Source organism: Ceratotherium simum, chromosome 12 (genome assembly GCF_057802395.1).
Source record: "Ceratotherium simum simum isolate JZ-2026a chromosome 12, ASM5780239v1, whole genome shotgun sequence".
Lineage (NCBI taxonomy): Eukaryota > Metazoa > Chordata > Mammalia > Perissodactyla > Rhinocerotidae > Ceratotherium > Ceratotherium simum.
The window spans coordinates 48829844-48901932 of NC_141911.1; the positions used below are offsets into that span (position 1 = coordinate 48829844).

Below are 72089 nucleotides of genomic sequence, written 5' to 3' on the forward strand. Positions count from 1 at the left end.
TGATTAGGCACATGTGTGTGGTGATGGATTGTAATTAGTTTTGGGGTGGTGAACATGAGAACATGATGTAATCCATGCAGAAATAGAAGTATAATGATGTACACCTGAAATTTACACAATGTTATAAACCAATGTCACCACAATAAACAAAAAAATAATAAAAAAATAAATAGAACACGTAATAACTTGGGCAAATATTTTATAATAGTCAATAAATATGTCAATTCAAAAAAAAGACTAAGAAAAAGTAAAGCAAACTAATTTATTTTGAATCATAATATTTTTTTTTTCAAAAAATGCATGTATTTGAAAGGGTTTCAGCATGAAATATTTTTCTTTTACCCTGAGCTGATTTACAGTCGTGCATCGCCTTAGGACAGGGATACATTCTGAGAAATGCGTCCTTAAGCAATTTTGTCATCGTGGGCACATCATAGGGTGTACTTACACGAACCTAGATTGTATAGCCTACTACACACCTAGGCCATATGGTACTAATCTTTTCAGACCACTGTTGTATATGCGGTCCGTTGTTGACCAAAACATTGTTATGCCACCCATGACTGTGTATATGACCAGTAAATTAAAGTATAATATATAACCACTTAAGCTCATGATGTATTTATTACAAATAATAGGGCTGTGTAATATTTATGATTATTGGAAAAATAAGTTTTTTAAACCTTTAGTAAAATAATTTTAAATTGCTCTTCCCAGAATCAATAAATGAGATTTTACAAATTATGTTAAAAAAATTTCAATATGAAAAATACATAAATACATTTAAAACTATGAAAGATAAATTGGGGAAAATAAGATACAAATTTGAAAAAAGTAAATTCTAAACATTAAGAAAAAAAGAAGCAATCCATTAGAAAAGGGAGAAATGGATAGATCTGGTAATTTTTATAAAGTAAGTGTAAATGATCAACAAACATTTGAAAGTTCCTTCAACCTCACTCATTCATAAATAAATGAGATTTAAAATGGGACACTATTTTCCACCTCAAAATTAAGTATATAAAAATTTTGATGATGCATCTCATATAAGGTGGCACATTCTCAAGAGCATCATTTGGCAATGTTAAAATTAGATGTGCTATATCCTTTGATAAATACGTATCGTTTATAATATCAGCAACTTAGAAATAATAAAAATAATCCTCAAAATTTATTAATAGTTCTTATTTAGGTTGTTAATTACATCAGACTCTGATCTATACACTTTTGCAAAATTAATTCATTTAACCCTCATAACAGTCTTGTGAGGTACTTACTATTGTTAGCCCCATTCTACACCATGATCACATAGCTATTAAGTGCAATAATGACCTAGCAAGAGCACTCTTGAGATTCAAACTCCAGGAGTCTAACTCTACAGTCTGTGTGCTAAACCACTGCACTATGCTCTTTCTCTGAATCAGTGGTGAGTTATATGAATAATGATTCACCTAGGTAATAATACTATGTAGGTGTAAGAAGTAAGGTAGATCTGGATATGTTGAAAGAAAATAGTTCCAAAATTCAATATCATGTGCAAAAACAAGGTGCAGGTAGGTGGGTATAATATGAACAAGTTATTTAATGTTAAATTGAAGAGAAAGAGAGAAAGGAGAGATGGGGGAAGAGAGAGCGAGAGAGAGTGAGAGGGAGCAGGCTCAAATTCCAGTCTAGAACTTTATTACTATATGGTCCTGGACAAGTCATTTTTCTCCTTTGGGCCTGTTTCCTCATACACAAATTAGAGGTAAGAATAGAACCAAATGCATGCGGTGATTATAAGGATTAAATGAAATGATGCATGTGAAATACTTAGGGCAGTACACAGAATACAATTTGAATTCTGGAATTGTTAACATTTTTTGTTTTTTCAATAGCACGGGGATTATCCAATTGTGAATTTTGTTTTTTGTTCTCTTGTATTAAAAGAAAACTACTTTTTAATTTTTTAAATTAAATATTAAATATTGACTTAGGAAAAATGAGAATATATCACAACTTTAATTTATACTGCAATATTTATATAGTATTATTCTATTTTAGCTGACACCCCTGGGAAATTCTCAAGGTTAAGATCTGTTATATATAGAAGATTTATCTTTTTCTCTTGAACTTTGGGGAGTTGTTAGGTTTACCCTAAATTGGAATTTCTTTGTGTGTAGGATTAGTCCCAGTTGTGTATTTAAAACTAACTTAAGATCAGTCTAACACAGCATCTTACCCTAAGAGAAGTATTAGATCAACTTATCCCACAGTGGATAGCCTGAATCGGAATTCCTCTGACAATTGGCAAGCACCGAGTCTAACTGCCACCTTTAAGTAGGGCGGGTGCTCCTTTTTTCCATGTCTCCTACCGTTTCCGGTTTTATTGCTGTCACTGATATTAATAGTCAGCTCTCATTTGTCATCATGAGCCATGCCTGTTCATTCAGTGGCTAATAACAGACATGGTGGAACATAGAATTTGTGAAAATTGAACAAGTGTCTAATCGTTAGATGATCTCTATGATTCCTTTTTGTTTCTTTTTGCGGTTGTCAATAAATGGTAAGAACTTTGGTTGATCTACATTCCAAGAATAAAGACAGGAATTTCCCATGTGATTTAAGGGGAAAAATAGTACCAAAAGAGTTAAGTGAATTATTCTAGAAGAAGACTTTCAAAAGATATCACACAAGGCTTTAATTTAGTGAGATCATTGAGTATGATACTACTTTGGATTTTGGTGAAATATTCTCAACTTCTTGACTCTAATGGGGCATATTGTTTTGTCTGAAATATAGGCCTTTTATTGGTAAGAATCTGTGTACCCCGACTTTCCATCTCAGAAATATGTCCTACTATGATCCTTATTTTTGCTTTCAAAATAGGCATATAAACCATGTACAATAAGATGTTTGGGAAAAGACTAGAAAAAAATAGTTTCTTTATAGATAAAACAATGTTTTGTGTTTTATCTTTTGTTAGCTGATGTCAGCAAATATGCAGATCAGTGTTGGCGTCATTTACTTGTTCCTGTTCCCCCTGAAACAACACAACGTGCAAATGGCTTGGTAACTATTTTGAGAACTTTGTTACTATAGTGATCATGAAAACGAAAGGTCATAATTCAGTTCTGTGTTTCACCAAGGTAATTTTTTACACGAAGAGGAAGTTTTCCGCAAATGTACTTGAAAATATTCTGTAAAAGTTATCGGAAAATATACTCAAGAACTCAAATCTAAAAAACAATGGGAAACTAATTCTGTTGATGAATTGAAATTTCTGGAACTACCTCCAAGAATAGTTGTGGCACCAACAGTTTAGCTTGAACCACAAAGCTCTGATAAATGTCGATGGAAATGATCGTTCTCTTTATTTCAAGTTAATCAGTGAGCGGCACAATTCACTTACTCAGCACTGAGAGTTGACACGCCATTGATGGAATATAGTGCTCTATGCAAAGACTCATCTATTACTCAATCATAGTTTGTAGAAGGTGACAGTAAAGATCAATGTGCATCCATTGTGCACCGTTTCAGTTTAATAGCAGGCTTGGTGCTGAAGGACAGATCCTGCTATTTAAACAAGTTCAATTTGGAGATTTCTTCTTCTCTATCTCTCTCTTAATTCTCTTACTTTTCTTCACGCCCACTTGTAAGGAAATTCATGAACAGGATCAAGAATGGCCGGCAGAATATTTATGATGATTATTTTAAGTTAAAAAACTATGCATGCTGTCAACATAGAACCTTTAGAAATATAGGAATGGATTTAATAGTTATTAATCTCCTACTAGGTACTAAGCACAATGTTAGCATTTCACATCCATTTAACTCCCCACAAATATTATGAAGTAAGTGAAGAGGTTAAGAGTGTGAGTTTAGTAATCAGATCCCTGAGTTCAATCTCTTCTGTGCCACTTGTTTGCTCTGTGACTTTCAGTAGGGAATTTAGCTGCTCTGTATCCCAGACCTTTGATCTGTTAAAAATGGCAAAATAGTGCCTGGATCTCATATTGCTTGCAAATTTAATGAGAAAAGTTTATAAAATTATTATCATAACTCAAAAAACAGAAAGAACAAATTGCATAGTAATTATTGTTAGTACAGACCCACATTGGTGATATCACAGGTTCAGTTCCAAACCACCACAATAAAGCAAATGTCACAGTAAAGTGAGTCACACAAATTTTTTGGTTTCCCAGTGCATCTAAAAGTTATGTTTACACTATACTATAGTCTATTAAGTGTGCAATAGCATTATGTCTAAAAAAATGTACGTATTGTAATTAAAAAATACTTTATTGCTAAAAGATGCTGAGACTTCAGTTAGTCGTAATTTCTTTGCTGGTGGAGGGTGTTGCTTCAATGTTGATGGCTGCTGACTGATCAGGATGGTGGCTGCTGAAGGCTGGGATGGCTGTGGCAAATTCTTAAAATTTGGCGCGTAGATTGACTCTTCCTTTCAGAACTGATTTCTCTGTAGCATGTGATGCTCTTTGATAGCATTTTACCCACGGTACAACTTCCTTAAAAATTGGAGTCAATCCTCTCAAACTCTGCCAATTTAAGTGAAGTTTATGTAATATTCTAAATTCTCTGTTGTCATTTCAACAATCTTCACAGCATCTTCACCAGGAGTAGATTCCATCTCAGGAAACCACTTTCTTTGCTCAGCCATAAGAAGCAACTCCTCATCTGTTAAAGTTTTGTCAAGACATTGCAGCTATTCAGTCACATCTTCAGGCTTCATTTGTAATTCTAGATCTCATGATATTTACACCACATCTGCAGTTACTCCACTGAAGTCTTGAACCCCTCAAAGTCATCTATGAGAGAGGGAATACAACTTCTTTTAAACTCCCGTTAATATTGATATCTTGACCTCTTCCCATGAATCATGAATGTTATTAATGGCATCTAAAATGGTGAATCCTTTCCAGAAGATTTTCAATTTACTTTGCCCAGATCCATCAGAGGAATCTATGGCAGCTATAGCCTTACGAAATATTTTTCTTAAATAATAAGACTTGAAAGTCAAAATTACTCCTTGATCCATGGGCTGCATAAAGCATGTTGTGTTAGCAGGCATGAAAACAACATTAATCTCATACATCTCCATCAGTGCTCTTGGGTGACCAAGTGAATTGTCAATGAGCAGTCATATTTTGCATGGTATCTTTTTTTTATGAGCAGTAAGTCTCAACAATGGGCTTAAAGTATTCAATAAACCATGTTGTAAACAGATGTGCCATCATCCAGGCTTTGTTGTTCCATTTGTAGAGCACAGGCAGAGTAGATTTTAGAGCACAGGCAGAGTAGATTTAGCATAATTCTTAAGGGCCCTCGGATTTCAGAACAGTAAATGAGCATTGGCTTCAACTTAAAGTCACTGGCTGCATTAACCCCTAATAAGAGTCAGCCTATCTTTTGAAGCATTGAAAGCAGGCATCGACGTCTCCTCTCTAGCTATGGAAGCTGTAGATGGCATCTTATTCCAATATAAGGTTGTTTTGTCTACATTGAAAATCTGTTGTTTGGTGTAGCCACTTGTATTAATCATCTTAGCTAGATCTTCTGGATAACTTGCTGCAGCTTCTACCTCAGCACTTGCTGCTTCACCTTGCACTTTTCACCTTCAGCCTCATGAACCAACATCTGCTGGCTTCAAACTTTCTTCAGCAGCTTCCTCACCTCTCAGCCTTCATAGAATTGAAGAGAGTGAGGGCCTTGCTATGGATTAAGTTTTGGCTTAAGGGAATGTTGTGGCTGATTTGATCTTCTAACCAGACCACTAAAACTTTCCCCGTATCAGCAATAAGGCTGTTTCACTTTCTTGTCATTCGTGTATTCACTGGAGTAGCACTTTTAATTTCCTTCAAGAACTTTTCCTTTGCATTCACAACTTGGCTAACTGGTTCAAGAGGCCTAGCTTTCAGCCTATTTCAGCTTTCAACATGTCTTCTTCACTAAGCTTAATCACTTCTAGCTTTTGATTTAAAGTGAGAGATGTGCGACTCTTCCTTTCACTTGAACACTTAGATGCCATTGTGGGGTTATTAATTGTCCTAATTTCAATATTGTTATATCTCAGGGAATGGGGAAGCCTGAGGGGACAGAGAGAGTTGAGGGAACAGCTGGTAGGTGGAGCAGTTAGAACACACACGACATTCATCGATTAAGTTTGCCATCTTGTATGGGCAGAGTTCAGGCACCCCAAAACAATTACAATAGTGACATCAAAGATCACTGATCACAGATCACCATAACAAATATAATAATAATGAAAAAGTTTTAATATTGTGAGAATTACCAAAATGTGACACAAAGGCATGAAATGAGCAAATGCTGTTGGGAAAATGGTGCTGATAGACTTGCTCAATGCGGAGTTGCCATGAACCTTCAATCCGTAAAAAACACAATGTCTGTGAAGCACAATAAAGTGCAACAAAATGAAGTAAGCCCATATTGTCCCCATTCTACAGTTAAGGAAATGGAACTTCAGAGATGCTAGATTATTTGTCAAAGTAACAAAGCAAATATTTTAGACTGGATTTCAAGCTAATGTGTTTTTTCAAAGTCTACATCTTTTCTCTCCATTGATAATGTTGATAATTTCTTTGGAAAGGGATGATAAAGGGGTAACCACTGCATTTTTAGAGAAAGATAATAAATTATGTCAAACTCAATGGAAATATAACCTCCCTCTCCTTATTCTCTTCATTCACAGAAGTCTGAACTTTTTAGACACAGTTTGTTGTAAAGTACAATGTAACATTTTAATGGAGTAGTAAATTGCCATTTGTACACTTTACCCCCAAGCATTTCCATCATTAAACACCCTTCAGAGAGATTTATATCTCTTTATTACATATTTACTCCCAGCTAAAAAATGGCCTGCAAGTTCTCAGCTCAATAATTATTTGATTTTTCTTTTAACATTTTTCTTTGAATGAAAACATTTATTAAAGTTAATATGTAGGAAATTCTATATTGTAGTCTATTCTCATTTCTTAATTACCATCTCCTTCTGGCACTACTGGATTTGCAGGATATTTTTCTGGAATTGTATTCCTTTTAGTGATACATTCAAGGCAACATTACTGTAAAATAACAACGTAAGTGTATCATCACTTAGTTGCAACTCTACTTTTTTAACAGTAAAATTTTATTTCTTTTTTTGTTATCTGTATTGTGCCACCTTTCTGCTTAACATTTATACTACAGCATGAGAAACAGACATTAAACAGTAAGTCTATAGAAAAACAGTCCATAATTTAAGCGAGCTTGCTTGACAATAGCTAACTTGGAAAAATAGTGGGAATATTTTCACCATAGAAATTGGCAAACACTACAAATCAGGGCTTATCTTTCAGAGAGCCAGGTGTTAAAACATTTACTAGCATACCAATTTCTACAAATATAAAACTCTTGCTTGCCTTGGGCAACAGGGGAAAGGAGTAAGCAATTTCTTTAATGACCCATTAGCTATGATACTACTCACTCCTCCCTACATGACTGAGCTACCGAGACACGGCCCTGTTCTTCAACTTTCCCTCCCTCTTTCTAGCCTATGGGATGAGAATAAGTGCTAATGGACCAAAAGCAAAAATACGTTTTACTCCTTGAGAGGGTTCTAGCAATTAACCTAGGCAAAATGCACCGATTTTCAAAAAGAATGCAAGCAATAATGCCATTGGAAGGAATTCCAGAATTCTTATGACCAACCAGAGGAATGTCATTTGGCGCTTGAGAGATTTTGATATCCTTCATCAGCTTCTGCATAGGTTTACAAGTCAAATTAAATTCCTCTCGTTTCACTAGAGAGTGTAAAAATATGTATAAAGATTTTGTTTACTTAGTAAAACAATATTTAGAAAAAAGTAAATGTGTTGGCTTAAACATCTCATTCAAATGACTTTACTGAATTTATTTTTAAATGTCGATGGCGTTAAATTTTTGAATAGCACAATAAATCTGCGAAGTTGATAAATATATAAATTTACATATATATATACATATATATACATATATGTATATTCTCCAAACTTTTATCTTTTAACTTTCAATGAAAGTATGTCAAAAATAATTTGGAAAAACAAACACATAATATTAAATTTATACATAAATTTCTTATAGCGCCAATAAATAACTTATAATTTTATTACTCTCTTTTAAAAGAGACTAGACTAGAAGCAAGATTTCCAAAATGTAAGATAAATATATTTTTTCTCCTTAGCTCACAGTGGATAAAGACGGAAACCATATATTTTTAGTACTTAAGCAACATATACTTTCATTCATTCAATAAGTATATATTAACAACATACTATGTCTTGTACATCGCATAGGCCCTGGAACTACAGGATTGAAAAACATAAACTCCCTACCCTCAACCGTTGACACTCTACTGATTCCCTCTTCCAATCTCCCACTTCACAAGTGAGAAAAATGAAGACTCAGAGAGTAAAGCTTAGCCTCCCATCTCTACCACATTTGAAGACTATTGAAACCGTCCTTCAGTTTTTTCTCTTTTAAAAATTGATTAATGAATAATTTTCATCTTGTTTTATTTTCATGTTTCAAAATGCTAGTCATCTTTGAGATTCCCAAATTTTCTAAACTTTGTCAGAGTCTAAGGGTTGATGATTATAGTCTAATCTCACAAAATCTGAGAACAATAATTATTCATGTTAACGTTTTTTAAATCCTTTAGACGTAACTTTGGATGACATAAATTTTGTATCACTCTTCCCAAGTTAAGAACTTTCTTTAGAAATAAAAAAACCCAACTCAACAGACAAACAAAAACTTCATGTCTATTCATATTGAAGAAAATTCATGCATATCCAGAAGGTGTGAAATATTTTTACCACATGCACAACCAGCTAACACATTTATGGTTTCTAGATGAAAAGCCCCTAAACAAGCTATCAGAATTCCCTGGTTCCCAAGAACCACCTAAAATATATTGAATCATATTCTCTGTGAGTGGTGGCCACAAAACTATATTTTAAAAATATCACCACATGGAGAAACCACTAAGCTAGAATTTAACTGTTGATCTACACATTAAAAGACGTGAAATCACCCACAGGCTTCCTGAAATCAAAATTAATTATTTCCATTACCTCTCATTTTTTGGCCAGGCTATTAAAATCAAGAGGGGATAGTTTGGTTTGGTGGTCTCATTATCTATGTATTAATGCTGATTTTTATAAGCCACTAAGTATAATACGAAGTGTTTAAAACTGCTTTTATTTTTCCTTTGGTCTCTTTCATTAAAATATCCCTCCCTTAATGTGTTCTTTCTAGGGAAAAAACATGTTCATTTGGAAAAAAATAAAATAGATGCTAACCAAGACTTTGCTTTTATGGGAAAATTGAAGAAAAATTTTAGTTTTCTGTGTGGTCAATTCGCAGTAAGAATTGAAGAAACAACTCACTTTGCAGAAAAATATAAATTTTAAATTTTTAGGCTTTATCTAAATTGTTTGTCTATATTGTCTATTTTAACGTATCTGACTAGAGATATAGTGTGAGAATTTGTATTGTCGCTGCAGTTTCCATGTACATTGCAATCGATGCTCCAGATTGATGCTCATTGTTATAAACACTAGTAGTTACAGTGATGTATTCTTTTTTTATTTAAAAGTACTGTTTATGTATCTGTGCCCTTGCCTTGACTCTTACTGTTTATGTCTTTCAGAAATCACAACTGTTTAGTTGTCCATCCACTCTCTACTTTTTCTTTTTCCATTCTAAATTCTCTGGTTCCTTTCTCATCGTGAGTTACTTTGCACTAAAATTCTGAATCGCGCTATAGAAGATCATGATATATGTTTAATTAGGAACCTGTCATATGTTTCTAAGATACATTTTGATATAATTTATTATAAATTGGATGCTTCTCATAGTGAGTGGACTTAGTGTTCGTTACTCTTTGAAAGTATGTTTATGTTAGTAATATATTTAGTAGTAGGACCTGAAAAGATTAGTTAAAACCCAGCTAAAGATGTTTTTCCAAAGGTTTTATTTTTTCTATTCGAACAATAAAGTGGTATATGGGCTGCAATTTGTTTTTGAGCAAGCTACTGGAGATTCATCATTGCTTTAGGCAATGGTAAATGGGTTCAATGGTGTAGTTACAGCACCTAGCATTTACTGCATGAACGTTTACATTTAGTTTAGATCAGTATACATGCACGTACTGATCTTAAGAATGGTTAATGGAACACAGAATCTTATGTCTAAGTGCTTTATGTTGTTATTTCCAGACTGTATCTCCATAAATGAACAGAGGAAGTCATCTTATTTGCCAATGTTTCAAATGTACTAGCTGGTTTTAATAAGCTATAGGTGAGGAAACTGAGTCATGAAGATGTTAAGTAACTTGCTTAAAGTAGCACAGGGCCAAGGGACAAAGCTGGGATTGGAAATCTAAATGTATATTCTTTCTTATGTGCAATGCATCATGTTTAATAAATACTGACTCAAATTTGTATAAGTGGATAGCAAGTTAATATGCAATATATTTCTATCCCTGACTTATTTTAAAGAAAAATTATACATAGCTGTTGGCTGAAAAAATACAAAATATAAAAGTATGCATTTCAAAATATAAGCTAACAGATATGTAATTTGACATGTGAACCTTGAACAACTTTGCAATTACTTCTGTTTGCAATTACTTCTGATATCAAGATTTTGTATGCATTGAATATTATTTTTAATTTAAAACAGTTGTTTTCTAAATTTGACCTTTAGGTCTAACTTTTAAAAATCAATGTTTTAATGTCATTCAATGAGGAACACTGAGAAACATTAAGGAAAAATAAACTTTTGTAGCACTCAGAAGAGTTGGTTTGAAGAGGGTTACTTCCGAATGAGCAATTACCTAGTTATAAAGATTATGGCCATATTTTCACATGTGGCCTTTGATGGTTCAGTGTTATGGGACTTGCATATAGTAAAAACAGAGCATTCTTTCTCAGAAACATTTAAAGCAAGTTTAGTTTTAAAATTTCTTTTTTCAATAATATGAAAACAGAAGGATAATGTGATTATGTAATTCTAATAGGTATTTTTGCTATTGCTCCTCATATATGTGCAAAACTGCTTACATCAAATACACTAGAGTAAAGAGAACTTGGCATAACTATTGCCAAACAAATGTTAAAAAAGAAATTTCCTGAAACAAGGATTTCTTTCTCAATGCTGGCAGCCAAGTTGGGCACAAAATAAGGTGTATGTTACAGTGTCAGCAGAAGAGCTGGGAACCGTCTTCATTGCAATGTCATCCTAAACACTTAGAAGAGACAGAGTTTAAAGGTTTCAAAGAATTTGAGAGCAGATATAAAGCACTGTGGGTTTTTAGAGACCGTGTGTGTGTATGTGTGTGTGTATGTTTTTGATAAATGTTGCATGATTAATAGAATTACTGAGTAAATGGGTGACAGGATATATTTTGCTTGACACAAAGATTTTATTTAGCACTTACCATGTTGAGCTAAAGACAACATAGCTGAAAGATTCTTTGAAAGATTTCTTTGCAGTTATTCACATTCTGCTTCTTGTTGAATTTCGACAAGTTATTGAAGCATAGCACAAATTAATGCATCATTCAGTTTTCAACTTGAAGTGTTAACTAAAGGCTCTTCAAACTTTATTTCCCTTGGTAAGCCATCCAGAACCACTAACTTTAAAATACTCTCAATTCTGAATGAAAGCCAGAATCTGATAGACATTCTAAAGTATTTTAGAAAACTCTAACACCAGTGTTTCTGGATAAACTTTTTTATTTCCATTATATTTAGATCACGCTTGATGACAGACTTATAGCACTTTAGTTCAACACATTTCTAAAAGAATTAAGAATTGGACTAGTCTATGGGGCCGGCCCAGTGGTGCAGGCAGTTACGTGTGCGTGCTGCGATGCCACGGCCCGGGGTTCGCCGGTTCGGATCCTAGGCGCGCACCTACGCACTGCTTGGCAAGCCGTGCTGTGGCGGCGTCCCATATAAAGTGGAGGAAGATGGGCACGGATGTTAGCCCAGGGCCAGCCTTCCTCAGCAAAACGAGGAGGATTGGCAGATGTTAGCTCAGGGCTGATCTTCCTCACACACACACAAAAAAGAATTGGACTACTCTAAAACATTTTGTATGAATAACACAAACCAAAACAATTTTACATGACTAGCAAAATCATCAAGCATAAGTGGGTATAATCTAATTTGGATTATTTGAGCAAATCTTAGCTGTGTAAAATAATGAGAGCTTTTAAAAAATTGTAGATAAAATAAGACAATATTTAAGTAGTCAAATATAAATAAATTATTTAAAAACAACATCCAAAATCATAAAAACAATTTGAATTAAAGTAGCACAGCTGAGAACAGATCTGTGTTTACAGTAGGAAGTAATAAATTTCTAATATTATCCTCATCAATATTGTATATATAAGCCTAACCAACACAAAATCAGGGAAAGATAAACAAAAACAAAGAGTATTAGACAACAGTGAATAACTCTCCATTCATTCTTTCAGAAATTATTTTGGATCTGGTAAGTACCAATTATTGCTGTTTGAACTCTGGAAGATAAAAGTAACTATTACAAAAAGACACTCTCTGTCAGGGGCAGAGCTGAGCTGGAGAGAGCTGAGCTGCCAGGCTGGAGTAGCTGATTAAAGCAACAAGCCAAAATGGAAGGAACAGTGAAGCCTTTAATCACTGAGATAGTACAAGCAAGAGGCTAAACTGGAAAAAGCTCCTCCCCACTGTCCCATTTTTCTCCATGGAACAGTACAGAGCTAGGGTCAAGGATTTGCACAGAACTGGAGAATGTCTCACTGATGAGGGAGCCCAGGAAAAGAAAAGGCTCCTCCCATTTTATAGACTCAGGGTCAGAGTGGGTGGGGGGTGTGGGAGGGTGGGAGGTGTGGGGGGGGCAAAGGCTAGGAGTACTGAGTCCAAGTAGAGAAAAATGTCTTTATGATTCCCCACCCTTCCCCCATGAGAAGGTCTCAGTAGAGACACCTGATGAAGACCTTGGCTTCCAATAAGGAGGACTCCAGTTGGAGGCAGCTGGGCTTGGAATACAGCTAGGCCTGAGAGCATAGCAGGCCAGGAAGGCCTGAGTCCTTGACTGCAGCTTGGAGTCTGAAAAAAATCACATGTAGGATTTTGACCTGAAGCTGGAATCCTCCTTATCCATAAGAATTTAATAAATTTTGAAAGAAAAATGGAGAAATATTTTTAATTCTTTATTTTTATGTCACTTATTTTTAAAAATTATTTCATAAATAATACTTTATCAAAATAAATTAGTACAGATAAATATACTGTTGCATATGAAATTAAAGAAAAATGTGGACTAATAAACAGAAATATTTTGTAAACATTTACAAATTGAGCTTAATAGAATGAATTGATATAAAATTACATATGAATATCAATGTACTGGTGAAGTCAAAAGCCTACAACTGTCTTTTCAAATTATTCAACCAAAAAAACATTATCTCTCTGAATGAAATTTCAAAACCAAAAATAACATGTGGTAAGTAACATATACTAAATTCCACTTAGGGCTCAACAGTTTTGTATATTGGCATTTGATTCATTTAATAAATAAAAGTGGAAATAGAAGTACCTGCTGCTTTGACAATTGATAATATCATAAAAAATTAGTGTAGTTTGGGAAGCCAGAAACGGGCATGGGATATAGTATGTGATGCTTATAGCACAGTGAAAAGGCATACTGGACAATAGGGACATATACCCTTGGAGACTGTACTAATTTTGGGGAGATGGGCATTAAATGAGGAATGAAAAATTTGAATTTTATCTGAAAAACAGGTCAAAGCTATGATAAATATCTTATTTAAGGAAAGAAAGTAATGATGTAATGTAGATATATATATAAGTGTTGAATTGGATATATATATATATCTTCATTGAAACAAAATTTGCATACCATGTCACTCTTTTAAAATGTACAATTCATGGTTTTTAGTATATTGACAAAGTTGTGCAACTGTCACCACTGCTTAATTTTAGAAAATTATCATCACCGTGAAGGAGATATTTTAGGGAAATTAATCTGACAGCAGAATACTTGGGTGGAAGAAATTATAGCAAGTATATTAAAAGTGATAGAAACCCAATTCAAATGGGGCTTGACAAAAACGCTCATGAACTGCCAGGAAAGGTTGCACGTTTATGGAAAGGGCAGGAATTCATCTGGGTTTCAGCAGCAATTGGCCTTCAGGATGCGTACAGCACCAGGACTATCTTTCAGTTCTTCACCCCTACTTCTCTGTTTACTTAGTCAGATCCCTCCTCTCTCCCTGCTTTGCTATGGCTTCTTTCACTTGGCAAGATTAGGGCTGCACAGGGCACACGTTGTATACCTTAAACTCCAGTAGACAGAAAGACATTTTCCTTTGTTGCATTTAAAAAAAAAAAAAATCAGTGGGAAGATGCACTTTGGGTAATAAGCTAGCAATGATAGGACCCGTCCACTACAGATGAGAGTGGGGGATGAGTATGGAGCGACATCATTTAAGAAAATGGCAGGACTCACAAAACTCTCATGATGAAGTGAGGAAGGGAGCAGCTTTGAGATCAAACAATAGGTACTGGATAGCTCAGATGAATTAATAAGCTGTATTCATGTCATGAACTAGTGACATTGTGAAATGTGTATATGAATACACAAGAGTTATTGTAACTTTTTGTTCGATTGAGTTTTTAAAAATTTTCTTGTGGAGGACATGCATTGGTAAGTAAATTTCTACAGTATTAAAGGAATCGTTGATCACTAAATTTGGTATTTTGATTAATTCCTAGAATTTCAAAAAAAAAGTGCTGATAGTTTGGAAAGCATGAAATCGAGATTGGAGTTCAAAAAAGAATGATGCTAAGTTAGGATATAGTTATGAGTGACCACTAACTCTAATAATGGTAGAGAAAACAGAAACAAAATTACATTCATAAAGTTATATAATAATAAGTATATTCTGTTTCATAGCATTAAATAGGTATACCAAATAATGGTATAATGAGCAAGTTAATGAGTTGCTGAATTGGGGCCCCTTGGCTAGACATTTAGAAACGATTGTGAACAATTAGTAACATCTATTTTGTTAGTCATAGAAAAGTTAAGAAATTGATCATGAATAATTTGAAAATATATTATTCTAGGATATTCAATACAGTTTTAAAACTTAGCTTTACTTTTAATATATAACATGTAATCACAATACAAATTTTAAATTTTTTTTTGAAAAATCAAGGTTATTTTATAATCTTTGGGGGCCTCAGAGAGAATGAAATATGTTGCTATTTGCACAAAAAAGTGGACTGCCAAGTATGTTTAACATTAATTGCAACTGCTACCTAATTCTGTAACAGAGATAAGAAAATGGAAAGACCTATTTTAGTAGTGAATTTTCTGAACATTATGTCTTGTACAAAGTAACAACTCAGCAAATATTTGTAAATTGAGCTTAACAGAATGAACAGATATAAAACTACATATGAATATCAACGGACTGAAGAAGTCAAAAGAAAATGACTGCCTTTTTAAATTACTCTACAAAAACACATTGTCTCCCTGAATGAAATTTCAAAGCCAAAAATAACATGTGGCAATTAACATATACTAAATTCCACTTAGTGCTTAATAGTTTCACATCATTGCCATTTGATTCATTTAATAAATGAAAATGAAAATAGAAATGCTTGCTGCTTTGATCATTCTCTGCAAAATATTTAGCTTATTTTATCAAGTCCTCAATTTACTTTGAGCATTTAAAAAAAATAATTTCTCCATTCAATTGCTTTGGAAAATATGCTATTATAATTTAGACTTGTTAAATTTGTGTTTACAAGTGTTGCTATTTATGTCAAATTTGCTTGTTTCCTTAGCACTTTTTCATTTAAATAAAAAACAAACAGCTTCTTTTATCCACTTATTTAAATTTTTATCTATGTAGTGCCAAAACATAAAAATTTAACACTTTTGAATTGATGTAGGCTGCTTCCAAGTGAGAAATATGCACATAAAGGGCAATGCAATTTATTCTTAGTTGAGAGAGTTTAAGTGGAAGAGAGGTGGGAAATATTACTATTTGATTCCGATCTCAATAAGCAATCTGACCACATAACAACGAACATCCATCACTGCTATACACAGTGATCCGGGCCAACTCTTGTTTAGGACACATACTTCGGCAATTTTTAAAACAGACATATCTTGGTGAAGAGGTATTCAAAAAAATGTTTCCATTTTAAAGCTGTCCTTATTTTAGGAACATATCAGAATTGTGCAAATTTGACTTTTTTCTGTTGTCCATATCATTTCCAGCGGAAGCATTGCTAAAGAGAATAAGAGATACACCAGGAAGCAAGCTACTTGCCCTACAACATTAGGATAGTCTTTTTACAAGACAAATATCTTGACCTATAGGCTTCTGTGAGATAGAGGATATAGCATATGGAGTGAAGAAATACCTTCTCCAATAGCTAAAATATGATATAAAAGAATCTTAAAGTATGTATATAAAATGGCATTGTTTTCTCAAATGAACAGGAGAACGATAATGAAATGCCCGATTTAGGAATAGTGATGACAGTCGTCATCACATAAAGTGATGAAGCCAGATCTTCTCCAGGTTTGTTTTTTAAATTTTTTGACGTGATTGCTTTCAGCCATTACTAGGCAATCCCATAGTTAATTTGGGATATGCAATTATATATATTCCCAAAGTTATTTCAGAGTTAATAATAAGCCAGAATTACATGTTCTACATGTACCAAAATTCCTTCAGAAGTCCCAACTGATAAAAGACTTTAATCAGCTTGGTTGACTTCAATGTTTTTTAAAAGGGCCAAGAGAGTCTTATGAAACTGTTATATGTCCATCTTAAAATGTTTCAGAAGTATACGGCTATTAATATTAAAAAAAAGCACTTTGGTTGCAGTTTGGGATCAAGGCGTTAAAATGTACAGCTTGTATGACTTTAGTTTAATGGGCTGTCAACTGGCCAGGCAGCAGCAGTACAAAGCTAGGCATGTCTTTAATCTTCAAAGAAAAAAAAAGTAAAGAGAATAAATTCAGCTATTAGCTTGAAGGTAAAAACAAATGAAAGGAGAAGGTGAAAGCAAACAGCGTTCGAGTTACTTAGTTTTCTTATTAGAAATGTGACATTATACTATCGATGTATGGTAAATTCTGTGTGTGTGTGTATATATAGATAGGTATATATAATACCATTTGTAAGGATGAATTCTATAATAAAGTAATTTACTATTAACAACAGCACTGATTTCTAATTCTGAACATTTAACTAAAATATCTATTTTGAACATATTTATATTAGTCAAGTTTTGATTATTTGGTTTTTACCTGTGAAGAGAAATCATTTTCACTTTTATAACTTGCAGAGCTTTTGCATAGTTTTGATACAGCTATAAAACCATTAATAATTATATCAAACATTACTTCTGATATCCTTGTGATATCTGATATCCTTGTGATAAAGATCCCTGGTTTCTTACTTTATAAAGATCTTTAGGTCTTTACTACACCATCAGTTCAAAGACTATGTTACTTTTTAAAATTTACTTATTTCTATCTAAGTCTTTCTTTAGATTCTAAATATGTGCTTTGGATTACCTTAGTAGTTCATGCATTTAAAAAAAGAAAAGTTTTGGTAAATATATGTCCCAAGATAAGCTAGATTTCTTCTAAATATTTCTTGTTCTGTTGGTAATCTTTCTTTTCAATTTCTTCCTCAAATTTAATATTTCTACATTTTATCATAATGTATGAGTATTACTGACTGTATTTTTATTTAAAAATTGGTTTTATTAAAGAAATACATATACATAGATTTTAGTCCAATAATTTCACAGGGCTAATTCATCTCCTATACAAATTTTTATCCCTATACACAACTTATTCCAACAACATGTTTAATAAATTTTTTTTATAGTTTGCTGTGGAGTTGGGTGGGTGGATGGATGGATGGATGGATGGAGGAATGGATGGGTGGATGAGTAGATAGATAGACAAGCAGACAGACAGAGAGAGATAGGCAGACTGGTTTTTGCCAAAGTAAAATTTAGTTCTTTTAATCTTGTCCCCAGTAGACTCAAATGCGCACACACACATTTTTTTTCTTTTCATTAATGAAGTACAGTGAAATCACAAATTTTTCTTTACCTTGATCTCCATGATGGCTACACAGGTGTTTACATTTGTAAAGTTTTATTGTGTGGTATACATAAAATACATGCAATTTACTAAAGATTTGTTATACTTCAATAACACAGAAATTAATTAATTGAATTTATGAATGAATAAATTAGCTCGCTTTTTGAATCTATATTTATCACTAGTAATCATCATTGGCTCTCTAACTGTAAAGCAAACCTTATATTAATTAATTTTAGAATATTTAGTAGTAGTCTTCAGTTTCCAAATCTATTCCTTCCAATTCCAGGATACAAATGTTTTGCACAAAGTTTTTACATGTCCTTTTAAGGACATGTAGGCTACTCTATTATCGTTCTAGTAATTCTTTCAATGTTCTCCGTTCTTATAAAGCTCAAACAACTTGATAAGGTTTTCAACATCCTGGTCTTTCTGAAACTACAAGCCATTTTTTTTTTCTGTTCCACTGAACACATAAAGAGATAACTAGACAGTCATAGGACATTACGGAGCAAATGTGAGAAAGGGTCAGATATACAAATGTCTCTATATCCGTATGTGAGCAGCCTTTACTTATTTTTCTAAGCAATTATTTCACAATTACAAAAGCAAAAAATAGCATACACTAAAATTCAAACAAGAAAATAACATATGACAAGTAGTAATTGAAATAATAATTTCACTGGCCATATAAATATCCTCCCTAGAATAATCATTATTAGTAGTTTGGCATATGTAATGTATACCTTTTAGAGTTTTTACTGTGCTTTCACATGATTTATGCATGCACATACCCATATATTTTATTTTGCAACTTTCTCTTTTTCATAAAAAAAAAGCCATTTATCTATTTCCAGGTCAGTGCTACCCATCAACCTTGCTCTGTTTAACAGCTCCATAGTGTCTCTTACTATGACCAGAGCATGCTTTATTTTATAATTTCTCTATTTATGAATATTTGTTGTTTTTTATATCAAATACTCTTAGGAATTTTTCTTTTTTTTCTTTTTTTTTTTCGGTGCTAACTGCTAAAAGTTCTGTGGTCAAATTCTTAACAATTTCCCAAATATTTGTGCAGGTTTTCCTAATTCTCATTTGTGCTTCCAATGCCTCTTCTGAATTTCTGTATTAAAACACATCTCACTTCAACTCAATTCTATATTTATCAGTTTACATACAATATTGGTAGTTGAGTTCTTTGTCAGCAACCGAGTTTCTAAAACACTCTAGACTCATAGGAAATGTGTGTCGAGTTCAAAGATAAATGAATAAATAAATTTATCATCACCAGGTTACCTTTGTTCAATTGTCAGATAAAATATTTTATTCATTTGCTCCTAGTCAAGACTGTCAAAATTAACCAGTGTTACGTTATTTTTACTTTTCTCTTTATGCATAATCTGATAATTTTTCTTCTTTGTTTCCCTGTGATTCATTTGTTCATTCAGAACCAATTGTGCTAGATGCCGGAGAAAGCAGGCTGAGTCAGACTGGCAAGCTCTCCGCTCTCATAATCTTAAATGTGAGAGACAAGAGACAATCACACAGGTATGTATGTATAAACTTTCATATATTTTATTCATATTCATAAAATACATATTTCATGTATTTTATTAAGGAAAACTGGAGCATTATAGTAATATATAGTGAGGAGACCTAATTTAATTTATCAAACAGTTACTATATTATGCAAAGCCTAGTAAGTTAAAATTTTTGGTCTTTCTCTTAATAGCATTGAGATCAACTTGACATTTTTACAGGAGGTGATATGCTTAGATTGTCATTTTGAAAGATAACTCTAGCTGTAATATATAAAACAAATTGAAAAGATTAAAAGTATATTTAGGGATGTAGGAAGATGTTGCATCAGTGTGGTGGCTGGGTTATAAGTAGTGAGATGGAGATGGAGAGAAGTTCATACATATAGGGGTAAAATTGGCGAGACTTGATGTGGGATTAACTATGAGGCTATAAAGGAAAGAGAATTGGCAAGGATTGGCTCTACCTTTGGTGTTTTGGCTTCAGCATCTGAACAGAGAGCAAACATTGATTTGATGGAAAAGATAATGAGCCCAGATATGTAGATGAGTTTTGGGGTCCTTTCAGGCATCTAAGTTGTAGATGCTTATAAGCAGTTGGATATGTTGGCCTGGAATTGAATAGGTTCTCATACACATGAGCGAAGTTTGAATGCTAGAAAACTTCAGCTTCAAGAAGTAACAAAAATTGAAGTAATGAATAATAATTAATGGAGCATGATTAGGTGTATGGGTAAAATGAGTTATATAATTTTAAAACTATAATTCTTTCTAAAACTTACCCAAGATAAGTAATTATCAAATAAATCCTCATAGCACATGCAGAAAAAGTTAAAATACTATTTTATTTTAGCATATATGAATTTTTGACAAAGACAATTCAAATTTAAACCTTTGGAGTTTATTGTTATTCACTCTCTTTTCAAAATAAGCTTTAGCTCATCTTATATGGTCCCTTCCTTATTACTTTGCATTCCATAAATATAAAGGGTTCGTGAATACAAAATGACTTTCAATTCATGGTACACTGGTGGAAAAGAGGAAAGATGAGAGGATTATATGACATAACTTGATTTAGAAATTTGTGGATGATTGCATTTCTATGTTAACTTTTATTAGAGAACTGAACCTAGATAAGGCCAGTCTCTATTTACTCCACTCCACATAGAGTAGTTCAAAGATAGGATTTCTCAAAGCAGAGCTTTGATGCTTACTCTGAATCAGCAGAAAGGCTTTTTATTCAGAAGTCTAAAGTATGCCTTCACTTCTGTTATTTCTGCCTGCCGTCCCACAGTATCATCCCCCTGCAGGGAACATTATAGCCCTCTGACTTGTAGGCAATAACGCAAAAACATACGTGGTAAAAACTGCCAAATAGATCCCCCAAAAGTCGAAAAGTAGATATCACCTTTCTACAGAGTACAATTTTCCACACACGTGCAGTTTCCATTCAAGTTGTTGATCGAGTTTTAACAATTTGTTCAAATTTAAACCCAATGCTCCACGTGATGTCTACCTAATCTTTAACGTCAGAAGGAGGTAATTTGTTCACTTAAGGTTTTATTCACTTAGATTTCTTGAAGTGCATTTCAATATAATCTGTATTTCATCTGTAGGAAAAGTATTTCCCTTCTTAATAGGCTATTTCATTTTCAATAGAAAATAATACAATTAACCCCTCTTCAAAGTAACGGGATTTGTATTTAAAAATATGAGTCTCCTTTCGAAAAGAAAGTTTTACGCTTTTTCTTAAAAAATTGTATATATAAGGTCTCTTATATATAGCTGAGGAGACCTCAGCTAACATCCTTAATGCTATGATATACAAGTTGCCGATTTGATGAAAGTCTCAGTTATTTGAATTTAAAAATACGCACTGTGAGATTCATAACTGAAAATCTAGAGCTGAATATGTTAAGAATAATGGGCAATAATAGTAGATGTGACAATACATTCTTGGAACAAAGAGGGATAAAGAGTCAATCATTTTTGTTTTAAGTCTCTCTAGCTGTCAAAATGACATAGAGAATTCACTTTTCTTGAAGAGGACTGTGAACATGAAGGGTTAGAATTATGGAAAAACGAAAAGCAAGTAAAGCAAGAACAGCCACTGAGCAAAGCGTTACTGATTTTCATTCTACTTAGAATTATACCTTGCTATCTTTCATTCTCCTTCCCTGTGTTACTAAGTTCCTCTAAATATCTGTCTTGCTCCTCTTTTAACGCCTACAAAATGCACCCTCAATAGATATTTTAAAATGGCCACTGTTATGTTTATGACAGAAAACACAGAAAAGCAGACAATTCGAACAACTCAAGGAGAAAAGAATCTCTCCATTTGACCGTATTGCTGAAAATCACCAGAATCTAGCTCACATATATTCATTCATTCTTTCAATACCTATTATGTGCCAGGCTCTATTCTAGATGCTTGGGATTTATTGGTGGGCCAAAAAACAATTTGTGCACATGTGGGGCTTAAATTCTAGCATGATGTAGAAAATAATGTTCTGATATTTCCTGGATATATTAAAGAGGAAAATATGTAGGCAATGGCAAATATCATAGTGATTACTACAGTGACTAAGGTACCTTGCCTTCAGTCGCCCAAGTCTAGGACCATTTTCTCTATTCAGAGAACATCCAGCATTCCTCAATGTCAGGTGACTGCTGTCACAACTAAAGGAAGGATATACATGATTGTAGACATATGTTGTGAATATGTGTATGTTGCCTCAAATCCATGCTCCAGGACCGGATAACATCCAGTAGTGGTTATTTGAAACAGTATTTGCAGCCATTTTATAAATACTTACTTTAGATACAGTTGGGCTTTTTTTTTAGGCTGTCATCTCTTTTCACAGTCTAACACAGAGTGTTTTGTATGAGAACATTGAGGACAGATTGCATGGTGCAGGGGGTGGGAGGAAAAAATATTTGGTCGTACATATTCTTAGGTTGTTCTTTAGACTTGTGGAAAGCAACAGGAGAGAGGAAATTACGAGGACAGAAATCTTAAAAAAAAAAAACTATTTACAATATCAATAAAATACAGCATGATGCTCTGTGCTTTTGTTATGTTGTAGAGAAAAATGTTTAAGACATAAATTTATGTGAACTGCTGAGTTTTTATGACAATTTTTATCTCTTTTACCTTGCAAGTATAAACAAGATAAAAGAAATATTATGCTTGCATGACTGTAGCATTGGCAGGGATAGATCTTATGAGTGTTATTACAACTGAAGTTCTTGGTGTTCGTCGGTGGAAGAAAATTAAGTTCAATTTTTCTGATTACGCCAACCAAAGAAGCAAGAGTTGCTTTCCCATCCCATTCTCCTTTCACTTGATTATAAAGGCACTAAAGTGGCCTCATTTATCTGGTGATGATAAGCAAATTAATTCATATAGCAAACACTTGCTGAACACATGCTATATGACTGCATCATTTGGTAGTGATCAAGACTGAAGTCCAGGAGGAGCTTAATAGACAGTTATTTGAGTAAGATATTATACTAGATACTACTGATGCCGCCACCCAGATCTCCTGCACCAGGATGAAGCAGCCATCCTCCAGCTGTTGTAAGAGCCAGCTGCTAATGCTCGTAGCTGCCCCCTTTCCTAGATAACTGCTTCAGCCAGCAGAAGACACTTTTGCTGGGGGGTTATGCACCCACGCATCCATTCTGGGGGCAGTCTCTATCCAATGAATGGCTGAAGGGTATCTTTGCTTTAAGGGGGCAAAACTCTGCAGTAAGACATATTTCAGAGGCCCCCTCCTCCTTTGTGGATCAGGCCAAGGCTAGACTTGATCAGAGTTGATATCCTTGGTCAACCCCTCCTTCTTATCCTTCACTCATTTCAGATTTTTTTCATAAAAAGTACTCCCAAAATATATTACTTAATATATCACTGGCATCCAAATCTCTTTCTCAGGCTCTGCTTCTAGAAAACCTGAACTAAGGCAGATATTATGAGCTCTTGAAGTAATGCATACTTTGTACCTTCAAATAAATTATATAATCCGTGGGCACAGAAAACTTTCTTAGACCTTCTCTGATGTTCTTTCTTTCCTGGTGTGATGAAATGAAGATTCCTCAGGCATCACTACATATCTGACTTACTCATTGAGCACATGTTCTATGATGGGGTCAGCAAATTTTTTCTTTGGAGAGCCAGATAGTAAATATTTTCGGTTTTACAGGTCATAGAGTCTTAGTCACAACTACTCAACTCTACTCTTATAGTGTGGAAAGAGCCATAGATAATACATAAGCAAATGGATGTGGTTGTGTCCAAATAAAACTTTATTGACACAACAGAAGAAAACTGGATTTGATCATAGATTGTTGACGCACGTTCTATGGTATGAACCTAATTTACTCAATTCAAACTACCCAGGGTTATACCTTGATATATTTTATGATGCACCAAAAATAATCCTGATTTTCATCCATGGTTAAAATCCACATATTTGCTGTTGTGTTTTATTCCTTTTCATTAACTTTATATTTTGAGCATGTTTTTTTTTTCTTTTGTATTCTTAAATTTCAACTCTACTATTATGCTGGTTGTTAATGTTTTTGTTACTTTTTGTCTTTAATTAATCTTTTATGTTGTTTATGCTTTATCATTGATCTCTGCTCCTGGCTCAAGATTTCTACTCTTCTCTGCTCTTGATTGTTCTTTCTTTGCAGAAAAGACTAAGTCCCTCAGGAAATATGATGATGCACATAGATTAAGAAATAGCTGGATGATTATTTTCCCAGGAGAAAGAACAAGGGAAAGCAGTTAAAGATGGTGGCATGGGAAGATCCCAAGCTCACCTTCTCGCATGGATGCAGCAAGGCTACATCTATGTAGACTAATTCTCTCTGAAAAAGACCTGAGAACTAACAGAACAGCTCTTCTACAACAAAGGATGAAAAGGTCATATCAAGATGGGTAGGAGAGGCAGAGACACAATCTTGCCAGGCCCATGAGCAGGAGGGATATCACAAACACAGAACTTCTCCCTGAGGTGCGAAGGGTTCAAGACCCATGGCAGGCACCTCAACCCTTGGGACTTGCACTGAAAATATGAGTCCCCAAATGTCTGGCTTTGAAAACCAAGAAGGCTTACATCCAGGAGACCCAAAGGACTGTAGGAAACTGAGACTCTTCTCTTAAAGGGCTCATGCACAGACTCACTCACTACGGGACCCAGCTGAAAATCAGCAGTTTGAAAAGCACCTAGAACATTTGTGAAAGAGATTCACTAACTAACCTTAAATCATCTGCCAGAGGGGCAAGGGTCTCTTGGAACTCTCTTTAGGGATGGAGGCACTGGCTGACACCATTTTTGCACTCTCCTTCTACCTTGCTAGTGCTGCTTGCCCCAGCCCAGTGCTCCACAGCAGCCCAGTGCTGCCAAGCCAGAGGGTGCACATAGTCCTCACAGGGGATGCCCCTTGAATGCTTGGTGTTAATGGCCAAGAGGGCTTGCATTTTGGGGCCCTACAAGACTGAAATAATCAGAGAGACAGTTTTTGGCAGGCTCCTCCCCTGAGGACACTGTTCAGACAACAGACAAATACACACTCAGTCTTCCTGTGGCCACTCTTTTAAGACTGAGAGAGCTGTTTTGCCTAATACATAGAAACAAACACAGAGAGTTAAGCAAAATGAGGAAACAAAGGAATATGTTCCAAAAAAAAAAAGAACAAGATAAAACTCCATTAAAAAAAAAACTAAATGAAACAGACATAAGTAATTTACTTGATAAAGAGTTCAAAGTAATGGTCATAAAGATGCTCACTGATGTTGGGAGAAGAATAGATGAACACAGAGAGAACTTAAGCAAAAAGATAGAAAGTACGAAACAGAAGTCACAGAGTTGAAGAATATAATAACTAAACTGAAAAATACACTAGAGGTGTTCAATAGCAGACTAGATGAAGCAAAATAAAGGATCAGTGACATGGAAGACAGGACAGTGGAACTCACACAAACAGAGCAGCAAAAAAAAAAAAAAGAATCTTTAAAAAATGAAGATAGCTTAAGGGACCTATGGAACAACATCAAGCAGAACAACATTTGCATTAAAGAGGTCCCTGAAAGAGAAGAGAAAGGAAAGGGACAGAAAACTTATTTGAAGAAATAATGGCTGAAAACTTTCCTAACCTGCGGAAGGAAACAGAAATCTAGATCCAGGAAGCTCAGAGCGTTCCAAATTAGATGAACCTAAAGACACGCACACCAAGACACATTATAATTAAAATGTCAAACGATAAAGATAAAGAGAGAATCTTAAAAGAAGCAAAATAAAAAAAATTAATTATGTACAATGGAACCCCCATAAGATTATCAACAGATTTTTTAGCAGAAAATCTTCAGGCCAAAAGGGAGTGGCATGATATATTCGAAGTGCTGAAAGCAAAAAACTTCCAACCAAGAATGCTTTATCCAGCAAGGTTATCATTTAGAATCAAAGGAAGATAGTTTTTGAGACAAGCAAAAACTAAAGGAGTTCACCATCACTAAACCGGCCTTACAAGAAATGTTAAAGGAATTTCTTTAAGATGACAAGAAAGGACAGTAACTAGTAAGAACACATAAGAAAGTAAAAATCTTACTGGTAAGGGTAATTTATAGTAAAGATAGCAGACTAATCAATGATAAAGTTAATATGAAAGCTAAAAGATAAAAATAGTAAAAATAACTAGAACTACAAAACTTAGTTAAGGGATACACAAAATAAAAAGATATAAAATATGACATCAAAAATATAAAATGTTGATGAACCATTCCAGGTGGTCTAATAGTTAAGTTTGGCATGCTTTGCCTTGGCAGCCCAGGTTCCTATCGGCCACTTTGGTGGCAGTGGACCTACACCACTCATCTGTCAGTGGCCATGCTGTGGCAGTGGCTCACATACAAAAAGAGGAAGATTGGCAGCCAATGTTAGCTCAGGGTGAATCTTCCTCAGCAAAAAATATATGTATATAAAATGTTAGGGGAGGAGTTAAATTGTAGAGTTTTACAATGTGTTTGAACTTAACTTGCTTTAACTTAAAATAGACTGGTATATATATAGGCTGATATGTGTGATCCTCATGCTAACCACAAAGCAAAAGCCTATAGTAAATACACAAAAGACAGTGAGAATGGAATCTAAACATAACATTAAAGAAATTCATCGAACTACAAGGAAAGAGAGGAAAAGAAGAAGAAAGGAACAGAGAGGAAATACAAAACAGCCGGAAAACAATTAGCAAAATGACAATAAATATATACCCATCTATAATTACTTTAAATGTAAATGGACTAAATTCTTCAATCAAAAGACATAGAGTGGCTGAAGGGATAAAAAAACAAGACCCATCTGTATGCTGCTTACAAGAGACTCACTTCAGATGTAAGGACACACACAGGCTGAAAGTGAAGGGATGGGAAAAGATGTTTCATGCAAGTGGAAACCAAAAGAAAGCTGGGGTAGCTATATTTATATCAAACAAAATAGACTTTAAAACAAAGACTAATAGAAGACAAAGAGGGGCATTATCTAATGATAAAGGGGTCAATCCAACAAGAAGATATAACATTTGTAAATACGTATGTACCCAACATAGGAGCACCTAAATATATAAATCAAATATTAACAGACCTAAAGGGAGAAATCAACATCAATGCAATAATAGTAGGAGACTTTAATGGCCCACTTACAGCAATAGAAAAATCATCCAGACAGAAAATCAATAAGGAAACATTGGACTTAAATTATACATTAGACCAGATGGACGTAATAGATATATACAGAACTTTCCATTCAAAAGCAGCAAAATACACATTCTCCTCAAGTGCACATGGAACATTCTCCAGGATAGATCTTATGTTAGGCCACAAAACAAGTCTCAATAAATTTAATAAGATTGAAATCATGTCAAGCATCTTTTCAAACTACAATAGTGTAAAACTAGAACTCAATCACAAAAAGAAAAGTGGAAAACCCACAAATATGTGGAGATTAAACAACCTGCTACTGAACAAGCAATGGGTCAATGGAGAAATCAAAGGAGAAACCAAAAATACCTTGAGACAAATGAAAATGGAACTACAACATACCAAAATCTCTGGGATGCAGCAAAAGCAGTAATAAGAGGGAAGTTCATAGTGATACAGGCCTACCTCAAGAAACAAGAAAAATCTCAATCAAACTTCACACCTAAAGGAACTAGAAAAAGGAGAACAAATAAAGCCCAAAGTTAATAGAAGGAAGGAAATAATAAGCAGGAATAAATAAAATAGATACTAAAAAAAATAGAAATGATCAATGAAACTAAGAGCTGGTTCTTTATCTTTAAAGAGATAAACAAAAATTGACACACCTTTAGCTATATTCACCAAAAAAAAAAAAGAATCATTCATCAAAAAAAATCAATAAAATCAGAAATGAAAGAGGAGAAGTTACAACTGACACCACAGAAATACAAAAGATTCTACTATAAACACTTATACGCCAACAGACTGAACAACCTAGAAGAAATGGATAAGTTCCTAGAAATATACAATCTTCAAAGACTAAACCATGAAGAAATCAAAAATCTGAATAGACCAGTTAATAGTAAGAACATTGAATCAGTGATAAAAAACCCTCCCAACAAACGAAAATCAAGGAAGCCAGATGGCTTCACTGGTGAATTCTACTGAACATTTAATCCTTCCTTCTTCAAACTCTTCCAAAAAACTGAAGAGGCAGGAACACTTCCAAACTCCTTTTATAAGGCCATTATTACCCTGATACCAGAACCAGACAAGGTTACCACAAAAAAGAAAACTGAAGGTCAGTATTATTGATGAACATAGATGCAAAACCCCTCAACAAAATATTAGCAAACAGAATTCAACAATACATTAAAAAGATCATATACCATGAGCAAGTAGGATTTATTCCACAGATGCAAGGATGGCTCAACATCTGCAAATCAATCAATGTGAAACACCTCATTAAATAAATGAAGGATAAAATCATATGACCTTCTCAAAAGATGCATAAAAAGCATTTGACAAAATTCAACATTCATTTATGATAAAAATCCACAACAAAGTGAGTATAGACAGAGTGTCTCTCAATGTAATAATACCCATATATGACAAACCTGCAGCTAAAATCATCCTCAGCAGTGAAAAGGTGAAAGCTTTTCCTCTAAGATCAGGAATAAGACAAGGATGCCCACTGTTGCCACTTTTATTCAACTTAGTATTGGAATTCCTAGCCACAGCAATTAGGCAAGAAAAAGAAATAAATGGCATCCAAATCAGAAAGGAAAAAATAAAACTGTCACTATTTGCAGACAACATGGTACTATATATAGAAAACCCTAAAGACTCCACCAAAAAACTATTAGAACTAATAAATGAATTCATAAAAGTAGTAAGGTACAAAATCAATATCCAGAAATCTGTGGCATTTCTTTACACTAATAACAATCAGAATGAGAAATTAAGAAAATAATCCCATTTACAATTACATGAAAAAGACACAGATAAATGGAAAGATATTCTATGCTCAGGGATTGGAGGAATTATTATTGTTAAAATGTCCATACTACCCAAAGCAATCTACAGATTCAATGCAATCCCTATCAAAATTACAATGGCATTTTTCATAGAACTAGAACAAATAATTCTAAAATTTGTATGGAACCATGAAAGATCCCAAATAGCCAAAGCAATCTTAGTAAAGAAGAACAAAGCTGCAGGTATCACCCTCCATGATTTCAAACTATATTACAAAGCTATAGTAATCAAAACAGTATGGTATTGGCATAAAAACAAGCACGGAGATCAATGGAACAGAACAGAGAGCCTAGAAATAAACCCACACATATATGGACAAATAATTTATGACAAAGGAGCCAAGACTATGCAATGAAGAAAGGGCAGTCTCTTCAATAAATAGTGTTGGGAAAACTGGATAGCCGGCCACATGCAAAAGAATGAAACTAGACCGTTGTCATCCACCATACACAAATATTAACTCAAAATGAATTAAAGACTTGAATGTAAGACCTGAAACTATGAAATTCTTAGAAGAAAACATAGGTGGTAAGCTCCTCGAGATCAAACTTAACAATTTTTTCTTTTTGGATCTGATTTCAAAGGTAAGGGAAACAAAAGCAAAAATAAACAAATGGGACTACATCAAACTAAAAAGCTTCTGCACAGCAAAGTAAACCATCAACAAAATAAAAAGGCAACCTACTGAATGGGAGGAGATTTTTGCAAATCGTATATCCAATAAGGGGTTATTAAGCAAAATATAGAAAGAACTAACAGAACTCAACCACAACAACAAAACAACCTAATGAAAAAATGGGCAAAGGATCTGAATAGACATTTTTGCACAGAAGACATACAGATGGCCAACAGATATGTGAAAATATGTACAATATCACTAATTATCAGGGAAGTACGGATCAAAATCTCATTGAGATATTACCTCACACCTGTTAGAATGGCTATTATCCAAAAGATAAGAAATAACAAGTGTTGGAAAGGATGTGGAGAAAAGAGATCTCTTGCACACCGTTGGTGGGAATATAAGTTGGTACAGCCAGTATGGAAAACATTGTGGAGATTCTTCAAAAAATTAAAAGTAGAATTTTCATGTGATCTAGCTATTCCACTTCTGGGTATTTATCCAAAGAGTACAAAAACACTAATTTGAAAAGATATATGTACCTCTATGTTCATTGCAGAATTATCTACAATAGCCAAAGTATGGAAACAATCTAAATGTCCATCAATGGATGAATGGATAAAGAAGACATGGTATATATTTACAACCCACTACTACTCAGCTGTAAAAAAGAAGGAAATCTTGCTATTTGCAACAACATGGATGAAGCTTGAGGGTATAAAGCTCACTGAAATAAGTCAGACAAAGAAAGACAAATACCATACGTTTTCACTTATATGTGGAATCTAAAAATAAAAACAAATGAACAAACAAAACAAAGCAAAAACAAACTCATATATACCGAGAATAGATTGGTGGTTACCAGAGGGGAAGGGGGTTGGGAAATGAGCATAAGAGGTGAAGGGTGTCAATCGTATGGTGATGGATGGCAACTAGAATTATGGTGGTGATCACTTTGTAGTGTATACAAATATCAAACTATAACATTGTATGCCTGAAACTTATATCATGTTATACACCGATTTACCCTGATAAATAAAAAAACGCTCTGCCATGTTTTGTTTATGGTGTGCAATATAATGCCCCCAACTTTTTCTGGGGCAAAATCGTTACTTCTCTAAGGCTATTTCTAGGTTTACAGTACAGTGACATCTAGCCCCTTATTGTCTCATATTTACATGGTAATTTAGTACAGAGTGAGTATCAATAAATTTTGGATAAAGAAATTCATCCTTAAATCACCCAACCTATATAATCTCCCATTCTAGGCCTACTGATTTATGTGGCCTGTCTTCCAGATCATTCTTTCTATCAATGGTATGTAAAGTTTATATTTAAAAATAAGTTTTTTTACCCTTCATTTATACTCAAAAGTCAATTAGCAATGTCTTTATCCAAAAATATGCTTGTTAATGTACTGCATTCCCGTTTCCAAGAGGCTTTTATTGGATGAACCGTTATTTCTATTACTGCTACATAGACTTGTTCTTGGTGGGTTAATTTGCAAATGACCAGGTTCTAGCAAGTTTTCATTATTTTTCATTTCACACGTATCACTGATCTTTTATTGGTAATGATGATGCACTATACATTTTCATATTCTCTGTAGACATATGATATTATATTGATTTGTTTTTTGGAATTCTGACATTATGAGAAAGCTGAAATTCTTTTTCTCCTTCTTCTCATATTCCTTTTCCTTCCTTTTATGAGTTTAATGTTTTGGAAGATATCCAAGAGGATGATATAAAACTAAAGAAAATAGGTCAGTGAATAAACTGAAATATTCTAATTTAACTTCAAAAGCATGTCTGTAATTGTCACTTGAAAATATTTAGCACAGTTGCACCATTTGACATCATTAATACCTTCTTTCCAACAAATCCTTTTTAAGCTTCTTGAAGGATTTTATCTTAAATTATTAAATAAAATTTTTATATTTTTATATATCTTTCTAATAGCTTAATAATCCCTTCCTAAATTAAGATTAAACTAAATACACCATAGTATTAATGTTTTCTTCCCAATCCATATATTTTAAATATATGGAGTATAGCTAAACTAATATTAGAATCAAAGAAATCTTAAATAAAACGGTATTATGAAACCTTGCAGGTCACAGTTTGATAACTCATGCTTTTATGATACAGTATTTCATATAGTGAGTTATTTTTATGTTGTTCATTCATAAATTTATTTCCACAACCAAGTATATATTGACAACTATTTAGACGTTAATTGGTTCAGATGTCAAAATTGTGAAAAGAAGGTAGGAAATACAAAGATAAATAAAACATAGGTCCTTCCCTAAAAGAATTTAAAATCAAAGGCAGAACAAAAGATGAAAAAGAACAACTCCAAACAAAGGCAAAAATGAGTGACTGGAGAGATTTACAAATAAAAGGCGATAACGACTAAGATATTGAGGAGAACCTACCAAGTTGAAAAATCAAAAAACCTTCTCAAAGAAAGCAATGTTTAAATTTCATCTAGAAATCGTATAAGATTTCTCCAAGTAGTAATATTAATGAGAGTGTACAAGGTAAAAGGATGACCCTAAATTAAAGCACAGAGGCAATCCAGCTTGAAACATTAAAAAATAACTTTTACCCTAGTTTGATACAAAATGTATATGGACAAGGATAGCATTTCCAGAATGACGGTACAAGGACTTCACAGACCCTCTCCCCAGAGTAACAATCCTAATTCGTGAAAATACAGAAAAAAATATTAACAGCCTCTTGAAATTTTTCTAAAGGCATACAACAAATGGAGAAACATTTTTTTCAGGAAAACTACTAAGTCTCAGTAAGAACAGTGAGAAATCTGTGTAGTTTGAGCCATGACCTGCCCAGGTCTCCCCAGCACAGCCTGACAGAAGCTCTGTTTCAGGCATGTGCAGCCAAGAAGACTGGACTATGTCTCCCTGCAGCTCCTCATCTAGGGCTATGGTTTCTCCCTGGGAGGGGTAGACCACCACCATTCCTCATCCTACTCCCTCAACCCAGCTCCATGTTGCAGAAGTTTAATTGCAGACAAGAGCAGCAGAGACATCGGGGCTCTCTTCTTCTACCCATCCCTCACCTGTAAGATGGAAGTGCTACCCTAGGGGTGGCTGCCGAGAGTACTGGGTTCTGATCACTCCCACTCCAGCTCATTTGTAGAGAGGAGGGTCCACTCTGGGACAGGCAAGTTGAGAAGAACAAAGGCTACCTTTCCCTCCCAATAATAAAAAAGCAAATAACCCAATTACAAAACAAGCAAATATTCTGAGTAGACATTTCTCCAAAGATGATATACACATGGCCAACAAACATATGAAAAGATGCGCAATATCATTAGCACATTAGGTTTCTAGGAAGCCACAAATTATAAACTTGCTCGGTGAATCCTAGGTACCATAACATTTGAGAATCACAATGTGATTAGAATCCAAAAGGGCATAAATATCATCCTAAACTTTCAAGAATGAATGAATAAATAAATATATGCCTGAATTTTAAGAGTTTATGGTAAACGAGAAAAAATTCATAATGAAATATCTCTATCATTTATCTCTCTTTCTTAGAGCATAATAAGTAATATGCGGATCAGATAGAAGACAAGTTTTGCTTGAGGGAAATCTTTATAGTAATCTTTACTGACGACTTAAAAGGTGACTAGGAACCAGGAAAGTGTAGAGGGTCCTGGTATATTTAGAGCCCAGTCATCAGGCATAGAAAATTGTGAAAAAATACTGTATGCAGAAGCCTCAAATGAATACAGGTGAAACTTAGAATTTATGAGTAGTGACAAAAATTGATACTAGTTTGATAGACAGATAGACCAGATCATGAATGTCCTCTAATTTTCATAATGCCTTGTCACTTTTTTGGCATTTGCTTAATACAAGTGATTCTCTAGTAGCTGCATAATTACTTGCATTGTCTTACGTGTAGTTTGTCTGCTTGTGTCCCCTGCACAGCTGACATAGTGTCTCATACATGGTAAGCACTTTGTCAACATTTGTTGAATGAATGAAATAATGTCTCTAGACATGTTTTCCTCATAAATAGAAACTACGTCATTTATATTTTGTGAGGTCACAAAATAAGAATATTAAAGACTGACTCCTGCTTTATATTACCTCTCAAGGCTTTTCTGAAAGTATCTTTATGATTAAACAATCATGTGATGTGACTCACATGCCAATAAAATGAGTCAAATTACCCTATAACTAGGCCATATATGAATACATAATATAATATTACAGAATGTATATTCTTCAATTCAGTGACTAAGTGAATGCAAACATTAGATATTTATTTTACTTGTATCTAAACCAGAATTATAAATATCACAGCAACATTTTCCTTTGGGCTTTAAAAACAAGACTATTTTCCAGATTTTTTCAATAACACAAGATTTTATGTGTGGTCACACTTTATTAATTTATAAAATTATATTTTAAAAATTCTGGATTCTATCAGCTCAGAGTGAATTTTAACGTGCTATCTAGTCAGATGCAGCTGTTCCCCGGCCCAGGTTCCATATACGATGGTTTGTCTGATTTGAATCAATAACTTCTGCTGAACATAAAACTGGGTTGGATGGTCATACAATGCTGAGGACCCTGGAGGGGAGCTGCTTGACAAAACAGCAGTTGTTTCACCTGCACAGCCTGGGAAGCCTGTAAAGCCTCTTCAAGCAGCTGTGAAGGCTGATTTGAGCAATTGATCCATCTTTCTCTTTTTGTGTTTTTATTACACCTATTGGCATAGTTTTTCTGTGTTTCTATGACATTTATTAACACAGTGTGGAGATGCATAGGCAAAATCCTTTTAGAATAGGAGAGAAGTCTCTCCTTCCCTATCCATTAGTAGTATATTAGTTGAAGAAAGTGTTGATCAAAGTTTAGTATAGGCTATTTGATTTGATTGCTTATGAAAAAAAATGTCCTTAGTATGCCTAATAATTTGATAGTGGAATTAGGCGAATTAAGTTGGATTTTGTAAGGGAGTTTTATAAGCTTGGCTAACCATTTCAAAAATGACTCATACCATGTTGTATAATAACTATAGGGTCATAAGATTATGATATTTGTAGTTAGAACGTATGACTAGCGTGAATGAGATTAAGGTTGATAGATCTTCAAAGTAATTGGCAACAAGCAGTCTTCTATTTGCCAAATATATTTCCCTTATTTATTGCACATTATTTGTGTTTTCAAAGTTATATGCTCTTCAGATATTTAGTATTGTTCCAAGAGTAATCTTAATATCCATGAACATAATTTAGAAAGAATGTCAGACTGAGAAAAATAAAGTATATTTTCATTGTGACTCTGATGCTGATCAGCTTGGTTACATTGAACAAGTCTGCCTATTTTCTGGGACACAGTTTCTTCTCTATAATAGAATAGAGTTTGAACTGGATAATCTATACCAATTTTCTGGCTCCAAAAATTTATTTTACTATGAGTATTTGTAAGCATTAAATAAGAGTTAAAATGTTTTACATGAATTTTGACCAAAGATGAAGGGATAATTACTTTTCCTAGGTAGACAACCCTCCCCATTAATTTATAGGTTATTTTTAAAACTGAGTGAACAGTGAGTGATATCTTAAGAGAAAGGCATCAATTAGAGTGGTTCTGGGACAAAATCCCCTATAATCTTTACTTGCTATATAAGATACAGTTCCTGTTGTGTTCTCTTTCTTTTGTTCATAAGTTCTTTCCTCTTTAAAGGTATTAAAGATATTTGATATCTTTCCCATCATGTAACAAATAAACAAAAAAATCAGGTCTGATCCAATCAAGCTTTTTGGACCAATTTTTTCTCAGTTTCTATTACCTACAGTAACATGCTCTTTTAATCCCCAAGTGATTAACAATGATGCCATTTAATTTTAACTTTTTTTCTTATTTTGGTCCCCAAGAGGCAGGTTTTCCCTATTCCTTAACAAAGTACTTAAAAATTAAAAAAAAAAAAATTATAATTTTCTTGACATAGTCATAATATAAAGAGGCTGTCTCATATTTGGTCTCTGTCCTTTGTTATAAATTACCTCTTGGGAATCAAATAGCCTAAACTATGGTAGTTTTACCAGTTCCAAATTTTCACAGATGAAGGAAACATTGTCATGTGGCAAATGGGCTCAGAAGCCCTTTAGCCTAACTGGATGGAATTGTACCAAGGTTTCCTGACGTAGGCATGGAGAAAGAAAAAAATAGCCACTGCTCTCAAGATATTCACAGCAGAATTTGGGACCATAGCACTATCATACATTAGGCAATACCCAACAGAATAATGTAAGATTAGGTGCTGAATTGTATAGTACAGATTTTAAACATTTCTAATCTTAGAAAACAGCTCCAGGTTAAGTTTTATTTATATCCATATACTTAGTGTGATATCTATATAAAGTCAATGATGTCCAAGATATATCCACCAGCCATATGTGGCTATTTAAAGTTAATTTTAAATTAAACAAAATTTAATTTTTAAAAAATCCTCCATTGCATTTGCTACATTTCATTTGCCACATGTGGCTGATGGTTACCATATTGGACAACACAAATAAACCAAAAGAACCCAAACTTCCATTATTGCAGAAACCTCTATTGGATTTGCTTAAGTATTTAAAAATAACTTGAGGGGCTGGCCCTGTGGTGTAGTGGTTGAGTTCGGCACCCTCTGCTTCAGTGGCCCAGGGTTCATGGGTTCAGATCCAGGGCGCAAGCCTAAACCACTCATGGAGCCATGCTGTGGCAGCGACCCACATACAAAATAGAGGAAGATTGGCACAGATGTGAGCTCAGGGGGAGTCTTCCTCAGAAAAAAAAATAATAATAATAATTTGAGAAATTAATGAAGATAATAATAATGAAATAATTGAGTATTAAATGAGATAATGTATGTAAAGTGCTTAGTCCAATGGTTATCATAAAGTAAATGTTGTATAAATATGATATATTGTTATTGTCTTAACTATGTGCCAAGTAATATATTGGGTGAGTGATATATATTACCTTTATTAATAATCATGTCATTCTTATGTAGTAGGAAATTTGAAATACATTTTGTAGATATGGAAATTAGGCTTGGAAAGATCACTCAGGTTAAATTCCAGGCACAGACTATTATCGGAACCTAGATTTTCCTAAAATAGAAGCTCTTGTTCCTTTCCCCAGATTATACACTCTCCCTAGATTAAAAAGAATGAGCAAACACTACATATCTGTTTTGAAAAATGCTAGAGAAAGAATAGAGTATTTATTGAGCATCTCTTATCTGCCGAAACTTTCTTACAAATTTAATCATTAGAATCAAATGTAGTAAATTTGATTTTCTCTAATTTAAAGATTATTATGTTTAGACTCGAGATTGTCACTTCATAAATTAACACAACTAATTTTAACTGTCTCCAACAACATAGTTTGTTCTTTTTTTCTTAATTTTATCCTTTTTTCATGGCTAATTTATTTGTTTATTTTTCTATGAGGTCAAATCTTTTCTCTTGTGTCCTAAATCTTTCCAAATATCTCATATTACTCTTATACTTCTATGCCAAATAGCATAAACCAAATACACATTGTATACACATAACAGAAATGAATTAAAATATATATAAATGTGTGTGTTTATTTATATTTATATGCATATATACATACATATATAAATTTTGTGTGCTTAAATGGAATATCAAATACAGAGATATGTATAGCAATCATTTATCAAGTAGAATGAAGCATGTAATAGTTTACTCAAGCATTGTTTAGAGTTCCACGAATAAAGACAGGCTATTTGCAGTGATGAATATGAAATGTGCTAAGATGAACAAACACCAGGCATAATTATTAAATGGGAGCAACAGGAAATAGATAAAAACTCCAGAATGTTCTTTGGATGCAAGTTAAAAAGAAAACAGACATATTCAGCTAAACAAAATGCAGATGAATATCTGTTACATTTTTAATTTTAGTAAGTTTATGTCAACATATTTCAACACTAGATGTCAATATTTTAAATTCGCAGACCAGTGTTTGCTAAAAGATACTTTCATGATATTTTTATAACACTCATGTCTACTGCTAGAAAATATAATGAAACGTAATTATAAAAATATTAGTTGTTTTGTTTTATATTAAGTAATTCTATGTTTGGAATGGTTCCAAAGATGGGTGTGTAACCACTAAGTCTGAGCAAAATGATCATGCCAGAATGGTGATGTTTGCAAGTTAGGCAATATTACCTATATCGTTGTCCAGCCCTATGTTTTTTTCCTGTATCAACCACAGGAGTTGGGCTCAGAGAGTAGTCCTCTGGTACGCAAGTCCCCTCATTTCCCACTTTCCTTTTTGTGACCAGTTTGGAAAAAGGAGCATGTGATTTTAACTACTCCATTCACCCCAACCTTTGCACCAGTTATATAGGAAGGGCCTAGCCTTCCCACCTTGCTCTGCTTTTAGCCTACTTAACGATTCCTTCCCCACTAAAAAAAAACACTATCAGCAAATTTTTCCTTGCTTTGCATTTTTGTCCTATGTCTGCTGTAGAGCTTCTAACCATGTGACTTATGCTTGTGAATAATTGGAAGAAAATTGTAAGTTTATTTATTGTGTTCATGTTCCTGTGTCTAACAGATAAATTTCACATTAAAGTGTTTTTCTAGTAAAACAGGATATCTCTGGGGACACATTTCAAATAGACCTTTCTTATAGCCTTGAACATAATGAACAGAAATAGAAAGCTAATGAAATTAATTGCCAAGCTAACAACTTAAATCCTGATGTATAAAAACAAAGCTACTGCTAAAATAGGAAAGAAACAGTTTATCTATTTCTCACTGTGATTCCTAGTTGAAAACAAAATTTCTATTGTATGTAGGCAATTCTTGGCACACAAAATATTGTCTTTCAGTATGCCTATAAAATAACTATTTGTAATTATTTTTCAGTTAAAAAAATCATAAGAATTTTATATGTACTCTGTTCATTGACAAATTTTTATTTGTCAGTTTTATTCAACTTTATTTTAAGTTTTATTTCAGGACTAGAGAATGTGTCATATTCAGATCCTTATTTCTCTTTCTCTCATACCTTTAGAAGGGATAGGGAAACTAGCCCTGGGTTCTATCAAGCCGTCTGCTGCTTTAAAGAAAGAAACAAACAAAATATTAAATGGTATTTATTAAACATTACAAAGAAATGGTTTTATATAGAGTCAGCTTGCTGCATTGAAAGTTCATTTGGATTGTTTCAACAAGCTCATGACTATTTCCAATAATGAGGAAAAGAAATGAGAGACAGATAGAAATGCTAGATGAAGAAGAGGCTTCACATCTTTCAAATAAACTGTTGCAGGCAGTGGATTTTTTTGTGTGTGTGTGAGGAAGATCAGCCCTGAGCTAACATCTGTGCTAATCCTCCTCTTTTTGCTGAGGAAGACCAGCTCTGAGCTAACATCTATTGCCAATCCTCCTCCTTTTTTTTTTCCCCCGAAGCCCCAGTAGATAGTTGTATGTCATAATTGCACATCCTTCTAGTTGCTGTATGTGGGACGCGGCCTCAGCATGGCCGGAGAAGCGGTGCATCAGTGCGAGCCCGGGATCCGAACCCCGGCCGCCAGTAGCGGAGCACACGCACTTAACCACTAAGCCACGGGACTGGCCCCAGGCAGTGGATTTTGATGAATAGTTTGCTCTCTTAAAGTTTCAATCATGAAATTTTACTCTCAGGAAAATTTCACTCCCTGCAGTACCTGTCTTTCTTACATTTCACGAAGTATCTAGATTTGTGAAAATTTACAACTATGAGAATAAATATTTACAAATGCCACATACGAATACACATATAACATGAACCAAAAATGAGTCATTGTAGTTAAGGCAGAGAGACAAATAAAACAAAGTAGAATCAAATGTCTCATGTATCCCCCACTTAGAGCAATACACTATTGTAATGCAAACTTCTGGGCCTCCTTTGTCTCATTGTTTCATTTCATTGCTAATTTTTTTTTCATGAAATATTCTAGTTACATGATCACCATAAATTTTGTGTGGCTGTTCCTATTCCCCATTTCAGCTTTCCTTGGTCAGCCATGTGAATATCTTGGAAAATCACGTTCAAGTTTAAGTTATGTTTGGCAGTCTTTTATTGTGCATTTGCTTTGCCAGACATGCTCTAAATACACAAGGCTATATTTAAGACACAAGGATGGACACATGGATGATTAAGAACTGATTCTGTGCTTATGATCTGGCAAGGAAGTAGTCACAGATCATTTCAGTTGAGTGTGATAAATGTAATGATAGGGGTAGAAAGATACAAAAGGGGAACCGGAGGCTTAGCTTCAGTTGACTGTGGTATGTAAGGGAAGGCTTCTAGAATAGGACTCAGCCTTAGCTATGTGATATTGACTGATTACAAAGATGGCACCAACAGTTCCTCCCATCCATGTAGGTATGTGCCACTTCTTCCATACAGACAGGGAGCTAGTTTCCTATTGCCTTGAATGGGGGCTGGTCTGGGGACTTGCTTTTACCAATAGAAAGTTAGTGGAGGTGATACTGTGTGACATTTAGCCTAGGACTTAAGAGGTCTAGCAGCTTCTGTTAACTTCTTTTAGGAGGCAGTCAAGAAGTCTGGATACCGTTGGGAGGAGATAGTCCTTGGAAAGAGAGAGACCCTGGATGATAATTGACTAAGAAGTGGAGAGAGAGAAGTCCAGCTATCCCCAACTATTTCAGCCATACCAAGTGACGCAACAGACTTGGCAGTGACACCATTTTGTACGCTCCAGCTCCTGTTGAGCTGTCCCAGACACCACATGAAACAGAAATGCGTGAGCTGTGCTGATCTTCCCAAGGTGCAGAATCAGGAGCAAATAAATTTTTGTCATTTTAAGCAAGTGATTGCTGTGATTTTTTATATAGCAATAGCTAAGTGAAAGTATAACTAATGAAAAAATGTAGGAAAGGTGGGCAATTAGGATACAAGATACAAGGGCATTCCAAACTCTAAAATTTAAAATGCCTATGGGTAACATATGACTATATGCCTAACAATATAACCAATTATTTGTCTTGAATTATAGTTTTAACTTAACTGGGTAACTTGAACTCGTTTGTATAGCATTTGTCAATAGGCAAAACTGTGTCTTTTCAGTAAATCTGGCTGTGTTTTTCTCCATACATCCTTTCTTGCTTTACATTATAAATGATTTTCCTCCAAGATACATCTGTCCTGAGAATTTCCAGGTGCTTAGGTGGGGTGAGTTAGAAGAAGTGAAGTAGCAAAGATTTGCATTCTAAAATGTTATCTTGATAACTAATAAATCTAACCTTTCTAGACCGATGTATGGAGACAAAGGTACTAATTGATCATGTTGCCACTAAGGTTTTGTTCATTCTGCAAAGGCCACGTTAATTCAAATTGATGTGATTCAAATTAACCTTAATCAGCTCCTACTCGGACTGTGATTCTATTACAGGATACATTGCAATTAGGTTTCTCCTGTTTTCATCTGCCCCATGGCCTTATGAAAGGGTTTACATTTTTTTTTTCTTTGAATGTAAACAAATTTTAATAATAACCATTCATTTACACATATCCTGTTATCATTACTAGCTTCAAGATTGACTTTTTGCATATTTACTTTTTTATTCTGTTTACTCTAAAAATATTAAAATACCTGGATTAGTGTGACCTCATTAACCTTAGACATTTTTTCTTAGCTTGAGTGATAGGGTGCTTTATGGCAAGACAAGCGAGCAGTAATGTGTACCAACTCTCATTTTTGTTAATAAACCAAATGCACTATATTTAGGGAGTCAGGAAATTAAGAAACGTATAAACTTGAACATAAATCGTAATATGTGATAAATGCACCTTTCAAAACATAAGTGTGAGTGGGCCTTTGAGAAGTATGGCTATTTCTATTTCACTTATATCAAGTATATCCTTAAGGATACTGAAGTCTTCTTTCATATGACATATTTCAGAGATTTTGCCTTCAATTTTATTCTAAAACAAAAAAGAGACGAAATAAATTGCTCTTGTATCACCTTCTGTGATCAGAGCTCTGATCACATATTCAGTGAATACTGCTGAGAGTGGTATGAGGCCCTGAAATGGGATAAAACGGGACTGGTTGCTTTTGAATATAACTCCACCCTAAGTGGTGTGACCCTAAGTCAGTCACTGAGCCTTTCTGTGCCTCCATCTGTAAATAGGTATAATATTACCCACATCATAGGATTGCCATGATAATGAAATAAGCAAATGCATGTATATTTCCATTTTCTATATAAGCAGTGGCTTGCCACAAATTATAAAGATAATGCTAACCAAGTTGATTAGAATCTGTTACTTCATTCAAATAACTGACTGTGTACCTGATACCCTTCAAATCAGAATAGAAAACCATGGTATGCAACTTAGGATAATTTCATATGTGTGAATTTATTTCTGTGAAAAGTCTGACAAGATAGGGAATTTAAGACACATTTAGCTATAATCTGACAAATCTCTTTTATTGTATAGAATGCACTTTAGTAAAACAGAGCCTCGTGAATTTCATAACATGAAGAGTATTAGTTTTGCTTACACTTAATATGCTTTTCTCTACATGTGAAACATTTGAAAGATGAACAGTAGAAGTTTAATGAATTTCCTTTTTGTAAAAATAGTTTATTTTTTTAACATATTATAAGTATAGGGGCCAGCCCAGTGGCGTGGTGGTGAAGTTCGTGTGCTCCACTTCAGCAGCCTGGGGTTCACTGGTTCTGATCCCGGGCGCAGACTGACGCACCGCTTATCAAGCCATGCTGTGGCGGTGTCCCATATAAAGTAGAGGAAGATGGGCATGGATGTTAGCCCAGGGCCAATCTTCCTCAGCAAAAAGAGAAGGATTGACAACAGATGTTAGCTCAGGGCTAACATCTTCCTCACACACAAAAAAAGATATCATAAGTATGTCCTTTCATGTTTTTAGGTTCATGGAATAATAGTCTAATCTTGATGTTTTCATTCTTAATTTTTTCAGTGAATACTGCTGAGAATGATAGAAGGGAGGATATAGGCAGAATCTTTAGAAATAGAGTAATTTTAATAATAAAAGTTCTTGACAGTTTGTAGCTGAAATAAACGAGGTCTTTGGAGTCACAGAGTTCAATGACAGAGAAAGAAATCACTGGATATCTTGCCCATGTGGATGGTGCAGTTAGTGAGAACGAGGGGAGGGCGTGTGGTAGAAGGAAATTATTGTCAATTATGTGCCATCTCCCTAGTGAAGTAAGGCAGAGTGCCTCTCAGGGGCCAGAGGGACTTTAGTCAGCTGGCCTGAGCATCCTCCACTTTGAGGGCTACAGGAAAATCTCCCTGTTCAGGGGAGAAACAGATTTAAGTTCAAGTCTGTACACGAAAGTAACACACAGTGAGAGGAATGAGAATCTAGCGGCATGAGATGAGGGCCCGGAGACAGAGTAGGAAGAATTAAGGGAGATAATATGTGTGTATTATCTGGTAGCATAACGAATGCTTTGTGTTCCTGAGATGTTTATGCACTCCCCAGTTCCACAACAATGACCTCCTTGTTGACCCTCCATCAGCCACATCCAGGCCTGGGCATGCAGACTCTCCTGCTGCTCACTGCACAGCAGGAACCAGCAAATGGAGAGCAGTGCAGTTACTGACCGTGCTTTCAGAAGTTTACCCCTAATTCTACTTTAACTCAGCAAAACTTAATCTACTTGAACATGTTTTAAGGAGGTTACTCTTCTAAGGACTTTGTGCTACTCTGGTTTTCTCATTGCTTCGTGATTTTCTAGCTTTACATTCATCTACCTCATGTGTAGTAGGTGCTAAATATGTGATTAAAGGATGAACGCTTGAATGGATAACAGGTCATGATAATTTCCATAGCCTAGAACACAAGATAAATGTTAGATGACATTAATCTTTTCTCACTTCTTTCCAAGTGTGTACACTTCCTTGACGCTAGTTAATTTATACTCTTTTTTAGAATATTTGCCGTTTCCACTGTGCCAATCTTCATCATAGCAATGAGTTGGAGTTTTAATTAAAGGAAAAATAGCATATCAGGTCAAATCTTCTACAATTAATTGCATGTGGCAAACTCCTCAAAGGTGTATATAATACATTCAGCAAATAAACATGAAAATTAATTATAAAAACAACTGCAGTCAAATCCAATTATATTCTAGTCTACTTAAGTTCTGGAGTCAAAAGTGCAACAGATATTTTATAAATCAACAAAAATATACCTATATAGTAATTGTGTGAAAATAACAGACAATGTAAAGACAAGGAAAAATGATTATGTTTGACATAAATTAAGGGAGATATTATCTATCAAATGTGTGTAAACTAAAAGGGGAATTCATTTGGAATCTGGCTTTACTGTTTTAAACCCTCCTTAAAGAAATTTTGAGTTCATATTGTCTTAAAATAAATAGTTTGCAATCTGTAGCCAAAAACATTAATAGTATGTTGGGGTAAAGAGAAGTGTTTAAAAACAAACAAATAAATAAAAGCAATACACTGATGATTGAGATAAAATTTTTATGAGATAAAATTTTAATGAAATTTTTTTTAAAATACCTTTAAGAGAGTTAGATAATTTTTTCAGCTAGAGCTCCTAGGGATTTCTTTTTGTTCACTCAATTTGGTTAGCAAGTAGAAGAATCTGCTTTAAAATATATGTTTTATATTATAAATCATAAATATATATATCAGCATAATGCAATAGAACTTTCTGCAATGATGTAAATATTCTATATCTACCTTGTTCAAGACAGTAGTCACTAACCACGTGTGAATATTGAGTACTTAAAATGTGGCTAGTGTGGCTGGGGAACTAAATTTTTAATTTTAATTAATTAAAATTTAAATTTTTGAATTAATTGTAGCCAATTAAAATTTAAATTTAAATAACAAAAAGTAGCTAGTGAAGAGCACAGATTACATATATAAAAATTGGTATTATATATATATCTTAACTAAAGGCTTAGTACTGGCTGTTTCAGCATTAAGTAAAGTATATAATAGAAGGAAATTTTGAGAATCATGCATCAAATCTCACAAAACCTACAACTGAAAAATCGAAATATTTAAATCTTCTCTTATCAAATTTGTTTAGCTTAATCTCTCTGGAATTAAATTTGTCTCTTAAACAAGCAGACAAATGAAACGCAGACTGTGCCAAACGAATTCTTTATAGAATTCTGAACCTAATAACAAGAAACACCTAACAACCCTTAATTTTGAAATCACACATTTCTGTCTAAGTTGAACATGGACACATATGAATAAGAATTTCTATATCAAAATTGCTCCTCTGTTTTTAATTTAATTTTGAAGAAAATGTTTAGCATTAACAAAATTGGTAGAATTACCAAAACATTTATACTTCTATTTCCAGAGTCTACAAGTAAAAGAAATTTTTGAAGTATTTCCATGCTGGAACCCTAAATGTGAAAGAGATGTTACCATCTGGATGACACTTAAATAATTAATTTATTACCCTTGCCTTAATTTGTGAAGATAAATTGCAAACAGTCATATTTAACATTAAGGAAAATAAGATCATCTGACAAATAAGTCTGCTTGTATAACAAATGTATAATTCCTATTCAGATGTTTGTTGAATTCCTTTGTTAGTACAGTCATATATATTGATTTAAGTTAGCTAACAACAATATTTCAAATGTAAAACAAAGCATATCATAATCCACATATTAAAGTGTGGTTTAGCTTGCATTTTTGAACAGTGCTCCTAAGCCATATATCCAAATCCAAATTTAAGAATGAGACAGATGAGTATAAAGTGCTATTTTTTTTCCTACAAAGAGATGATATTTAAGAAGCACAACACAACAGGATGTGAATTATGATATAATAATTCATACCCTTTGCGTTGTTAGATATAAGACTGTACTGAGCTCTATTTAATGTGCAAGGTGTGAATTATGACCCCATAAGTCACACCATGAAATGGTTTATTGTGCTTGTAAACAAGTCCCTATACAAATATTTTTATATTTAAAAGAGTAAAATGTTCCAATGTAATATGTTTTTAAAAGGAAATGTGAGAAAACAATAAGAATGGGAATTAGAATAACATCAAACGTTATTTTGAATTTTAAACGCAGTTTTCTCTAACCAAAATCAGTTTTTTTTTTTTTTTTTTTTGCTTTTCTTGACTGATGTTCAGACCCAGGAGGGGTTCTAGCAGCCAAGTCAGCTTAACTACCTGTAGTGACCAGAGATCCCCTTGGAATCATCTCTTTTTTACAACTCACCTCCCCTGCTAGGTCTTTCACCGTTACTTCAGAGCCACCTAGCCCTCTGAAGTTTCACTTGTGCTTTTTAAAGCCTTCCAGTTTAGTTCTTGTGCACAAAAAAATCATGAAAGCCTCACAGCTTGCCTCTGTCAAGTTCTACATAGTATAATGGCATGGGGCTGAAGCAGGTGTTTATCTTTGAACTTGGGATTCCTGGTAAATGCTCTTGATTGTGGGTGGCTAACTCCTCTGGAAAACAAGTTCCCCCCAACTCCCACCTCCCCACCTCTACCCACCCCCCCACCAGGTAGTTGTCAAGAAATTTGGTTTATAGCAGTTTTGCTGAGTACCTTTAAGTATGAGTTTGCATAAAAAATGAAATAAATGGGTAAATAATCACTAACATTTTACAGATGAAGAGCAGTGAGGCTGCTTTGGGATAGTAACCACAGACTAAACAGAAACTTCGTGAGGAGCAAAGGCTTAGAGTAATTGTTCTGGGAATTCTAGAAAATTTCTCTGAAATTTCCATGGGAGAGAGCCCACCTGGAGCCGCTCCTATGCATAACGTATGTGGAACCAGAGGGTCAAAGAGTCATAGCCTTCTTCTCCTACCCTTAACCCCTCCACTGAGTCATGGCTATTAAAGACTGAGGATGACAGGCAAAGATATAAGCAATGAATGGGAGAATGGGTGATTAAGTTTAATGATATCCCCAACACTTCTGAGGACCAAGATCAGTCAGGTAGTAGAATATGAATTGAAGTTAACAGGACAGAAATGAAAGTCAGTAAGGTTTATTTGTTTGTGGGACACTTTGAGAAAAACGCTAATAATGTTCCTTTTGTTTTTGCTTTTGTTTTTTGCATTTTGGGGGAGGTAAAATATATATAGCATAAAATTCATCATTTTAGCTGTTTTTAAGGGTATAATTCAGTAGCATTAAGTACATTTGCAGTGTTGTACAGCCATCACCATTATCCATTTCTAAAACTTTTTCATCATCTCAAACAGAAAGTCTGTACCCATTCCTCCTCCCCCAAGCCCTCGGTAACTTCTATTTTAGTTTCTGTCTCTATAAATTCTTTTGGTTTTTAATTGGATTTTAGGACTATATATTTTAGTGTGGGCACCGTAGAAAACTATAATTTTCCCTGATTATTGATGGCTAAGCCTCAAACTTCTCTTTAAAGAACATGACTCAACGTCTTAAAAATGAGATGCTTTTCTAAAACATAAACTTAATGAGATATTAATAGCTCTAAATAATTTATACTTTGATTTTTTCAAGGAATATTTTTGTATTCTTGGTGGGCCATGTTATAACAAAGATGGAGAATACTCTGTTGATTTCAATTATCTGCAGGATTGCTATGCAGATTTTTTCTTATACTGTCTTGCAACTGTGTTGAGAGGAATACGATTTGTACAAGGAATAACAATGGTTAACTCTCCCTTGTTAACTGAAACCAGTGTGACTCTTGTCAGAGTCATTTTGCTAGTGTCTTCAAAATTTTTAAAGGGACAAGCCCAATTGGGTATATTTTCTAATAGCCATATCACTTATAAGACTTGATTTTTAAGGTATATAAATTGGACGAGTCTTATTTTTATATTAGCACCACCCTACTAACACATTTTAAATAAGATTATGTAGTCACTGTTAATGATGTCAAAATATGAGAAAATAAGTTACCAGTTTTAAATCAGGCTTTAATATTCTACTATTACTGTAGTTCATTAAAACCTACTTTATTTGTGTTGATTCTTAGTTGCCTCATATAAGATATTCTATGGTACTGAAAAAAATTAACTAATATATTAGTTCAAACAAGGATTAAGATTCAGAGATATTAGCCAAAAACCCAGAATTACCGTATATTTTGTGGACAAAAAAGAAAACTCATCATTATGTTTTTAAATATCCTATCAAGGTAAGATTTCCTACAGCTTAAGTCTATTAATCAAGTTGGAATTCTGGCTCCTGTCACTTAAAACATCTTCAGCCTAAATGTCTCCTGAATAAAATGGAAATTCTTAAACATACTCTGAGAAATGTATGAACTAATTTATGTAAAGAACTTGAAACAATTCATGGCTTTGAACAGTTCCTGGTATATCGGAAGTGCTGTATAAGTGATAGCTGTCATCGTTGTCATTGTCCTTATGGGCTACTATAATATTGTTTGCTATTACTTATTATTACAAGGGTTTATTGTCACTGCATTTCCTTTTAGGTTTTTTTTTTTTTTTCAAATTTAAGACAATAGGATTTTAAACCAAAACTTTGAATATTTGCATTGAGAATTTTGTACTTTGATATTTGGCTATTGATGGCCTGGTAGAAGGCTGGTATTAGATTAATCACACACAGTTAGGCATAGTTCTAAAACATATTCATATAGAAAATGAGTATTTGTTGATATAAAAAAGAAAAACGATTTAACTAACTTCCATAATACCTTTTTATATAGTGGTATTACTCTATGTAGCAATATGCTTCCCTGTGTACCTAGATCTTTCTGAAAATTAACTCAAACATGTCCCACAAGCAACTTAAACCGAATAGCTACAAAATTATTACTGTGTATCGCATCTTCTCCTCCATCCCTAGAAACCTGCCATTCCTCTTTTGCTCTTATTTTGGCTAGTAGTAGATCTAATACCATATTACCCATCCCAGACTCCAGGAAATTCATCACTAATTTCCATCCACTTAATCATATTGTTTCTCTGTTTCTACCTCTGAAATATCTCCTAAAATCATGCCCATATTGACATTCTGGGTATGCTTGGGTTACAACTTCAATAATTCTTTTCTAGACCATACTTTCTTGATTATTCCCCCTGATTGCGCAGTATATAACCCCACTACCATCAAATTGAATCCATTTTGCCTTATTCATCTTTTACTCATAGGCTGTAAAACAAGATCTACTTGGAATTGTGCTAAATGCCAAGGAAATGATTATTAATTACATTGTGCTAATTATCCTCATGATATTTAGTCTTTATAATAAGAATATGGGTAATTTCCAATGAGTGTATCTCCTAATTAAAGCAATAGTTAAATCTATATTAGAAGACTTTTGGCACCTAAGGCAGGTCTAAATCAGCATACGTTTCAATCCCCACCAGTAATATCCACCCTTAAACAAAGTGAGCAGTGACTATTGCTTCCATTAGTATTTAGTTTATTTAATAAAGTATTACGGTGTTTAGTAAAGTATTGTAACATTCTTTCATGAATACAATTTTAACTCACAAATCTCAATACCTTAAGAAGTAAGACAAAGTCCGTGTAAAGACATATTATTACTTTTTAAGCAACTGGGCAATAATAAATAATTCATGATAGTAAGCTGAAAAAATGACCATTTGAGACTAGTTATTTATGTGTACATAAAAGTGATCATTCATTTTCAGTGATATGTTTCAGTAGAAGTACATAAGAGCTTTTCTTTTTCTTTTTTTTGGGGGGGGTGAGGAAGATTGTCACTAAGCTAACATCTGCACCAGTCTTCCTTTATTTTGTATGTGGGATGCTGCCACAGTATGGCTTGATGAGCAATGTGTAGGTCTGCACCTGGGATCTGAACCTGTGAACCCTGGCCTGCCAAAGCAGAGCACACAAACGTAACCACTATGCCACTGGGGCAGCCCAGAGTTTTTCTGTTTAATTATTTGAAAGCTATGGACAAACGGAAATTTTTACAAGGGTCTTTATCTTTGACCTTTGCTCAAGCCTGTTGAAGATAGGGACCATTTACTTCTTTGAAAGCTCCCGGGGCACCTATCTGTGTAGAAAATTATTTCTTAGAAAAACAAAACATTATTGCTCCAAGTCACAATATTATGCCTCAGATAGAAACATTGAAATAGACCCTAATGAGTGCCTAGCCATAAATGAAGTACAAGACACAATGCAGATAATTTTTTAAGAACATCTAATAGATCATAGACTTCTATTGCTTTACATTAATAATGAATACATAAAACTTTATATCAAATGTTTGTTTAAAACCAAGATGTTTATGTCTCTGAAATTGTTTAAGGCACAGAGCATTGGTAGGAAATGAGTCCTTGTATGTTTTTGAAAGAAAATAATTAAAATGTAATGAGAATTAATTAGAGTTTCTTCACCCAATTAAAACAATGTAGTTAAAAACAATGTTTTTTCTTTTACAGTCTTATATAATACAAGCAAGAAAAATGTTTTGTACAAAATGTTATCAGAAAATGTGCTCTGGTTAAATGGAGATTTTTAGTGTCTTCCTATAATATATTAAAAAAAATTTTTAGAAACTATATTGCCAGACATATTTCTTCTCAATTACACATAGCAAAATCAATAGATTGAATAATTCATGCAGGACTTAACTAATATTTTATTTTACACAATTATGGTCTATTTTAATACTTAGTATTAACCAAGCTTAAATTTTACTACTAATCAATGCCTTATTTTATATTGCATTTTTCTTAATTAAATTTCTCATTCAGTATTTTGTCTTTTGCATAGCTAGTTTGTATGTGAACCATTCAGAATGAAAAAAAATCCATGTATAAATGTGCTACCTTGCAGTTTTTTCCTTGTTTTCTCTTGAAAATAATAAGCTCTATAATATATTTTAGTTATGAAATTTGTTAAATTGTATTATTGTATGTTTATTTTAATACATTTAAAAAAATGTGAGTTACTATAAAAATAAATATAAAGAAGAATGAACAGATTTTAACAGAGTGTCTACACATTTATCTATTTCTCACTCACATCTATAATTCTATGTTTTGAGGAAGAAATTAAACATTTTTCCCTATAGCCCAACCTGTTGGTTGATATCAGCAAAAGGAGTTCCTGAAAAAAGTCTGACGAGGATTGTTGAGAAAGCACAAATATTAATTGCTTATGTTTTCATGATATTGTTTTTTTTGTATTCAGGTGAAAATGGCTCAAAAGACACTTTATTTTGGTTCAAGAAGGATTTTGAAACTCTACTGAAAATGCTGTTTCTAACTGAAATATTTTGATATTTTTAATATAAGCTATCCTGGAGGAATTTAGTTGTTTATGGTTGTCTCATTCCCTTCTTTAAATGTAATGAATATGTGCTCAAACATAGGCTAGCCCTTTAGTCATCAACGATTTAAGGTTTAGAATGAAATTTGTTTGTTTTAATTTTACTTATGTTTCCCAAAGCACTAATTCAAAAAGAAAATTTCTGTTTCTTATTACATACAAATTTAATTTTAAAAAATCTCAATCAAGTGTACGTGAAAATTTCAAAAGCACATATTCCAAGATGACAGTAAACAGCCGTGGTTAGATTGTATTGGCTTGCTTTATTCCTCTGTGTAGAATTATTTGGCACAAGATATGAAACATCTTAAGTTCTACAATGCAGTTGTAATGTATGATTTGTGAAAGTCCTGTAGCATTACATTTATTCTGATTTTCCTAAGTATATTGAATATAGCAGAATTTTCAAATAAGTCAAATTCTTTCTTGCCTTCAAAGAATGTGAAACTGATTAGGATGTGATATTCTTAGAACTTAGCTCTTATCTAAATTTAAAAAAATATATATGCCATAGACTTGAGTAACCTGAGTGAAATCTGATTTATAGAGGAAAGGAAAGATAAAAGAAAACATTTTTAATGCTTGCTATGTGCCCAATTTTGTGTAGATACTTTTCATTTATAATCTATTTAACTTTCACGTATTACCAAGTGTTATTGTTCCCAATTCATAGAGGATGCTGTTATATAGACAAGGAACTTGACTTGCCTAATGTCAGTCAGCTAGGCAACAATGGAATTTGAATTCAAATTCAAATATATTGGTTCAATCTCCATTCTTTCCGTTGGTATTTATTTTATTTTTTGCCCCCAAAGCCCCAGTAGATAGTTGTATGTCATAGCTGCACACCCTTCTAGTTGCTGTATGTGGGACTCAGCCCCAGGATGGACAGAGAAGTGGTGCCTCAATGCGCACCCGGGATCCGAACCCGGGCTGCCAGCATCGCAGCGCGCACACTTAACCACCAAGCCACAGGGCCGGTCCTTTTCCGTTGGTATATACTGTTAAAAATCAAACTACCTGTTAGGAAGAAAAATATTTGGTGAATATTTAATATATTCATGAACTGATTAGTCTTCCAGATTCACCTTCTACCTTTCTCTACCTGGTTTGGGCCTAAGGAGGCTGTCTTGTATAGACTGCATCTCTGTAGACTTTCAAGGGGATTTGGCCAATGGGAGTCATCAGAGGGATATAAGAGTAGGAGAACAGTGAGGTCAAGGTATATATTTCCTCTGTTCCATCTCTGCCAGGTTGCCATTGATTGGCTGTATCCAAGGCCATAGTGCATCTTGAACATTCTTGGGCATACAACTCCCATCTCTGGTTTCCAGTAATTATTTCCTCATCATGTCCCATCAGGCCTAGATGTAGATTTCTTTTCAAAATGTTCTTGTAAGTTCGTTTCCATAATTTCTGGAATCATCTCATATTTGCGACTTGAGTGAATGCTCTCTTTTGCACTGCTGACTTGCCACAGCAGAGTGCTTAACTAAGACTTTCCTCTTCATTCCTTTCTCTGTTAAAAATATACTTCAGAATTAATGTGATCAAGTCTATGCATACAATCCTTCATTGAATTGACACTTCCATTCTCCTCTGAGTTCCTCTTATTCTGTATTCATGTGCTAAAATGATGCTTATCTTTGAATTCAATATTCAGTGATCTGATCCTATGAAAATGATGCTGTCACTTTTTACTGAGACATCCCTGATATTGACTTTTAAAAACCTTTTAGTACAAAATCAATCATCTCAAGAAATACTGCTTGAATTTAGAAATGTTTTTTTAAACATTAGAATTTTAAAGTGTGGCGGAAACAACTTACGTTGTAGGAATGTTCACTTATTTTAAATCATTAAATTTAGTATATCAGAAATGATAATTTCCCCATCTCACATAATTGAGAAAGAAATTCATTTGTAAATTTCCTTTCAAGTAAATCCATGACATGCATATCTTACCTGTGAAAGAAAATATATGTAAAGAGATGAATGGATAAAATTTTTTAAATGAAATATCTTCTAATATAATAAGCACCTGTGTTGGAAAATATTGACATGTTGTTATCGATAATAGTACATAAATTTGTAATTTGGAGATTAAAAATCACAGTAATAATAGCAAAAGAATTTTGATTTATTTTAATTTCTAAACACATTTACCTTTTGTCTACTGTTTAACACAATTTAATAGCTAGTCAGTAATGTTTTTCTAAGTCAACTTATCCGTGTTCTTCATCAAAGAAAATTTTACCTATGTTCAATTCTTAACTCCTTATCACTAATGCATTATTACTTCTGATATATCTCTAATAATTTAATTTGTTGAATTGATTCAAAATGGATGTCATAGATGAGACTAAAGAAAGAAATTTCACAGATCTTTTTTGTTTCTATCTTCAACAAAGACCACTTTTGAGACAAGAATCATCTTATTTTTCATATAAAACCCACCTTAACTTTGTTAATGGGTATATTTTATATATTTTGAGGTAAAATTATTCAATTATAATTTTTACTTTTATTTCTAATGTGAGAATAAAATAAAACTGAACAAAGACCTTTGGGCCAGCCCAGTGGTGTAGCAGTTAATTTCTCACGCCCTGCTTCGGCCGTCCGGGATTCACCGGTTTGCATGCTGGGTGCGGACCTACTCGCTGCTCATCAAGCCATGCCGAGGCAATGCCCCACATAGAAGAGCTACAAGTCTGCAACTGTGATACACAACTATGTATCTGGGCTTTGGGGAGAAAAAAAAAAGAAAAAGAGGAAGATTGGCAACAGATGTTAGCGCAGGGCCAATCTTCCTCAAAAAAAAAAAAAAAGGATGATGCCTATTGAGGACACTCTTAAAAAAATATGGTTTTTAGTTGTGCTGTTTCAGTGTTTGGCCATATCCAGTGATTCAACTTCCATCATAAAATAAGAATTTTTATTATCATATGTGTTGGTGTTCTTATTGTCAAATACTTGTGTCAATGTAAGTCTGTACATAGAATACGTAATGCCACGAAGAGGTACAAATACATAATTTATTAACTTAAATCAGCTAATAATTAGTCTATAATGCCCCAAAATTCTAATGGGGCATGCTTAGTTAATATATTTATACTAACCAAAAAATTGCACCTTTTTTCATCTCTCTTGGGACACTTTTATCTGCACTGAAATTCTAACTCTAAAGTTTAAAAAAAAAACATTAAAACACTCAAATTCTCATCACTTTCCACACAAGGGAAATCATTCCTGTCCCTAAATATTACTTTGTTAAGTTTTCTATTAAGGGCTGAGCTCCGGTGGAACTTAAAGTCTGAACTGAAAATAAAATGAATTAGATATTCAGAATACTGTTATAATTTCTTCATAATCTTAGCTTTCATTTCTCTAGGCAAAAGTCACCTCGCACAGAAACATTTTTTTGCTTACGCAAGTGGTTTTTTTTAGGCATCATTTATGTCTCATGTTCTGTGCTAAATGTCACAGACCTAAAGAAAAAAGATACTCCCTGTTTTCATGTTGCTTTGGTCTAATGGAAGAAAAGATGTATTTAGCACCAATTAGAATATTTTGTGATATATTTAATAATAGAAATATGCTATGTGGATGTAGTATATAAAGCAAATCACTAATTATGATCAGGGTCATAGAGATTAAATTGAGGAGATATAGGTCAAAGAGATTATGAGAGATTGATGGAGACCATGCCTGGTGATGAGAAATTAGGCGAACCATTTCAGGCAACTCAGAGAGGTTCTTTATTGTTTGAAGGCAAATCTCGAGAGGATGTGATGGGAGAAGAAATAGGAAAGAAAGACAGAGCCCAGAAAAATCCCATGGTCTTGCATGCCAAGATAAGCAGTGTCTTCTTTATCCTGCAGGGAAGGAGGACTCCCTGAAGGATTGGAAACACAGAGGCAGCACCATCAGATTACTGTTTTGGAAAGACTATTCAGATGGCAGCATAAGGAATACAGTTGGTGGGAAGTCGTAGTAGATGTAGACAACTAAGAAGGTATGATAAACATTGAGGCTGGTGATGATGAGAGACAGAAATGGACTAGAGAACAGAAATAAATATTGACTGTTTGGGCTAAGGATTAAAAAAGTAGTTCAGCATGATGGCCTGATTTCTTTTATGGATAAGTGGATACATGACGGTACTATCAAAGAGGATGAGTAAAAGAAGGATCTTATCTGGGATCCTGAGAAATGAATCCAGTTTTGTGCACATCAAAGTGCCAGTAGGCAGTTGGATGCCAGGTAAATATCATGAGCTAGCTTTCTTAAAGATAATCTACTTTTTTAGAGTAAGGAAAAGGATTATACCATGAAAACTCAAATTTACTATGGCTGACATAAGAAAGTATTCAATTAGATATTAAAAATCTGTAAAGCTGTCTAATCTATTCCCAGGCAGCATTTTATAGGAGAATAAAGCTTAGTGAGAGGCACTTCTTCTCTTGACTTTACCCTCAACATTGCCACAAGATAAATTTTTCTAATGCAAACTCTGTTCATGTTGTACCTTGGCTAAAAAAAAAATTCTTTTACTTTTTTTATGTCATATGAAATACAAACTTTTTGACACTCCAGGCTACATCGTGGCTTTCAAACCTTATCTCTCTCTAGTTTTTTCTACATACCATATGTTACTGCACAATTGAGAAACAAGCTATTCCCTGAATAGCCAGTAATCTTCTCTCCCTAATCCTTTGCCTTTGATTTAGATTGCAGTCTCTATAAATCAACCAGTAAAATCCTCCTTGAACGGGATCTCCTTCTTGGAAATTCTTTAATTTTCCCAGTTACACTTGTTCACTTCATGCTTTAACACCACACGGGTACTATTGTTTCTCTCGTAATTTGTATGTAATAAGATGCATGCTATTGTTATTTTTGTGCATTTATGTTATTTCTTTACTACTAAAAAAAATCTGTTTGAGAGAAGAATGTGCATTTTTACTCATTTTGGCTTTCCCTCTAATGCTTGGCTTATAGTATGTCCTCAATAAATATTTGAAGTAGTAAATTAAATATAACACAGGTAATATTTAATTGAAAAAATAAATGGAAAAATATAATTTGATTTTAATACATACTTAGTTAATATCATATAATTTAAATAATATCAGATCTTGAACTGAAAATGTTCATTTTATCAGTAAAGATGTAAGAACTATTATTTACACGATTATTTTGCCAGCCACTGCATCATATCTATTTAAATAAAGTTTTTTGTTTATACAGGTTATTGGCATACGGAAATAGAGAATGAAATTGGTTTCATAGTGAGAAGTGTACAACTTAAAATGATGTTGTCTTTATAAAATTTAGGTATAAAAGAGCACACCAGTTTAAAACCAGGCATATTACATTATACATATACACAGAATATGTTTTATGAAGTAGTGAAGTCAAAATAAGCTGGAATCTATTTATTTTGGAGAATAGATTACAAAGACTTGATGCAGTGGAAAAAGCACATATATCATAATTAGACAAAATAGAGTTAGATCTTTTGGGTTAGGAGACTGAGTGTAAGTTTTTTGACTTCTTTGAGTGACAGCATTCTCATGAATAAATGCATACATATCTTGCAAGGCTACTATGAGGGGAAAAATACCACTATAATGTGATTAGTATATGGTTGACACTCTATACATAAGATCATTATTATTACTAGTTTGTGTTATCATTATTATTAATTTTACTATTATAACTAATTCCATTATTATTAAACAGTACTCTTTTATTAGGGATACATATATTAATGCATGTGTGCATATATATTCATAAGTAAGGGAACAGGAAAAATGTTCACAAAAATAAGATTATAAATGCAAGTGACTGGCATATTGATATGTTATATCAAAGTGTATTTAGAGAATAATCATGAACACATTTGCTTTTAGTATTTCAAGATATTTCCTTAATTATATTAATGTTTAACATCAGAATTAGTAAAATGATGCATAAATATACTTTGCTTTTTAAAATTATATACAATATTTTAAGAAAATAGGCAGTTGTTTAAATGAAATGCATAGTACTATAGTGTCGCAAATCAAAAGGACATTAACTTTCTGGTAAAAAATGCAAGACTATGCAGTAAAATCATCCTTATAAAATTTAAACATTATTCATTATAAGACAGTTTCTATTAGCTAGGATGGTCTTTTGTTTGAAACTTACAAGTAGATAGCCTATTTTAACATAGCCTTATTAGGAAATGCAAAAGCATTACCTATGCTTCTGTATATTATACATTGTCTATTCACCTCCAAGGAACTGCTGTTCTATCTCAAAAGATTCCTTCCATAAGGACCACTAATTTTTGAAAACCTAAATCAAAGTTTACAACCTAGAGATACTATCAGTTTAAATCCAAACATTTTAAGATGATTCTTAAAGAATTAACTTATTTATAGTGCTCTGCTTTTATTCTGTCTTTTAAGAATTTTAGTAAAGACCAAATTGCTTTACTTAAAACATTACTGGGTTTTACTTTGTCCTGCCTTTTTACCGTTTTTTTTCCCTTTCTAATCCAGAGTAAAACCTGGTCACTGTTAACAATTCAAGAGTATTGGAAAGTATCTCCCCAAAAAACCTCTTGGCTCTATCATTAGTTATTTTAAGTAATTTTGAGAAAGATCACAGCTGTTATTGTTTTAATTGAAGAAATAATATAGGCAAGCTTTTTTAAAACACTCTAAGACTATTGAAGTATTAAATATAGGCAAATGTTTGGGCAATGTTTAGATATAAAACTATTAGGAGCACTATACGTGAAACCCAAAATCCAGGTCAGCACATTCTTATTATTTCTTGGTTATTCTTCAAAATTAAGTCAAAAGTAAATATATATTATAAGCAATCAGCATCATATGTCATTAAATAAAGTCTAGATAAAACCAAATATTTTAAGGGAAATTTTCGTTTAAAAAAGTCAAAGATGTTTCTGTGTATCTTACATTTTTTTTCTGACTTTTGTTTTAATAGAATAAAGAGAGACTTGGTTTTGTTTGTAAAAATCAAGTTTAATGTTTCTTTTGATTTAGCTATAAAAATTACAAAATTATTATATACTCAACTACTGTAATACCTGTATAACATCTTAAAGAACACAATATATATGATTATATTTTTGTAGGCGTTAGCAGTTATTTTAAGATTTGTAACTTGTCTGAGGATTACAACAATCTTGTCAGATGAGCAGGGCAGATGCATTACTGTTTTCTAAATGAGGAAGTAAAATCTGAGAGAGGACCTGACATATATATGGCAACGAAGGGAGCTCAGAGCCTAAGTGAATCAAAATTTCAGGACACCTGAAGTTTTCAAGATTAATTTCATCTATAGACTCAGTGTATTATTTGGCCTTTATTTCTCCTATAAATTTATTTATTCTGTCATATTATATTATATATAGTTCTGGAGGCTGTCCAAAAGGAATGAGGAAGGATATAGATAAGTAATCAGTCAATAAATTTATCAGCCAATAAATTCAAAACTTGGAATACGTTAATAAATTCTGAAAATCAAATTTAAATATGTTTCCTTATGAAGAGATTTTAAAGCATTGAAAGTGTATATCAGAAATGACAGGCATTCTTTGCATCTAAAGTGTTGACATAATCAGGAGATTAATAAGAAACAAATAAAGTAACAGCCAGCGTTGTTAGAGCTGTTACTGTAGAATGTAAATAAAGTCAGGTATCTCATTGATCTCGTTCCTCTGTTCCTTTGGAACTTCTGAAAGGGGAGACAGTTGCTAAAACTTCTTTCCAAGTTATGGATTTGGCATATTTTAACAGTGATGCAAGGTACAGATGTACACTTTCCTTCTTAGGGCTCATTTTAATTTCTTACTTGAGCTGATTTCTTGTTTAAAAAAAAAAGTGATGAAAACCATAATGTCTTTTTAGTATCTTTATTTTTTCTGTTCCCTGTGTTTGTTCAAATCATATAGTGGAGCAGGGCCGCTCAACTTTTTCACATCATGGCATACATGGAAAAGATACCAGCATCATGGGCTGGGGGAAATCGAGGAGGTCTTTGGAGGCTGGAGGAAACTGGACTGGGCACAGGCTGCCTGGGGTCTCCGCTGCTGCCCCAGGGCTGACAGAAGAGAAAAATATCCAGTTTATTTTTAACCCATCCAAGGCACCAGTTGAGAATAGTGTGCTGTATTTAAGGATGTGGGATTTGGAATTTTCCAAAAAGAGATTCACATCTAGGCATAGTCATTTACCCTCTGTATGACCTTGGACAAGTAACTAATCTCTCTGACACTCAGTTTTTACATCTGTGAAATGGAAATGATGAGAATAACTATTTGAAATCGTGGGTGTGATGATGGTTAGATCAGAATTTTGTACATTCCTTAGCAAATTACTTGGCGTGTCCTAAACCCTCAATAAGTTTGGCTTGAACCTTCCCCCACCCCCTTCCCAGTTGAGACCTATTTGGAGCAGATTGAGAAAGGGCTGCTACAGGCCTATTGAGGACTCTTAGAAATAAGTCATGAAAATAGCATATAAAGCGCAAGAGCAAAGAAAGCGTCTTTCATCAAGGCCCAGATGAAATCGATTCGTCAGACAAGAAGAAGTTACTCATCTGTTTTTTATCCAGGCTCATCCCAATTTGATGCTCCTGGCTTTGTTTCTAAAGATTATGCTCTAGGCTTTCATCAGCTCTCACTGTATTTTGGCGACTGAAAATCAAATCTCTTTCCTCTGGCAGTAGAACTTCCCCATTGATTTATCTTTGATACTTTGATAATGTCGCCCTTGTGTTTCTCATACGTCTCAATAAAAGAAAATGTTATTTCCCATCATGTGTTCAATTATCATCTCTATCCTCAGTTTGTAACCAACATCGGCCTTTAATGTTTGAGAAGATTTGCTATGTGAGCTCAATGATATTTGCAAAGAAAAAGGCAAATGCACAAGGAATGTGGAAGAGGAGAATGTTGGAGCTCAATGCAGGGATCTAATTTAATCCATTCATTCTCAAACAAGATACTATGTCCCAGATAGGACAGATTATTTGCCAGAGATCAGATAATCATTGAGTGACAGAACAAGATCTGAAACCCAGATCTCTCATCTCAATGGTTAGTGTTTTTCTCCTATTCCATGCCTACAGCCCTACGAGTGAGTAGGTTTTCTCCTGAGGGCAGTTGAAAAAATAAAGTTGCCTTTACAAGGTCTGTGATCAAAGGGCCACAAACCCTAGGATTGAAAGAGCAGTGATGGAATTGTAGATAATATCTTCTGAAAGCATATTCTCTGAATTTCCCAAGTAGAGCAGAGGAAAATGCACATTCACCACACATTTGTAATATCACGTATGAATTAAACAATTCATAATTTTTTATTGACATGTAACATTGTATAAGTTTAAGGTGTACAATATGTTGATTTGATCCATTTATATCTTGCAATGTGATTATCACTGTAGCGTTAGCTATCACCTCTATCACATCATATAATTATCATTTCTTTTTTGTGGTGACAATGATTAAGATCTAGTCTCTTAGAAACTTGGAAGCTTATAATACAGTTGTTGACTATAATCTCTATGCTGTGCATTAGGTCTCCAGGACTTCTTATTTAACTACCAGTTGCAAGTTCGTACCCTTAAATAACATCTTCCCATATTTTTATTGCTGTGTCAGCAATGTGGATGGGGTAGATGGTACTTGTTTATGAGTGTAGTATAGCAATTCAACTAGGAAAAAGAAATAATGATGTAAGGAATACTTCTATGGCTACCATTTATTTGTACCATTCGTCATTTGCTGTATGTCACTCAGTGTGTTAAGCTGTTTACACAAGTCTCATCCAATAATCACAACAATCAATAAGGACGTCTTATTATTAATCTCATTTTAATGATGAGTAAATTAAGCCAAATGGAGAGGTTAAAGGACATGCTCCATTTCATTCAGATGTAATAAATAAAGTCAAAATTTGGACCCATGACTGATTTCAGTACAATGTTCCTATCTCTATGCATATTGTGTCACAAATGTTAGAATATTTAAAAGAAGCCCTAGAGAAGAGGCAATTTGTAGCCTACTGTTGACTCTTTTTAAAAAATATATCATGTGTCTTTCCACAATCCTTTTTACACATTGAGGTATCTTTCTTTTGTTCTTTAAATGACCCCTAAAGTTCTGAATCCTCAATGAATAACCTTTCACAGATTTTGCAGAGGATTGACACTGTCCAACAACTCAGTCTAGACATGAGAGCATCATGCCCCCTCCCTTTATCGCTATCTCAATTGGGTCTTCTTCACCTTCTCAGTGCCTAAAATGGGTTTGTGTAGGCCACTTGTAAAGTAAATGTAGTCACAAGTGATATGTCAATGGTTAAGACTGACAAACTTTACAAAGCAAATTTATTGGAAATGTATAAACAATAACAATATTTTTCAACACTGGATGAAACTGCTTGAAAGGAGTTTATGATATTTGTTATTTCTTTAAGTTGTAATTTACTCTTCAATGAGAGAAAAGGCAGATAAAAAAATCAGTTGGATCACCATTATACATAAAATACTGGAGAATGTACACTAATATGGTAACAATGCTTATTTCTTGTTAGGATTACCAGTGACATTACCTTCTTCTGTGTTTTTTTTGTATTTTCTAATTTTCTAAAATAATCGTATATTATTATGAATAGTATATTATTAAGTTTGTAATCAGTGAAAACAGTTTAATATGACTAATTGTCAACTTTCATTAAAGCTCCCTTCAAAATTGAACTTTTTTTTCTTACCCTCCTCTTCCTCCTCCCCCTCTTCCTTTTCCTTATCCTTTGTCTTCTTCTGTGTTTTTCCCTGTAAAGCTTCATTTTGCTCATGGTTAATGAATAGTCAGAGGGAGACATAACAAAACACATGATAGACTCATGTAACCATAAAAATATGAAAAAAATCACAGCCCTAAAGTTAAAGTGATAATTCCTTCATGCTACCATATTGGTACAGTGTCAACTAAGCCTTTTCTATTATTTTCCATTCTGATAATGATAGCAAGGCACCTAAATTATCCAATGAAGACCATCTGTTTTCTACAAGAATCACCACAGTATATTTTTGGCTTATTCAAAGTGTTTCCAAGCTCCTAAGTAGTTGTTTTATTTGGAAATATATTCTAGGGAGATGAAATGCATGAAGAGAATCACTAGATTATATAATTACATTGTAAGATATCAAAGGGAAGGAGCTTCTTGTGAGGAGGCATAAAACCAGTAAAATTCCAAGCACGCCAAGATTATAAGTGACCAAGTGACAACAGTTTTAAAGTGCTAACAATGGGTGACAAATAGATTTCCTTCGCCAAGACACTTCCATTCATGTGACAAAGGGAAGAAAGACTTCAAGAAATTTAACCAAACAATAGTAATGACTAAGATATAACATAAGAGAGGAGACTCTACTAAGGTAGAGGAGAATAAAATTGAGAGAAAATGTAAAATGAAGTGAATTGTGAGATTTCAGATTTATACAGCAAATTAGCTCTGTACAGGCAAGCCATTTTGTAATATATTTCAAAGGTAGTACATATTTTGCTTGAGTGACCAGGTTTGACAAATTACATAGAGTAAATTAACCAGATAATTGTAAGTAATAAATTGTAATGTCTCCAATGAAATAAAATGATTATTGAAAGTAGGTTTCAAGTATATTTTGTTATCTTGCTTTTCTTTTAATAATCCCGTTGTCTATTACTGCCAGAACAAAATGAGCAAAAAAGATAAAATGCCTACTCTATAGAGTTACTATCTCTCTGCCTAGCAAGAGGAAACAAACAAAAAAATTTCCAAAGTTCTTCCTTTTTAAATAACTGTAAAGTCAAGGAAAGATTTTAACGATAACAGTAAGAATTTTGATATCTAATAGATGTTTCAAATTTGAAAGTTTCAAAACCAAGTTCTTCCACATTGGTAAATGATGTCATCATTCATCCACTTGTTACGGTAGAAACGTGGAAGTGATTCTGACACCTCTCCCTTACCTCCTACACTTCCTACGCCAGAGGCGTCACCTAGTTTCCCAGGCCTGTGTCACAAACTCCCCCTTCCTTATACAAGGCAGTATAACGTCTTACCTGGAGCATTGTGGTAAGAGCCTCCTAATGTGTCTCAGTTCATGTATTCTTGCCTTACTCCTGTCCATTTTTCACCTAAAAAAATTTAAGTCGCAGGATATTTCTACTTAAAAAAATCCTTCAATGTGTTTTCTTTGCACATAGAATAAAATGCAAACGCACTGCAGTGGCATGCATGGCTTTATCTGATCTGGCCCCTATCTGGATCTACACCTCATCTTGAACCCAACTCCTTTTCTCTCCCTGTGGAGAACCACATACTGTCTTCTTTTCAGTCTTGAAAACTGGCCAATCTCTTTCTGGCCTCAGAGCCTCTGTGTTATGCTGTTCTGTCTGTTTCAAAACTTCTTTTTCTTCCAAGTCCCTTCACACCACTCCCCATTCCAGTATCTAATTGACTCCTCAGATGACCTTCCCTTTGTACACTTTGGGTGTTGCTTAAAAATAGCAGTGGTGGGCGCAGGCCTGGTAATGTAGTGCTTAAGTTCACACGCTCCCCTTTGGTGGCCTGGGTCCGTGGTTTCGGATCCCAGGTGCGGACCTACACACTGTTCATCAAGCCATGCTGTGTCGGCATCCCACATACAAAATAGAGGAAGATTGGCACAGATGTTAGCTCAGGGACAATCTTCCTCACCAAAAAGGAAAAAAAAATAGCAGTGGTGGATAACAGTGTGGTGGTGCCTCAAAAAATTAAACATAGAATTACCATATGATCCAGGAATTCCACTTCTGGGTATATACCCAAAACAATTGAAAGCAGGGTCTCCGACAGATAGTTGTACATCAATGTTCATAGAAGTATTATTACAGCCAAAAGGTATAAGCGGCCCAAATGTCCATCAGTAGATGAATGGGTAAACAGAGTGTAGTATATACATAACATGGAATATTATTCAGCCTAAAAAAGAATGATATTCTGATACATGCTACAAAATGGACAATCTTCAAAAACATTATGCTAAGTAATGTGTACTAAGTAAAATAAACCAGACACAAAAGGACAAATATCTTTTGATTCCACTTATATGAGATATGTAGAAACAGAAAGCAGAAAAGTGGTTACCAAGGACTGGGGCTGGTGAGGGGTGGTGGGGGAAAGTTATGGTTTAATAGGTGCAGAATTTCAGTTTGGGATGATGAGAAAGTTCTGGTAGTAGTGATGGTTGCACAACAGTGTGAATATACTTAAAGCCACTGAATGGTCCACTTCGTATTGTTAAATTTATGCTACGTATTTTATCACAATAAAAAATCTCTAAAAAAATCACAGGGGCATTCATTTTGTAATTTTCTCTCTCAGTAACCTTTTTTCCTTATTAAATTTATTGTTAAATTTCAAAATTAAAATATTTAAAATTTATAATTGTATACTTACTTTTTTTCATTTGATTAGTAAATCTTTCCCATATTAGCTTGTAAATTCCATGAGAGCTGGAACCTTGGTTTCTATATTTTTTGAGTTGTGTTATTTGTTTTTAGGTCCCCACTGCCCACCTTGTGCCAGGCTCAAGAACTAGCACCAGTAGCCATTGAATAAATATCTACTAAATATATGGATAAAACCTGTATATCTGATACAATATAATATGATTTGTTAAATAAATGTTTTATTTTGGGATGCTTTTAGATTTACAAAGAATTCTCATATATTCCTCACCCAGTTTCCCCTATTGTTAGCGTCTTATATTACTGTGGTACGTTTGTCAAATTAAGAAAAGTGACTTTGGTTACTACTATTAAATAAACTCCAGACTTTATTAGGATTTCACTACCTTTTATGATCAAGTTCTTTTTCTGTTCCAGGATCTAATCCACAAAGATGGTAGTTCTGATGATACTGATAGAGGGTGACAGTTTTCTGAATTACCATAGCAGTTTCCTGAATAAGGCTATAATATATCACGAGGGAAAGGAAATATGAATATATCTCCTGTTGTCGTAACATAAATACATTATTATTCGGTACTGTATTGTGACTGAGTTTTTTAATTATATAATATTATATTTTTCTTTATTTCCTATATCGGTGTTTGTTTGTTTACAGAAAGAAAAAAAAAAGCCCTTTTCCTTTAAGCAATTTCAAAAAAAAATTCCCCTTTGCAATTATAATTTAGTATTCAACACTTGCTTTTTTCTTTTCTTTCTTTCTTTTTCTAAATACAATTCCTTTGTGCTCACACATTTTAAATATCCCTCAAACTCCAAAAACAGAATATGTAAAGTAAAGATATACTTTATGTCAAAGTACTTTTATCCTCTTCTTTCATTATTTACAATGCAAGCATTTGCATCTAGACATCCATGCACCACACGCTCTGATTCTCTCAGATTGGCAAATGCTCGGTCGAGCAAACAGGTGCAAAAGAAGGAAGCAGCAGCATCTGCGAGCAAATGCCACACGAAACCAAGAACATTTTCCAACAGCTGGACACCAGTCTGAAGCCATCAGAGGAATGGCGTGAACTTCATGTGTTTTAGAGGCGAATGTCAACGCCCAGTTTCTTCTTGGGAAAAGCAAACAGTTCTCTCTACCATTCTCTTCTTCCTTAAACAAAAAAGCCAACGTCAATGGGGTGTTTTATATTTATTTAGCCAAAATGTGTTAATACAAAAATGATTTTTAAAAGATTTCATGGCTTTTGCCCAAGGAGAAAAATCAACACGAATGCTACAGAACTTATGTCAGAGCTCATATTTACTTATATATTTGTTGATATTCTAAAATTTTAACTACTTAAATGAAACAATATTTTCTAATTTGACAGGGAGGAATTTTATTGTAATCTTAATAGGGACAACTTGCTGCTTTATTAACTTTTAATGATTTAAAGCAAAATAATAATGTTAAATCTAAACCTTATTAAATTTTTAATTGTCATCTTCTCTTTAGATATTCTAGATTCATGGATTTATATATTAAAAAGACTATTGTTTTTTCTTTAAAGAAGTCATCATCATCAATACATCGTGAAAGAAACATAGTTTTAAGTGTAACTAAAAATAACTCATTATGTTGCCCAAATTTGTATTCTAGGGCATACTTCAAAAACTCTTTTCTGTTTAATTTGAAAAAAAAAGCTACTCTAGAAAAAAATTACAGCAAATGCAGGTATTTAGAGTTTCAAAGAATTTACAAATAGGAGAAAAAAGTGAGTGCATTTAAGTGAAACAATTCTAATGCATGTTTTAGAACACAACTGTTTAAAACATCAACTTGAAAAAAAATTTACTGCAACTTATTCTAAAGATATATTACAATGGCAAAGTAAATAATAAAAAGGAAAAAGCTTGGAAATAAAAATAAAAACATTTATATGAAACTTTTTGATATTAACATCTAATATATTCCATTTGTTTTTCATGTTATTTCAAGTGATAACATTGATTTTTAGGATTGAAAGGAATGTGTGAGTAAGGCTATGGTAGTATTTAAAAATATGTAGTGTGAATAGAGATATAGATTTAAATTATAACTCTGATACAGAACCTGGGTGAATTTTGACAAATTCCTTGACTTTTCTGATCCTCTGTTCTGGAATATGGATATATTAATATTTCTCCCATAAGATTATTCTAAGATTTACAATGAGATTATTCATACAAATGTCTTGCAGAGTCTCTGACCAATAGTAAACCTTCAATATATTTTATTAGTAGTAATATTTTCCATATTAGATCTTTATTCTAACAAATCTATCAAACAAATTGGTGTTCCTCAACTATGTAAATCAAGGTACACTTATGTGTGAATTCCTAAAAGGCATAAATGTACTGTTATGGATTTTTAATAATTACGTCCAAAGCAAGGTAATATAAAGAAGTATCTAAAATAAGATGAACCCATTGTCTATATGCATGACCTAATCAACTACTGTCACCCAAGATTCAGTTCCAAAACATGCAGTAAAACTGCCCCAAAATGCCTTTAGCCTGATGTTCTAAATGCTAACACAGAATTTCCTTTTCTTAAAGTACATTATTGATATGGTTAGCCATATTCAGCTTAATTCTTCCTTTTCTAATAAGCCAAGTACATTAATTTGCTTTCTGAAGGAAGAAGTATCATTTCCCTACTTCTATTTTGACATGTCAATTTTTTCTATCCCTCATAGAGTAAATAATTCCCAGCACACCAAAAGGCAAAAGATTTTCTACTCAGGGTCCCTTCACCTGACCTCAGGAAGAGTCTGGGGACTAATGCTCTGCTTGCTTATGTATTTTTTTCTTGAATAAAAATTTCCTCATCTTATATTCTTTTAAAACTATCATAATTTCATACTTTATATAACTTGGAGGAATATAAAGAAAACTGACATGCTACAGATTAAAGTAATGAAGAATACTTCCTATTTTCAATATTGACTATACGTATTTTTATTCTATATAATTTTCCCTTGTATTTGAATATAAAATGATTCCAAATTTTCTATATTTTCTATATCACATATAAATTTGATCTATTTATTTAAAAATTATAAATTGCCACTGAGTCAGAGATTAAATACTAAGCAGAAATAGCAGACAGAATTCTAACACCATGTTATTTCTTTGAGTTTGAGTATTAGGGCAATATTGAACACAAAATACACTATCAATATATACTTGGAATTTAGTTGATTTGAAAGTCGAATCTTCTGAACTAAGATTCAGCTGCCTATGTGTTCTTCATTAGACTCCTTAGTCTGAGGTTGGGCTCTATGATATTTGGGACTGTTTACAATTCGTGGCCTTTATGATGGAGAAGCCAAGAAAAGCAACACACACACAGTTCCTATAAGAGAATATCTTACTTTCCTTCATTAGCAAAAATTAAATAAGTAGCACGTGTATGCTGAATCTTGTGTTGTGTTCCAGAGGCTCTGTGATATTAGGTATTAAATTTATGTAACAGCTCTTGTATTTTTTCATTCTTTCTTTGTGATCCATAATATCCTAGGATGGATGTCCATTTTTCATATACAAGAATATGTCTAACAATATCTGTATGTGCGGTGTCCAAAGCTAATAACAATTCTACACATACTTATGCTTTTATTGCGTTGAAACGTAATGACCTATGTATTTAAATATTTCTTAAATATTGTAATAGTAACAAAATCAACATCCTTCAAAATTGTGTGAAATATTATTTCCAAGATCATTTTTTTTAAATGCCCTCCTTAATATGTCATTGAGATGCACTTGTTTTATGGGTATGATAGTAGTAATTCTTTGGCAGTTTTCAAAATTTTAGCTGGCCATTTCTTCACAATAAAGTAAAATAAGCTATATTTTATTGCTACCAGTAAACTGATTTATTGTTGTAAATGTAATTTTTCATTAAACAGAGCTCACAATATTCATCAGTTATTCAACAACACATACATTATTTACTCTATGAATGTGGGAATAACACAAGCTAATATGAAAGATATATTAAAAAGACAAATGTGACTGCTTTATCTGGGAATCTTTATAGATACTACTCAATATGCTTCAGTGTTTATATGTAAATAATTAAGAGAAATGATCTCTATAACAACGATGCAAGTCAGTGACAGATCTGAAATCATCAAAGACAAAACTCGATTCAGCCTACTTTATTTTCTAACCGTGAAAATACATTTTGCACAACCTTTTAAAAAGAAAACAAATTAAAAAATTACTTTTTAAAATTCTGAATTAAAGAAAATATTCTTTTAGACAAACATACCCCATAATTCCATAACTTATTTTCTACCGCTTTGATCTCAGAGGTGATGGAATATTTGATCATTTTATTCTGTTGATGATATCTTTTTATGTGAGTGGTATTAATTTGACTTCAAAATCTTATGTTCACATTTATCAACAAAGTGTAATAGATGTGAGCCTCTTATTCTTTTGTGGAAAGTGTTATGCTGGAGTAGAGACCATTACATGCAGTAAGGATTGCATTTTGTTCTATTTAGAAAGTAAGCAGAAAATGTACACTTCTTGGTATTTAGAAAATAAAACACAAATGTTACAGGATGGAGACTTCTATTTAATTTCATATTTTAAAGATTTTATTGTAAACCAGTTTAGCTCTTAGATCCAGGAGAAGTTTTGTAGCTTGTCTTTGAGCTTTTCTAGCTTCCCTATGATACAATACACATGATTTTAAAATATAAGAGAAGTAATCCACGTCATTTTTTATATGCTTTGTAACTCCCTCTATAAACCAAAGAATTCTTGATCCCAATCCCATTATTCTGCTCTTTTCTTATAAAATGGCTATTTATGGCATTACTTTAAAAGAATTTAGGCTACTGGGTCTTGAAGTTCTGGATTGAGACACTGCTTTGCTTAATATTTTGATCATGCCTAACTACACAAGGGCAATAGTCAAGTCAGCTTCATAATAGCCAGAAGAAATGCCTCTAATCCAATTGGTCACAGGGCAGCTATCACCAAAACCAATTGCTTTATAATTAAAAGGTACTCCCAGGCACTGTAAAAACTTGGAAGTTGCCCATGGATTTGGGGGATGTGGGGGATTTTTTTTTTTCATAGACAGCAACCATATTGAAGCAATTTCTGAAATGCACTGATAAGCTTTGCTTTTGAATTTACATTAAAGAACTCAATACTTGCTACCTGTGAGAACAGCTCACACTTCTAAACTGACTCATTTCCTGTAGAGATTAAAGACAGAGGCCTCTAGAAGATTAGCATGTCACTTGGTTTAAGTGACATACAATCCATTTTATTGACATGGACTCCATCCTGCACAACAAGCACTTTTTGACTGAAATACAATGAAAATTTGGTGTGCCTTTATAGACCAGCATACAATATGTTTTTACACATAAGCGCTCAATAATGTAGGCAGTGTCTGTAAATGAAAGCAACAGACCTCATTATGGACGGTGTGTAGGCACATGCCTCAGAATACTAATTCAGTGGGACATACCCGAGGAGCTTTACATTGCTTTTTAATTTTACCCAAGTATTGCTATGGTCCAAAGTTATTAAGCTGTATTCATTGAATTCGGCAGGCTATTACTTTGCATTGTTACAATTCTTACCGCATCTCGGCATTCAATTGTGAAGCCAAACAGGCTTTGATTTGATTTCTAATTGTTTGTTTTCAGCAACTTGAACCTAGGTTCGTTGCTTCTGTGTAGAGCAGAGAGAACATCAGTGTGTAGGTGAAGAGTTCTCTCTTTTTACTTTTAATGCCGTTCTAACACGAATTGTGGTCTGGGTTCCACCTGTGTTAGGATAGAGCTGCATAACAGAGATGCGGAACATGACTGAATTTAAATTGTGCAACCACATTGGAGAGCTGACATTCTATAACGTTTCCGCCAGCTACCTGAACTCCATTATCGTCAGGAAACAAGCCTGTGCTAACACCTTGGAAAATAATTCTACCATGCTTTCTCCTTTGTTTTTGATCAGCAACATAAAAACACTGTGTGTTCTGAGGTTGAAACTGACCAGAAGGCTGGCCTACCAGGGCATTATGGGAAGACTTCATTAGAGAAAACATATTAAACAGCATGAAAACCATTATTTCCATAAACTATGTCCATTATTTAAAAAATTTTGGAAATACATTTATAGAGACAGAGGGTAAGAAAAAACATGTTGTACCACACTTTATGTTAATCACTTTAAGTTAAATCACTTAAAACTTAAATTGCAATAACATATTATTAAAACTAGATCATACATCTGAATTATAATAGAAAAGTCTTTTTCTAGATATCCATTATTTTTGCAATACAATAATTATCTTCTTTGGTTATTCCCTTAATGGAACATAGGTTTGGTTTGTTTCCTCCTTCACTTCATTTTTTACATCAAACATAGAAGTTAATCCATAAGGCCACTGAGCATCTGAATACTTGTAAGCAATTGCCACTAATTATTGTGTCTAGTTTAGTTTCATCAGTTAGTACCTAATTGATGAAAAGTTTAGTTTCATCAATTAGAACCTCTAACCGAAGTTGGTCAGCAGAACAACTAAATCCTGACAAGTGAGAACAAATTAGTTGACCTGAAATAAGCCCTTTGCATTTGACAGGCCTTTCAGTTTAATCCTTAAGCAGTAAACTCTGGAGAGCATGGACGGCTACCTTTCTTGGTCTTCTTGGGATTTATCCAGATTTAGTTCTGTCTTGGACTGTTGATTGATACAGCCCACCGTTTCTGTGGAATTTATCCCGTGAGATACATGTCATTTGTGGATGTTTTAGATTACCAGCACAGTGTCATCAGAGGAAATATTACCAGACCACAAAGGAATCTGAGTTTTGCCATAACTTCTGTTGCTGGACAAATGCCACTTAATGCCTCTGAGACTCAGTTTCCCTATCTATAAAGACAGACTTCTTTTTTTGTGTGTGTGAGGGGATCAGCCCTGTGCTAACATCTGCCAATCCTCCTCTTTTTTTTTTTTTTTTTGCTGAGGAAGATTGGCCCTGGGCTAACATCCGTGCCCATCTTCCTCCACTTTATATGGGATGCTGCCACAGCATGGCTTGCCAACCGGTGCCTCAGTGCACACCTGGGATCTGAACCAGTGAACCTGGGGCCACCGCAGTGGAGCACGTGCACTTACCCGCTTGCGCCACTGGGCCAGTCCCGAATTAACAGACTTCTTTATGTGATACTTTCTGATAATAGAAATCTATCATGAACCTTTACTTCCTGTCTCAAATGAAATCAG

General features: G+C 33.7%; 1 long non-coding RNA gene across 1 annotated transcript; it reads left to right on the top strand.

Annotated features, from left to right (window-relative positions):
* The first annotated feature begins 2967 nt into the window (after positions 1-2967).
* Positions 2968-40774, top strand: LOC147915848 (uncharacterized). Its single transcript, XR_015553746.1, has 3 exons — positions 2968-3051; positions 19647-19746; positions 40525-40774. It is a non-coding gene; the product is annotated as an uncharacterized LOC147915848 (long non-coding RNA).
* The last annotated feature ends 31315 nt before the right edge of the window (positions 40775-72089 follow it).